We start from the raw sequence: 72,089 nt of genomic DNA, 5'->3' as shown, positions 1-72,089 counted from the left end.
GGGAAATGATTTGGATACAGTCGCTCACTCATCACAATATAATATAATAACAGAGAGTAACAAAAATAGATGATGTAGCAAAAAGAGCAAGAGACAGGTGTCAAATGAGACATAATTATAAAAATAAATGTATATGTACAAGTCAAAATAAAATAGAAAAATAAGTAATAAACTATAAAATCACAGCTATAAACAAGAGACAAGAATGACAGTGCAAATACTATGCTGACTGACAGGGCAGGTTCCATTACTTAAGATTGAGTTGTTGTACAGTTGTAGGGAGTATTATCTGTTACATAAAGGTGAGCTGTTGTACAGTTGTAGGGAGTATTATAGTATGAATGTAGTCCTGTATCTCACTGTTTGAGCAGAGATTAGATTTCTAAAGTGTGTATATTCTCTTGTGTTTGTTTTCATTCTGACTCTTCATTTCACATGTGAAACTTGCTCCTCTGCTGGACAAATCTGAGACACAAATGTGTGGTGTCTCTGTCCTTCATGTGACTAAGACTAATAATCAGCACAAACTCTCCTTATGTCTGTAGCTGCACTGTTTTTTTTTTACATATTAAAAATCCCAGAAGATTTTAAATTCTCTGGTGTGTCTTAAGAACACTTTACATTTATTATTGCAAAAAAATGGACATTTAATGGTACAGTATATTTTCATTGGTATGGATAAATGTGTTACCGGCTAGATATAGTCGGCCTCACCTCCATGCACAGCTTGGGCTCTGGAACCCAACTTCTTGAGAGGGGTTGGACTCTCCATTTCTGTGGCGTTGCCCGCAGGGAGCGGCGGCGAGCTGGTGTGGGCTTGCTCATTGCCCCACAGCTCAGCCGCTGCGTGTTGGGGTTCACTCCGGTGAACGAGAGGGTCGCGTCCCTGCGCCTTCGGGTCGGGACAGGTCTCTCACTGTTGTGTCGGCCTACGGGCCAAACAGCAGTGCAGAGTACCCGGCCTTCTTGGAGTCCCTGGGAGGGGTACTAGACAGTGCACCAACCGGGGACTCCGTTGTTCTCCTGGGGGACTTCAACGCCCATGTGGGTAACGACAGTGACACTTGGAGGGGCGTGATTGGGAGGAACGGCCTCCCCGATCTGAACCCGAACGGTGTTTTGTTATTGGACTTCTGTGCTAGTCACAGTTTGTCCATAACAAACACCATGTTCGAGCACAAGGGTGTCCATCGGTGCACGTGGCACCAGGACACTCTAGGTCGGAGGTCGATGATCGACTTTGTTGTCGTGTCATCTGACCTCCGACCGCGTGTCTTGGACACTCGGGTGAAGAGAGGGGCTGAGCTGTCAACTGATCACCACCTGGTGGTGAGTTGGATCCGCTGGCGGAGGAGGAAGCCGGACAGACCTGGCAGGCCCGAGCGCATTATAAGGGTCTGTTGGGAACGTCTGGCGGGTCTTCAACTCACACCTCCGGGAGAGCTTCTCCCTGATCCCGGGGGAGGTTGGAGACATGGACTCCGAGTGGGCCATGTTCTCCACCTCTACTGTCGATGCGGCTGCTCGTAACTGTGGTCGTAAGGTCTGTGGTGCTTGTCGCGGTGGCAATCCCCGAACCCGGTGGTGGACACCGGAAGTAAGGGATGACGTCAAGCTGAAGAAGGAGTCTTATCGAGCCTTGTTGGCTCGTGGGACTCCAGAGGCAGCTGATGAGTACCGGCGGGCCAAGCGTGCCGCGGCTCGGCCAGTCGCAGAGGCAAAAACCCGGGGTTGGGAGGAGTTCGGGGAGGCCATGGAGGAGGACTATCGGACGGCCTCAAAGAGATTCTGGCAAACCATCCGTCGCCTCAGGAGGGGAAGCAGTGCTTCACCAACACTGTTTACAGTGCGGTTGGAGCGCTGCTGACCTCGACTGGGGATGTTGTCGGGCGGTGGAAGGAATACTTTGAGGATCTCCTCAATCCCACTGTCACGAGGAGGAAGCAGAAACTGGGGACCCAGAGGCGGACTTATCCATCACCCTGGCTGAAGTCACTGAGGTGGTTGGCAAGCTCCTCGGTGGCAAGGCTCCGGGGGTGGACGAGATCCGTCCTGAGTACATCAAGTCTCTGGATGTTGTGGGGCTGTCTTGGCTGACACGTCTCTTCAACATCGCATGGCGGTCGGGGACAGTACCTGTGGAATGGCAGACCGGGGTGGTGGTCCCTCTGTATAAGAAGGGGGACCGGAGGGTGTGTTCCAATTACAGGGGAATCACACTCCTCAGCCTTCCTGGTAAGGTCTATTCCAGGGTACTGGAGAGGAGAATCCGACCGATAGTCGAACCTCGGATTCAGGAGGAGCAGTGTGGTTTTCGTTCTGGTCGTGGAACACTGGACCAGCTCTATACTCTCCATCGGGTCCTCGAGGGCTCATGGGAGTATGCCCAACCAGTCCACATGTGTTTTGTGGATCTGGAGAAGTCATTCGACCGTGTCCCTCGTGGTGTCCTTTGGGGGGTGCTCTGGGAGTATGGGGTCCGGGGCTCTTTGCTAAGGGCTGTCCGGTCCCTGTATGACCGGAGCAGGAGTTGTGTTCGCATTGCCGGCAGTAAGTCAGACCTGTTCCCGGTGCATGTTGGTCTCCGCCAGGGCTGCCCTTTGTCACAGGGTCTGTTCATTATATTTATGGACAGAATTTCTAGGTGCAGTCAGGGGCCGGAGGGGGTCTGCTTCGGGAACCACAGGATTTCATCTCTGCTGTTTGCAGATGATGTTGTCCTGATGCTTCTTCGAGTCAGGACCTGCAACAGGCACTGGGGCGGTATGCAGCCGAGTGTGAAGCGGCTGGGATGAGAATCAGCTCCTCCAAATCCGAGGCCATGGTTCTCGACCGGAAAAAGGTGGCGCCCTCTCCGGGTGGGTGGTGAGTCTCTGCCCCAAGTGGAGGAGTTCAAGTATCTCGAGGTCTTGTTCACGAGTGAGGGAAGGATGGAGTGGGAGATTGACAGGCGGATCGGTGCAGCGTCTGCAGTGATGCGGTCGCTGTATCGGTCCGTTGTGGTGAAGAAGGAGCTGAGCCCAAAGGCGAAGCTCTCGATTTATCGGTCAATCTAAGTTCCTGCCCTCACCTATGGTCATGAGCTCTGGGTAATGACCGAAAGGACAAGGTCGCGGATACAAACGACTGAAATGGGCTTCCTGCGCAGAGTGGCCGGGCGCACCCTTAGGGATAGGATGAGGAGCTCGGTCACACGGGAAGAGCTCAGAGTAGAGCCGCTGCTCCTATACGTGGAGAGGAACCAGCTGAGGTGGCTCGGGCATCTGCTCAGGATGCCTCCTGGACGCCTCCCTAGGGAGGTGTTCTGGGCATGTCCCACCGGGAGGAGGCCCCGGGGAAGACCCAGGACACGCTGGAGGGACTATGTCTCTCTGGCCTGGGAACGCCTTGGGGTCCCACCGGAGGAGCTGGAGGATGTGTACGGGGTGAGGGAAGTCTGGGAGTCCCTGCTTAGACTGCTGCCCCCGCGACCCGGCCCCGGATAAGCGGAAGAAAATGGATGGATGGATAAATGTATGTTGGAACCTAATATTGGATTTCAGATTCTTTTGGGGAGCTACACTGAAGGTACTGGTAAGCTACAGGTTGAAGATCTCTGGTGTAGATTGTTAGCATTAGCCATTAGCATACATGTTATTACTCATCAAGATCAACCAATATACAACAATTTGTCTGCACTGTTAGCACACACACAAAACATTTTTTTATTTGATGCTATAATCAAATTGATATTTCTTCCAATTCCCAGGCTATAGATGTTCTAAACGTACAACTCCTAGAAGGGTCTATGTTCTCCACAGTTTAGCTTCCTGCTTCTGAAGAGTGCAGACGCAAACCTTGCTTGCTCCTGCTGCTTCCTCCTTACTTTGCTTTTTTAATTATTTTACCTCTTCCAGTGCTGGAGATTTGTTTAGTTATGATTTTCTTTGAAGTAAATCAAGACTTTTAAACCATTTTTACATTTTTTATATATAATGTGGGGAAGCTGGCCCGAAGTGATCAAATAGGAGGCAAACTCAAAAGAAGTCCCGTTACACAAAATGTATTGTCAGCATGGTGATCCCCCGTGAACACAAAAAATAATACATATTTACAAAAAATAATGGAAAATAAGAAAAAAAAGCCATGTGTGCCCTGGCTACACTGATGTCTCTCATCTGTCTAATTAGCCCTGCTCAAATACTCCCCTGCACTGGAAGCTCCTCCCCCGGTTTACTCCATCTTTTCTCCAGGTGCTGTGGGTGTAACATTAGCAGTTTCTTCAATATAAAACCATCTCTCAGGCCCAAGTCCCTTAACTAAAGTGTTTAACAAAAGAAACTATAAACACTTATATCATTGAACAAAAATACCTAAAACATTAACACAAAGAAATAAACAAACTTAAACCAGTTTTCCCCTCCACATGGTCCGGTCCACGACCCCTCTCAAGTCTATAAAATGGCTGACATAGGCCACGCCCCCTCTTTGTTTGGACCATGTGGAGATGCAGGTAAGTGGCTTGCTGTATTGAACTGAACTGACACATTTAACTAAATAAAATGTTTAAACTCACTAGTGTGTGGGGATTTAACTGATTGAAAAACTAAACAAAACAAACCCGGGATAGTTCTATTTAGTTTAGTATTGAGTTATTGAAAATGAACAGACATGTGCACAAACCAAATTATAGTACTATTAAAAAGGGACAAAGGCCCACTTTGTCACGTATAATAATAATTACCCAGAACTAAACATGTAAATAAACACAAATTTAATATTAAAAATCAGGTTTATTGTTTTAATTGATGGACTGTACACACAAACCTGAATATTTGTCCTCATAAAGTCTATCCTTACGACGTTCACCAACATTACAACATGGCCGTCCGAGTCGTCATACACACAAACCTGAATATTTGTCCTCATATAGTCTATCCTTACAACATTCATGACCCTACAACATGGCCGTCCGAGTCGTCATACACACAAACCTGAATATTTGTCCTCATATAGTCTATCCTTACAACATTCATGACCCTACAACATGGCCGCCTGAGTCGTCATACACACAAACCTGAATATTTGTCCTCATAAAGTCTATCCTTACGACGTTCACCAACATTACAACATGGCCGTCCGAGTCGTCATACACACAAACCTGAATATTTGTCCTCATAAAGTCTGAATATTTGTGTCCACTGGGGTCCACAGCACTTTGAGGCCCCATTGCGGGCTAAGATTGGCCCTCCTGCCCAGTACAGACTGGGTTATAATAGTGATTGTGTGTCCCTTTTCTGTTTTGGGGTCTTGGGCTGTAGAGGTAGGAAGTGGATATATGTTTGTCACACAGGGATGGGTTAAGATGGCGTGGGTTGGAGGGAGGGGCCCAATGCCAAACTTGCACCGGGGCCTTCTACAACTACGCTACACCACTGTCTCTAATCCTCTAAATGAACTAATGTCTAAGCAGAACAAACAATATGGCACATGGTCTTATTCTGAAGCACAGTTTCTGACATTTTAGATCCTCACTTTGATCAAGTCTAAATAAGTGATGACTAACATCATATAATATATTTCAAATTTATGAATAGATCAATTTCATTATATATATAAATATATAATAACATTAGATTTATTTTTGTTCTATTTTTCCTTCAAAGACAGTGATGCATTTAATGCAGAAATGTGTGTCATGATATAAAATATAACCTATAATTTAAACATGAGCTATTTTCTAAAACCAAAGTTTATCTATCAACATTAGTTATGTATTGCTATGTCCACTGTTCCCTCCAAGCTGCGCGCATGCGCAATTCCGTGTTTGCGCAGTTTATCCACGTCATTGACAGGCGTCCTAATGCGCCGCTATCAGTGTTTTAGCCGGTGTGGACGTCGTGGCGTGAAAACTCTCTAATTATTCTAAGCGTTTAACCCCTGAACGTTCCGACAGCCCGCCCTCGGGCAAAGATCCGCGCGTAAAATTACGCGCGCGTAATTGCGTAATTTTACGCACTGTTTTGCAGCAGTTTTGCGTTTTAAACATGACGAAACGGACAAAACAAAGGAAGTACGCGACCGAGGACACTGTGGATGTTTGTACAAGTTAAACTAGAGGACATCTGGACCTGGAGCGGCTCATGGAACCGAGTGAAGATCATGATGGACGTCAGGAGCAAAGGACCTGATGTGCTGATGGACTGGATGCTGTTCCTGATCGGTAAGTGTGGTTTATTCTGCTATTGACTTAATTGTGGGTCAAATGTGTATTATGTGTAATCATTAGCATTAGAGCCCCCCCCCCACGACCACCAATCATTCACGCACACACCACTTGGGTGAAGTGTCTTGCCTTGTTCCTACCTAAACCCATTTTGAAGAAAACATTTCGAAAAATGTATATTCATTTATAACTGGTCTATTTCAGCAACCCCAAGGTGTATTTGAATTATTTTTAAGCCATTGTAAAGGGATTATTGGGCAGAATAATTTGATATGTCATTTATCCATGTATGTGTTACTGATAAAGAGAAAATTAGGATGAAACACAGCAAAAATTTAGATTTTTTTTAGCCTCACCTAAAAAAACATGTTTTATGATGAATAACTCTTTGGAATGTTGCTAACATAGCCTTTTTACTTCATAAAATAGAAACCAAACATGTGAACATTATCTCTGCAAAGGTTGAAACTGATTAGGTGAAGCAGATCAAAAAAAGAGAGATTTTAGTACAGGTATGTCAGGCGAGGTGTCCATTTTGGCACCATTTGGCACACATAGTGCCATTTGCATTTCTGTCATGTAAAAGTTATATATTTCATTTTTATATCACTAATGGTGTTCAGTAGACCTAAAGAAAACATTTTTTGGCATTTTGTTTTAAAAAAAAATAATTATATGTGTATATGAATGTTTCCCCTACAAATAAAATGACTGCATAAAGCATTTGAATGATTTTTAGAGATGAATTTAGTGAAAGAAGCAAAACTAAGTTTGTCCAGTGCGCTCTGCGTCCTGTGCGTAAAGGCAAAACGGGACTCGATCCTTCAACCTCTGTCACAGAATGACTGTCTCACTGTCACATGTACAGTGTATTTTTAGTTTGCAGTGTGTGGTTTGTAAATATATATTTATTTTGACCCATACCACTCGTTTTGACTATATTTTATATACAAATACACATTTTATATTGTGTTTTGATATATAAATGTACAGTAATAGAGCAGCTGTGCAGATACAGATTCCTCTCAGTGTGTGTTGGTCATTGACTGTCACTAGTTTGAGTTGTAAAAATCAAGCAAAAGCTTCACACAACGACTTATACTCATGATACAAGTCAGAGCTTTATCATAAAAATGTTAAGTGTTTTCAACATTAGAGTTTACAGTTGTCTTGGTTTGGTTGAAGTTCATGTTTTGCCATAGTTAAAATTAAATATTTATACTTCCAATAGCATTAACATACTACACAGGTCATGAGCAAGATTTGTGTCATTTTCATTGTATAAGTGGCTAAAGCACTTAATTAAAAATCTTATAACAGAAATGTAAAAGCGGTAATTTGATTCTTTTAATAAACCATTTAACTTGGATGGATGTGATGCAGCATGACCACAATGCGCACGTCTGATGACCACACCGCGCACGTCTGATGTCGCTCACACTGGTCCATGGGACGCTCAGGGAGTTTGTGTGTTTGCTCAGACTCATGAAAAATTAGAGGGAACACTGGCACTGTTGCAATTTTGAATGATGCAAATGTCATAAGTCAATATTTATGGAAAAATATAGCCAAAAAGGGGAAAAAATAAAAATAAATAATATTGCCATCTGGTGGTTGTACCCAGTACTGCATAATTGGTGCGACCCCAGAAGTCACCAAAAACCAGAAAAATCTCAAACTAGAAAACAGTGGACATTTTGGTTCACTTTTTTTTCCTGGGCCAAGAAAAAATATTAAAAAATTTGAGTGTGGTTTTGGTGACTCCAAGTCCCTCAGAAAAATAGGGTCCCCATATATCACAGTACTGCATGAGGTCCCCATATGTCTTGAAAAACGTGTAGGTGTGTGTGTGTGTGTGTGTGTGTGTGGGGGGGGGGTGTGTGTGTGTGTGTGTGTGTGTGTGTGTGTGTGTGTGTGGTGATTGGTGGTGGTCGGGGGGCGCAGATTGGCATTATCTAATGCTAATGATTACACATGATACATATTTGACCCACAATTAAGTCAATAACAGAATAAACCACACTCACCGATCAGGAACAGCATCCAGTCCATCAGCACATAAGGTCCTCTGCTCCTGAGTCCATCATTAGATCTTCACTCGGCTCCACGAGCCGCTCCGGGTCCGAGATGCCTCTAGTTTAACTTGTACAAACATCCACAGTGTCCTCGGTCACGTACTTCCTTTGTTTAGTCCGTTTCCTCATGTAACGCAAAACTGCGGCAAAACAGTGCGTCAGAGCGCGGGCCGTCGGAACATTCAGGGGATAAACACTTAGCATCATTAGAATCATTAGCGAGTTTTCACTCCACATCGGCTCAAACTCTGACAGCGGCGCATGAGGACATGAGGACATGAGGACATGAGGACGCCTGTCAATGACGTAGATAAACTGCGCAGATCCGTCTGTGAATCACATAATTGTCTGGAGCAGCTCGTCCCGGTCACACTCACTGACTCACACTGAAAAACAGCGTAGAATGAATTGTTGTGTGTTTATTTTATTTTCAATTCCGGTTCGATTGTTTTGTGCGCAGCACAAATTTTCTGTGCGTGGAGACCGTGTCTGCAGTGCGCAATTGCGCATGCGCGCAGTTTAGAGGGAGCAGTGGTCCTGGGCCTCCTCCTCGTGGGACATACTCAGAATACCTCTCTAGGGAGGTGTCCAGGAGGCATCTGGAGCAGAACCACTTTAGCTGCTCTTCTCAACCTGTAGGAGCAGCGGCTCTACTCCGAGCTCCTCCTGTGCTGCTCAAACATGTGTGAATGAAAAGAGCTTAAACAGCCTCAACCTAAGAAAGGTCAGGCTTTTAAGTCTCACCAATCCACAAAAACACACTGTTAAATGTATTTAAGAGTGTGTTTTATTTTATCAGCTCGAGCTCAGATAAGTGACCACACACTTTAATGGTTTAATTAAGAATATTTTACTCATAATCAGGATCGACAGTGAGATAAACCGGCGCTTCAATCAGTTGTGTAGTGTCCAGTTAAAGACCTGCTGCAGTGCATTGTGGTCTATATTAACAGATCTAGCTGTTCAAACTGCAGTGTGGGACATTTTGAGTGTCCTACTCTGATCACACCACCTCCTCGTCAGTTAAAAGTACTTTTACTTTTACTCATGACTGGATTCATCTTTATTGTGGCCTGTACCGTCTTGAATTTGAATATTCAACCTCGGCCATTGACGCCACCAAAGCCGACGCTGCAGTCTCTGTCTGACCTGGACTGTGGAGGGAGAATGACCTCGACCTTAAAATAAATCTTTATTAACTTTATCTTCATTTTAATTCACTTGGAGAGTCACACTTCTGTTTGTAAACCAGGTGTGTGTCTATGAATGAACAGTTCAGACCAAAATAAAAGCACTAAAATATCAATAAACGTATTATTCTGTCATTAAACAGCGCCCCCTGTAGGAGACAGCGCCCCCTGTAGGAGACAGCGCCCCCTGTAGGAGACAGTGTGGACACAGCTGGGGTTTTTGTAGTATCTGTAAATCTCTTTTCTCTATCCATTCTGTTTCTATAATCTCTCCATTCCCTCTTTCCCTCTGTCTCCCCTCCTCCTTCTCCTCGTCCATCACCTCTTCCTTCTCCTCACCCACCTCCTCCACCTTTTCCTCCCTCCTCTTCTGCCTCCTCTTCCTCCACCTCCTCCTTCACCTCTTCCTCCTCCTTTTCTTCATCCACCTCTTCCTAATCCTCCCCTTCCTCCCTCCTCTTTCTCATCCCCGTCCTGTTCTTCCTCATTCTCCTCTTCCTCTAGCTCTTCTCCCTCCTCTCCCTCCTCCTCCTCTTTCTCTACCGCTTCCCCTACACCTCCTTCTCCTCCCCTTCCTCCTCTCCCTCCTCTTCTTCCTCATCTTCCCTATCCTCCTCCTCCCCCTCCTCCTCTTCCACCTATTCCTCTTCCCCTTCCTCCTCTCTATCCTTTTTCCTCATCCTCCTCTCCCTCTACCTCTCCTCCTCCTCTTCCTCCTCCCCTTCCTTCTCCTCCTCCTTTCCCCCTACTCCTCTTCCCCTTCCTCCTCTCCCTCCTCTTCTTCCTCATCTTCCCTATCCTCCTCCTCCCCCTCCTCCTCTCCCTCCTCTTCCCCATCCTCCTCCTCCTCTTCCACCTACTCCTCTTCTCCTTCCTCCTCTCCCTCCTCTTCTTCCTCATCTTCCCTATCCTCCTCCTCCCCATCCTCCTCTCCCTCCTCTTCTTCCTCATCTTCCCTATCCTCCTCTTCCCTTTCCTCCTCTCCCTCCTCTTCTTCCTCATCTTCCTTCTCCTCCTCCTCCTCCTCTTTCTCTCCTCACACAAAATATGTTTGTTCATGTCATTGTCTCCCTTCACAGCGTCGGACCCGTGAACACACCACTTCTTCACAATGAGTCCTGTCTCACACACACACACACACCCCCACACACACACACACACACACACACACACACACACACACGTAGCACGGGCGTAGCACTGGTGTAGCGCGCCCAGGCAAACCCGACGCAGGTCCCATCTCCTAACAATGATTAATGACTGCCAACTGTCACACACGCGTCAGGACCCTCCCATACATCATGCCATAAATACAGCTGGCAAACCTGACAACTTACACGCCGCATTCCAGACCCCCTTGTTTGGGTTTAATATTCAAATACATGTGTTGTGTGAATGGGGGGCTCGTGTATGTGTGCGCGCGAGGAGTTGGCATAAAAACAGCCGCTCGGCCCACCTCGGCACGTGGCTCCGCTGGTGTAATCCGTCATCTCGGAGGCCAGTTTTAATTCCTGTTAACTGCTTGGCTGCGCGGGGCTTATAATGGAATTGAATAACAGAGCTGCTTCGATGCCCCGCGCTGCTACGCTTTAATTGGAACCAGGGCTTTTATTTTTCACGGAAAAAGAGGGGAATATTCTGTTTTTAAGACAATGCGACGTGGGGAACGGCTACGGGCGGAGGTATAAATGGATTTCAAGGTGCCTTATGTAACTACTTGTTTGTCTCCGTGGAGATGTTGTCGCTTTGGACTGATCCGGACTGCGGCTTTAAACGTCCGTCGTACATTGAGTCAGCGATCGCTTAAAGGGGAGGTATTGTGCTAAATCAACTTCCTGGAGCTTTATCCCGTGTTATAACGTCGTTCCCTCGTCAAAAACACGTCCGAAGAGGTTTTAAATGTCATCCATGCATCTTTGAGTAATCTAGAGATCTTTCCCGGGCTTTTTCAAACCCTCCTTACGGTAGATTCTGTACAAGGCTCCGCCCACGAGCCTACATCACCCACACTCCCACACGACAACTCTCCATAAATATACAACAACATGATACAAAACTGTGCACTACGACTTCACAAACCTGATGTGATGTGCAGTAGTTTCATTAGTGGGTGATAGTGCTCTGAAGGGGGAGGGGCTTAGCACAGAGAGCAAAGAGAGGCGGGGACTCATAAAACATGTTAATACGTTGTTTTGGTGAATATAGCATTTTCAAAACAATAAAATGAAACATGGTGATGTAAATATTTGATGTGTTACAGTTAATACCCCATAGAAGTAAATACCTCCTCTTTAATACCCCATAGAAGTAAATACCTCCTCTTTAATACCCCATAGAAGTAAATACCTCCTCTTTAATACCCCATAGAAGTAAATACCTCCTCTTTAATACCCCATAGAAGTAAATACCTCCTCTTTAATGCCCCATAGAAGTAAATACCTCCTCTTTAATACCCCATAGAAGTAAATACCTCCTCTTTAATACCCCTTAGAAGTAAATACCTCCTCTTTAATACCCCATAGAAGTAAAATACCTCCTCTTTAATACCCCATAGAAGTAAAATACCTCCTCTTTAATACCCCATACAAGTAAATACCTCCTCTTTAATACCCCATAGAAGTAAATACCTCCTCTTTAATAGAAGTAAAATCACTGTCTAATACATATCTTGAACAATACCTTGCAGTTATACTGTCAGTTGCTTGCTACTTCACAGATCTGACCTGTAACTTTATCTCGTTTCATCACCTGAACCTGAAAAGTTCCATGATTAAGCTTTAACTGACACAGTAGCTCTGGTGGTGGTTTGTGATTTGATCCCTTTTCCAAAACTTGAGCAAAACACTCGACTTGACCTGTCTGTCAGCGGGATTTGAACCACTAACCTTCAGGTGAGTGGGCAAACACTGTGTCGTCAGTTTGAATCGTTTCACTTTTGCGTGGTCATAAACTGAAGAACTGAGTGGTTTCGTTCCAGCTCCGTCTTCATATTCCCTCCTCCATGTTTCCCTCCTGGTTCCATAACTACAGCAGAGTGCGTGTGACCTTTGACCTCCTCTCTGTGTATGTAAACACACTCAATACTAATCGTTACACAGACTGCAGCCGTAGAGCCGCACTCACTCGCTCCTCCAAAGTAAATTCATTGTCTAATGGCGTTGAATTGATTGGGCTTGTCCTGCTTTGAGTTGCAAATCTCTGTTTAATCCAGGTATTTCCTCTCAGGATAAGCGTGGGATTGCTTTAATTAGCCGTTAGCGCGCGGAGTTAGCGTGTGGAGTTAGCGCGCGGCGTCAGTGTGGTACAGTAACAGAACATCTGCAGAGCTTAGAGAGAAGAGGCACACCTGGACGAAAGCACGCGCTACAAGAGTCTAGAATAATAATAATAATAATAATAATAATAATAATAATAATGATAATAATAATAATAATAATAGTAATAATAATAATAATAATAGTAATAATAATAATAATGATAATGATAATAATGATAATAATAATAATAATAATAATAGTAATGATAATGATAATAATAATAATAATAATAATAATAATAATAATAATAATAATAATGATAATGATAATGATAATAATAATAATAATAATAATAATAGTAATAATAATAATAATAATAATAGTAAGAAGAAGAAGAACAGGGCTAAACTAGGTCTAAACATGGATTAAATCAGGACTAAACCAGGGCTAAACCAGGACTAAACGTGGACTAAACCAGGGCTAAATCAGGACTAAACCAGGACTATACCAGGACTAAACCAGGACTAAACCAGGACTAAATCAGGACTAAACATGGACTAAACCAGGACTAAATTAGGACTAAACCAGGGCTAAATCAGGACTGAACCAGGGTTAAACCAGGTCTAAAAATGGACTAAATCAGGACTAAACATGGACCAAACCAGGACTAAACCTGTGAGGTGTTTGGTGGCCGTCGAAGGAGCCGATGGAGCAGATTAACAGCCTCACTTCTGTCAGTCTGTCCCAGGGCAGCTGTGGCTACATATGCTGTGGAGTGAATTAATATTGACCACGGTCTGACACTTTGAGAGGCTTTGACAAATCTGTGAAGAACATGACAAGTGTACAGTATTATTATTATTATTATTATTATTATTATTATTATTATTATTATTATTATTATTATTATTAGCTACAACTTGCTTCAGTGGTAACATTAAAGGTCAAAATTGACTCTTGTAGCTTTAAGTCATGTTATAATGTTGTTTCCTCCTCAAAAACAGACCTGGACTTGTGTTTTGTTTCATTCACACATGTTTGAGTCACATTTTATTATTAGTCTGTAACATCTCCCAAACTCAAAACACTCTGTTCCACCTTGTGATGTCATCAAGTGGTAGTTTTCAAGTTAAAATCTACTTTTTTTTTTTTTTTTTTTACCGTTAGTTCAGTAGAGAAAAGTGGCAATTCCAGGTCTGAAATTATATCCAAATGATTCTAGAAATGAAGGTGTACGTTTAAAAACACAGTGGAGCACTTCCTGTATTACCACATGATGACATCACAAGGTGGAACAGAGTGTTTTCAGTTTGAGAGAAGAACTCAGCCTAAATATGCAGCGTTTATGTGTTTTAAACATGTGTGTGCAACAAAACAAAACACAACTTCAGGTTTGTTTGTGCTGAAGTTCATGTTTTGTTTTTTTAACTTCATCTTGACCTTTGAACTTTCAAAATGGCCGCCAGTGTTTAGAACCAAACTGCACCCAAATGAACAGGGCTGAATTAATATCGTCTCGTATGTGTTTTACAAAAAGTACAGGCCACAGAACAAGCTACTCTATGGTTTGTTCGAGCAGGAAATTGCAGCTATAACCAAACGCACGGAACAGCATCCGACGCCCCGGGAATCTAACCCGCAACCTTCTGCTAACCACGCCGTCCTCCCGCTGTCTGTTCTATACCATCAGTAACAGCTTGTCCTCTGAAACATAACTTAGCAGAGCGCTCACTCAAAACAACCCCACCGAAAGTGCGTTGCTCGGGGGCACAGACACAGCGGGCGCCTCCTAATATCTGAATGACAAATGAACGGGACAGCGAGGGTCAGATGGTGCAGACACACTCCCTGCTCCGCGCAAATCACACCAACCTTTCAGACCCCTCCAGGCTTCCGTAGACCTCCGCGGGGCCAAATTAGTACGTTCTACTTTTTGACTTTGCCTCCTGCTTTGTTTGCTCCATGGGCAATTTCTTTATGTAAATTCCCCCAACACGGGTAACGCAGCTATTATATGAAGCAAAAGTGTTGGTTTTACAGCGGTGCTAAAATCCAAATTAGAGACGTTAAGTGTAAACAGTTTCTCTGAGGCGAAAAGGGAGGAGGAACACAGCAAGTTTATTACGAGCAATTTGGAGTGATTTATGCAAGTATTCAAATGTGAAGGAAAGAGGGCGGGGGAGACGTGCGGCGCAGTGGAAAAACGTGGAAGGATTTGGGAATTTTGGTATAATTAAAGGTGCTTTACCCAAATTTTCCCCACGTATTTGTGTGTAAATGTGTCTTGCCCTCAGTACATATAGATATTTATAAGCAAAATTATCTGTACTGAGGTCAAAACGTGTGAAAAGTGGTCTTAGATAAAATGGCCAGAAGCTGTGGGGTGCCCCAAGGGTCAATCCTAGGACCCTTGTTGTTCAATCTCTACATGCTGTAATTAGACCAGTGAATACGCAGTAATTATGTGTTTTACTGCAGATGACACTCAGATCTATGTGTCACTGCAGCAGGTGAATATGGACCAGTGGATTCACTCACTGCATCAACAGATCAGTGTGTGGAGGAAAAACAACTTTCTCCAGATAAACTCAGACAAGACTCAAATCGTCATCTTTGAGCCACAGAAACATGGAGAAAGTGTCAGTGTCACCTCCAGTCTCTCTCTCTAAAACCTCCAAATCAGGCTAGAAATCTAGAGGTAATAATGGAGTCAGACTAGAACTTTAACAACCACATCAAATCAATGACATCTGCAGCTTTTTACCTCCTAAAAACATGTCAAAAATCAAAGGTAAACTGTCAAAACCAGACTTAGAGAGACTTATCTCTGCATTTGTGTCCAGTAGATTAGACGACTGTAACGTCCTGCTCACTGGACTCTACAAACGAGCCTTAAGACAGAACAGAACATCCAGAACACTGCTGCTCGGGTTCTGACTAGAACCAGGAAGTATGAGGACTGAACCAGGACTAAACCAGGACTAAACCAGGATTAAACCAGGTCTAAACATAGACTAAAAACTAACTCCACACCTGTTCATCTCCAGTGCTTCATTTTCCATGGCCCTTACACCTCCTCGCTCACCTCCTCCCTCAGCTCCTCGCTCAGCTCCTCGCTCACCTCCTCGCTTAGCTCCTCCCTCAGCTCCTCGCTCAGCTCCTCGCTCACCTCCTCCCTCAGCTCCTCGCTCACCTCCTCCCTCAGCTCCTCGCTCACCTTCTCGCTCGGCTCCTCCCTCGGCTCCTCGCTCGGCTCCTCGCTCGGCTCCTCGCTCGGCTCCTCGCTCGGCTCCTCGCTCGGCTCCTCGCTCGGCTCCTCGCTCGGCTCCTCGCTCGGCTCCTCGCTCGGCTCCTCGCTCGGCTCCTCGCTCGGCTCCTCTCTCAGCTCCTCGCTCTGCTCTTTGCTCGGCTCCTCTCTCAGTTCCTCGCTCGGCTCCTCGCTCAGCTCCTCTCTCAGTTCCTCGCTCAGCTCCTCGCTCAGCTCCTCGCTCAGCTCCTCCCTCAGCTCCTCGCTCAGCTCCTCGTTCAGCTCCTCGCTCAGCTCCTCGCTCAGCTCCTCCCTCAGCTCCTCGCTCAGCTCCTCCCTCAGCTCCTCGCTCAGCTCCTCCCTCAGCTCCTCGCTCAGCTCCTCGCTCAGCTCCTCGCTCAGCTCTTTGCTCAGCTCTTTGCTCAGCTCCTCGCTCAGCTCCTCCCTCAGCTCCTCGCTCAGCTCCTCGCTCAGCTCCTCGCTCAGCTCCTCGCTCAGCTCCTCGCTCAGCTCCTCCCTCAGCTCCTCGCTCAGCTCCTCGCTCAGCTCCTCCCTCAGCTCCTCGCTCAGCTCCTCGCTCTTCCAGCCTTTACCTGTGTCTGAAGCCCCGCTCTGACCTCTGACCTCCGCCCGGTCAGGACCGCTCCTTGTTAAACCTGCTCTTTGATAACACCAGACCCTCTTCACCCTTTACCTCCTCCGTGATGTTAATTTATGAAACTTCTGACCCCGGCTGGAGGTGAGCGGGTCGGACGTAATTGTAACAGACTTGACCTCAGGCAGCAGCAGGTGAAATGGATTCTGGGTAATGCTCCGACCATGACTCTGGGGTCAAAGGGCAGATATGGAGCTAATATAGAAGAATCAGAAATGTCAGTGGGATCTTAATGTGAGCTACTTGACCTGGAAGGAGAATCATTTTGGAAATACTTAAAGGGCCCATATTACACTGTTATACACTCCACTGAAAACACTCTGTTCCACCTTGTGATGTCATTGAGTGGTGATACAGGAAGTGCTCTCCAAAAGCACAACTCCAGGTAATAAGTAAAGATTACTGCACACAGATTTATGTGAGACGTGTTTATGAGGGATCAAAAAGATGATGAACCTCATGGAGCAAGGAACTGTTTAACCAGCTCCTTTAGCAGCTTTGTCACCTTTATATGAGCTACTTGATAACCCCCAAGCCTCTTATATATGTGTAGTATACATCTGTAGTATATATGTAGAGTATACATGTGTAGTATCTATGTGTAGTGTATATGTGTATTGTATATGTGTAGTATATATGTGTAGTATACATCTGTAGTATATATGTGTAGTATACATGTGTAGTATCTATGTGTAGTGTATATGTGTAGTGTATAAGTGTAGTATATTTGTGTAGTATACATCTGTAGTATATAAGTATAGTATATATGTGTAGTATATATGTATAGTATATATGTGTAGTATATATGTGTAGTGTATAAGTGTAGTGTATATGTGTAGTGTATAAGTGTAGTATATTTGTGTAGTATACATCTGTAGTATATATGTATAGTATATATGTGTAGTATATATGTGTACTGTATATGTGTAGTGTATATGTGTAGTATATATGTGTAGTATGTATGTGTATTGTACAAGTGTAGTATATGTGTAGTGTATAAGTGTAGTATATATGTGTAGTATATAAGTGTAGTATATTTGTAGTATATATGTGTACTGTATATGTGTAGTGTATAAGTGTAGTATATTTGTGTAGTATATATGTGTATGATATATGTGCAGTGTATATTTGTAGTATATATGTGTATGATATATGTGCAGTGTATATTTGTAGTATATATGTGTATGATATATGTGTAGTGTTATATATGGTTCAGTATGTGTGGTGTATATGTGCAGTGTATAAGTGTAGTATATATATGTAGTGTATATATGTAGTGTATATGTGTAGTATGTATGTGTAGTATATATGTGTAGTGTATATGTGTAGTGTATATGTGTAGTATATATATGTAGTGTATATATGTAGTGTATATGTGTAGTGTATATGTGTAGTATGTATGTGTAGTATATATGTGTAGTTTATATGTGTAGTGTATATTTGTGTAGTATATATGTGTAGTGTATATGTGTAGTGTATATTTGTAGTATATATGTGTATGATATATGTGTAGTGTATATGTGTAGTATATATGTGTAGTATGTATGTGTAGTATATATGTGTATGATATATGTGCAGTGTTATATATGGTTCAGTCTTGAGTTCATGGAGTTTATATACACAGAGTTTTTCTATAAACACAGAGTATTTCTTCTCCTCCACATGAGTCTCTCTCAGATCATCAGCTGCAAAACCATCCAGGCCTGATCCATTGATTAACGCTGCTCCCTCCTCTCGCCCTCCTCTTTTCTCACTCGCTCCCTCTCTCCGTCTGTCCTCTTTCTTTCTCTTTGTCTCTCTCTCAGTCTCCCATCTCTTCCTGTCTTTCCTATGTCGATATCCACAACCTCTCTCCCTTTTTCTCTCTTTCTCTCTCTGTTCTCTTTCAGTGTGTCTCTCCTCTCAGCCTCATTATCTCTTCCCCCTTTGTCCTCTTTCAGTCTCTTTTTCTCTTTTCTTCCAGCCTCAGAATATCTCCCTCCTTCATCTCTCTCTATCCACCTCCTCTCATCCCCCTCTCTCTCCCTCTGTCTTCCTCCTCTCTTCTCTCGCCCTCTCTCCTTCTCTCATCTTTCCTCTCTCTACCCCCTCCTCTTCTCTCCTCCCCTCATCTCTTCATTCTCTCTCCTCCTCTCTGTCTCTCTCTCTACCCCCACCTCTCTTCTTCTCCTCTCGTCTCCTGCTCTTGTCTCCTCAGCCTCTCTCCTCCTCCCTGTCTCTCTCTCTACCCACTCCTCTCCTCCTCCCCTCCTCTCCTTCCCTCGTCTCCTCGGTCTCTCTCTTCTCTTATCCCCCCCTCTCCTCCTCCCCTCTCTCTTCATGTGTTGATTGTTTGAAGAGGAGCAGGAGCAGTGCCATGTGTTTGTTCATGTAAATGTGTCTCCTTCATCAGCTCCATCCACAAGTCCAGATGTGACTCCCCCCGAGAGAGAAACCCGCCGCCAGGAGGGAGGGAGAGAGAGGGAGGGAAAGAAACAACAGAGAGAACAGAGAGAGGGAGAAACCTGCCGCCAGGAAGGAGGGAGAGAAACCTGCCGCCAGGAGGGAGGGAGAGAGAGGGAGGGAAAGAAACAACAGAGAGAACAGAGAGAGGGAGAAACCTGCCGCCAGGAAGGAGGGAGAGAAACCTGCCGCCAGGAGGGAGGGAGAGAGAGAGAGGGAGGGAAAGAAACAACAGAGAGAACAGAGAGAGAGAGAGAAACCTGCCGCCAGGAAGGAGGGAGAGAGAGGGAGGGAAAGAAACAACAGAGAGAACAGAGAGAGAGAGAGAAACCTGCCGCCAGGAGGGAGGGAAAGGGAAAGAAACAACAGAGAGCGAGAAACCTGCCGCCAGGAGGGAGGGAGAGAGAGAGAGGGAGGGAAAGAAACAACAGAGAGAGAGAGAGAGAAACCTGCCGCCAGGAAGGAGGGAGAGAGAGGGAGGGAAAGAAACAACAGAGAGAACAGAGAGAGAGAGAGAAACCTGCCGCCAGGAGGGAGGGAGAGAGAGGGAAAGAAACAACAGAGAGAGAGAAACCTGCCGCCAGGAGGGAGGGAGAGAGAGAGAGAGAGGGAGGGAAAGAAACAACAGAGAGAGAGAAACCTGCCACCAGGAGGGAGGGAGAGAGAGAGAGGGAAAGAAACAACAGAGAGAGAGAAACCTGCCGCCAGGAGGGAGGGAGAGAGAGGGAGGGAAAGAAACAACAGAGAGAGAGAAACCTGCCGCCAGGAAGGAGGGAGGGAGAGAGAGGGAAAGAAACAACAGAGAGAACAGAGAGAGAGAGAAACCTGCCACCAGGAAGGAGGGAGAGAGAGAGAGGGAGGGAAAGAAACAACAGAGAGAACAGAGAGAGAGAGAAACCTGCCACCAGGAAGGAGGGAGAGAGGGAAAGAAACAACAGAGAGAACAGAGAGAGAGAGAGAAACCTGCCACCAGGAAGGAGGGAGAGAGAGAGGGAGGGAAAGAAACAACAGAGAGAACAGAGAGAGAGAGAAACCTGCCACCAGGAAGGAGGGAGAGAGAGAGGGAAAGAAACAACAGAGAGAACAGAGAGAGAGAGAGAAACCTGCCACCAGGAAGGAGGGAGAGAGAGAGGGAGGGAAAGAAACAACAGAGAGAACAGAGAGAGAGAGAAACCTGCCACCAGGAAGGAGGGAGAGAGAGAGGGAAAGAAACAACAGAGAGAACAGAGAGAGAGAGAGAAACCTGCCGCCAGGAAGGAGGGAGAGAGAGAGAAAAGAGAGAAAGAGAGCAACCTGCCGCCAAGACAGACAGAGAGAGAAAGTTCTCTCTGTGTGAACTGAAGAGTCTCCGGCTCCTGTTGTATTTCTGGCTCAGAGATTTGGCTCTTGTTGAATCTAAACTGTTTTGTGAGTTTTCCAAACCCACTCTCCTCCTCCTCTTCCTCATCTTCCTCTTCCTCCTCCTCTTCCTCATCTTCCTCTTCCTCCTCCTCTTCCTCATCTTCCTCCTCCTCTTCTTCCTTCTCCTCCTCTTCCTGTTTGTAAAAATAGTGAATTATTTGACTTTTAAGACTATAAAGTTCATAACTAAAGTCTGTAGATCTGTCAGTTCTTGTGTTTTCCGAGTTGGACCAGAGCAGGACTGGCCTCTGTCTCCTGTTCTGTTTATAATCTGAAACTGTGTGAAGTTTTTGTGATGATTTACATTTTATTTTATTTTATTTTAGTTTATTTTGTTCTGTTTTGCTTTATTTTATTTTATTTTATTTTAGTTTAGTTTAGTTTAGTTTAGTTTTATTTTACTTTATTTTATTTATTTTAGTTTAGTTTTTTTATTTTAGTATATTTTATTTTATTTTTTATTTTATTTTCTTTTCTTTTATTTTTTATTTTATTTTATTTTATTTTAGTTTTGTTTGTTTTAGTTTATTTTCGTTTAGTTCTACGTAGTTTCGTTAAATCCTCTACTGCCTCAATAGCTGCAGTATTTTGCATTTTGTTCATTAAAGCTGCACTGCGTAACTTCTCTGGTGGAGGCGCACACTGCTCGTCTCCATGGAGAGGTTACTGCTTCACCTGGAATGTCCCACAGTAATGCATTAAACACATCTAACCATGTTTATTTAATTATATTTGTTTTTAATGCTCAAAAATACCACGAAAAACCGAATTGTTATACTTTACGTCTCTCCACAGATCTGGCTCGTAAATGAGTCTTGACGCGTTGGCTGCTCGTCTCCATGGAGATAGAGCGGCCTGGCCCACGTGTCTCTGTCTGAGTCCAGTGAACTCTTGAGATTAAAATAGTGGATTATAGGTCGAGTTTGGGAAAAGCCTGGATTCTGCACATGGACAGATTAAGTTTATCCTGGATTCTCCGTATTTTAGATTAAAAATAATGTTTCCTCTTCCACGACGATTTTTATCACGTCAGCGAAAACGTCGGTCAGAAGAACGACAAGAATGAGCTGCTCTCCCACGTCCAGGTCGCTCCCGTAGTGTTAGCTTCAACCCCCTGGCTCCTGATTGGTTCTTTGGTTGCTATGATACGCACAGATGCTCTTCTCTATGACTGCTCAGAGAGAGAGAGAACAGAGAGAGGGAGAGAACAGAGAGAGGGAGAGAACAGAGAGAGGGAGAGAACAGAGAGAGAGAGAACAGAGAGAGGGAGAGAACAGAGAGAGGGAGAGAACAGAGAGAGGGAGAGAACAGAGAGAGGGAGAGAACAGAGAGAGGGAGAGAACAGAGAGAGAGAGAACAGAGAGAGGGAGAGAACAGAGAGAGGGAAAGAACAGAGAGAGGGAGAGAACAGAGAGAGGGAGAGAACAGAGAGAGAGAGAACAGAGAGAGGGAGAGAACAGAGAGAGGGAAAGAACAGAGAGAGGGAGAGAACAGAGAGAGGGAGAGAACAGAGAGAGAGAGAACAGAGAGAGGGAGAGAACAGAGAGAGGGAGAGAACAGAGAGAGGGAGAGAACAGAGAGAGAGAGAACAGAGAGAGGGAGAGAACAGAGAGAGAGAGAACAGAGAGAGGGAGAGAACAGAGAGAGAGAGAGAACAGAGAGAGGGAGAGAACAGAGAGAGAGAACAGAGAGAGAGAGAGAACAGAGAGAGGGAAAGAACAGAGAGAGGGAGAGAACAGAGAGAGGGAGAGAACAGAGAGAGAGAGAACAGAGAGAGGGAGAGAACAGAGAGAGGGAAAGAACAGAGAGAGGGAGAGAACAGAGAGAGGGAGAGAACAGAGAGAGAACAACCTGCCACCAAGATAAAGGGAGGGAAAGATAGAGAGAGAACAATCTGTCACCAAGATAAAGGGAGGGAAAGAGAGAGAGAACAGAGAGAGAGAACAGAGAGAGGGAGAGAACAGAGAGAGGGAGAGAACAACCTGCCACCAAGATAAAGGGAGGGAAAGAGAGAGAGAACAGAGAGAGGGAGAGAACAGAGAGAGAACAATCTGCCACCAAGATAAAGGGAGAGAAAGAGAGAGAGAGAGAACAGAGAGAGAGAGAACAGAGAGAGGGAGAGAACAACCTGCCACCAAGATAAAGGGAGGGAAAGAGAGAGAGAACAGAGAGAGGGAGAGAACAGAGAGAACAATCTGCCACCAAGATAAATCTCTAAAATGAAGGGAGGGAAAGAGAGAGAACAGAGAGAGAACAATCTGCCACCAAGATAAAGGGAGGTAAAGAGAGAGAGAGAACAATCTGCATCACATTTTTTTAGAGCATTACATCATCTGTGAGAGCTGGAATCACACCGACAACCTTCTGATCAGGGGGCAAACACTCGACCAACTGAGCTTCTGTCTTAAAGGTGCACTGCGTAACTTTTCAATGGGGGGGTCTGGCACCTGCCTGTCTCCATGGAAACGCTGTTGCAGTGTCTGGAATGTTCCGTGTTGCGTTGTGTTTGAAATGAAACTAATCCTCCATGAATCTCTTGTCTTTTCTACCGCTCTCTCCCTCTCTCTCTCTCTCCCTCCTTCTCGCTTGATCTCTCTATCTCTTTATCCACCTGTCTCCTCTCTTCCTCTTTCCTTCTCTCCCTCACTCTCACATTTCACCTCTCTTTTTCTCTATCTAGTTATCTCCTCTCTTCCTTTCCATCCCCGTCCTTTCATTTCCACTCCTCTCCCTCTCTCCTTCTCTTCCTCTTTATCACTCACTCTCTCTGTGCCTCATCCTTCCTCTCTTTTTCTCTGTACCCTCTCTCTTTCCATACCTCTCCTCTCACTCCGTCTCCTCTTGACACTCTGTCTGTTTCCTCATCTCTTCTTTCCCTGTCTAGCCACGCCCTCTGATCCTCTCTTCTTCTTTTCCTCTCTACCCTCTCTCTTTCCATACCCCTCCTCTCTCTCTCCCTCTCTCCTTGGCTTTCTCTTCTTCTCCCTCTCTCTGATCCTCTCTTCTTCTCCTTTTCTCTCTACCCCTCCTCTTTCCATACCATTCTTCTCACTCTCTCTACTTGTCACTATCTCTGTTTCCTCATCTCTTCTTTATCTAACCACTCCCTCTCGCTCCTCTTCTCCCTCTCTCTGATCCTCTCGTCCTCTCTTTTTCTCTCTACCTTCTCTCTTTCCATACCTCTCTTCTCTCTCTCCTTGTCTTTCTCCTCTTCTCCCTCTTTCTCATATCTTCCTCTGTTGTCATTGTCTCCACATCCGTCTCTCTCCTCTGTCCCTCATCCCTCTCTCTTGTCGTTCATCTCCGCTCTCTCCATCACATTTCCAGAGCGCCGGTGTCAGTTTCCCCTTGTGTCTTTCAGCTGCATTAATCAGAATTAACAAATGTTTACCTGTCAGCGCCTGAGAGAGAGGGATCATCTCACAGAGGAGAGGAAGAGAGAAGGAGAGAGAACCTGTCAGCGCCTGAGAGAGAGGGATCATCTCACAGAGGAGAGGAAGAGAGAGAGAGAGAACCTGTCAGCGCCTGAGAGAGAGGGATCATCTCACAGAGGAGAGGAAGAGAGAGAGAACCTGTCAGCGCCTGAGAGAGAGGGATCATCTCACAGAGGAGAGGAAGAGAGAGAGAGAACCTGTCAGCGCCTGAGAGAGAGGGATCATCTCACAGAGGAGAGGAAGAGAGAGAGAGAGAGAACCTGTCAGCGCCTGAGAGAGGGATCATCTCACAGAGGAGAGGAAGAGAGAGAGAACCTGTCAGCGCCTGAGAGAGAGGGATCATCTCACAGAGGAGAGGAAGAGAGAAGGAGAGAGAACCTGTCAGCGCCTGAGAGAGAGGGATCATCTCACAGAGGAGAGGAAGAGAGAGAGAGAGAACCTGTCAGCGCCTGAGAGAGAGGGATCATCTCACAGAGGAGAGGAAGAGAGAGAGAGAGAGAACCTGTCAGCGCCTGAGAGAGAGGGATCATCTCACAGAGGAGAGGAAGAGAGAAGGAGAGAGAACCTGTCAGCGCCTGAGAGAGAGGGATCATCTCACAGAGGAGAGGAAGAGAGAGAGAACCTGTCAGCGCCTGAGAGAGAGGGATCATCTCACAGAGGAGAGGAAGAGAGAGAGAACCTGTCAGCGCCTGAGAGAGAGGGATCATCTCACAGAGGAGAGGAAGAGAGAGAGAACCTGTCAGCGCCTGAGAGAGAGGGATCATCTCACAGAGGAGAGGAAGAGAGAGAGAACCTGTCAGCGCCTGAGAGAGAGGGATCATCTCACAGAGGAGAGGAAGAGAGAGAGAGAACCTGTCAGCGCCTGAGAGAGAGGGATCATCTCACAGAGGAGAGGAAGAGAGAGAGAGAGAGAACCTGTCAGCGCCTGAGAGAGAGGGATCATCTCACAGAGGAGAGGAAGAGAGAGAGAACCTGTCAGCGCCTGAGAGAGAGGGATCATCTCACAGAGGAGAGGAAGAGAGAGAGAACCTGTCAGCGCCTGAGAGAGAGGGATCATCTCACAGAGGAGAGGAAGAGAGAGAGAGAACCTGTCAGCGCCTGAGAGAGAGGGATCATCTCACAGAGGAGAGGAAGAGAGAAGGAGAGAAAACCTGTCAGCGCCTGAGAGAGAGGGATCATCTCACAGAGGAGAGGAAGAGAAAGAGAGAGAGAGAGAGAGAGAGGGAGAGAGACTAAACCAGACCAGGATCTACAGTGAAAATGTGCCTAAAGTAAAGTCCTTAAACCGGATGCCCTCCCTCTTAACCTCAGACAAACAGAGACGGCTCAAACTGCATCTTTCACCATCGACTTTAATAGTTTGGATTTGCTCCGAAGACACAAAAATAAAAGCTGTCTAAGTATGTTATAGTAACACTTTATGAATGAAACCAGCTCTGCGGGAGCGCCCTCTGCAGGTGGTGGTGCAAAGCACGTCAACAATATTTGTGCTATTCTTTTTTTTTTAATTTGGCAACTGTCTACATGTTTTTATTATTTTTCAAATCTTTTTGTAAACAACATTGTGTACAAACTAGCACAGTGAACCACAACCCCAAATGTTCTCGTACCATAGAAATGAATCATACAAAAGTTTGGTTGGCTGCTTGGAACAATTTCATGTGAACTGCGAGGCTCTAAAACACGGTTCAGACTCGGACTCCTGAAGAAATAGTGCGTAAACAGTTGACTGTTCCAGTCCCAGTAGAACCCAGCGGTTTTAGAAGGTAGACTTCATTCATCATATAAAGGGATCGCAGTCCCAGGGCCGGCCTTTAGAAGGCGCTCTGCTCCAGTGTGGCTGGACTCTCACCAGCTCAGAGGAAACAAAAGAAGAAGATTTCTCTGGGAGCGTCTCAAATACTTTGTTTTGCCTCCTGGTTTCCTTCACTTCCTTGTGTCCTAGTCCCGCCCACAGGAGGCAGGAGTGTGGGCAGCACAAAGCCTCTTTAGCTCGTCATGTTTACACGTTTGACCTGATTGTTCTTCACAAAAGTCACAAACTCAAACTAACACATGCAGGTTCATTCCTCCTCTTTATTTATACAATCTGCACAAACAGTGGACTCGGGCTCGTAGAACTTAGCCTCAAACAATAAATATTACAAACAATATAAAATATACAGAGACCCAGCCTGGCTCGGCCCAGTTAGACCAACGTACAGTGAATCCAGATCCATGTTACCACGACGACAGCCAATCAGAGACAACACCTTGACCTTTGACCTGTCTACAGACAGTAATACTGTTTAATCTGAGGTTTGGGGGGAGGGGGGTTCCAGACCCTCTCCTCATGCTAATATCTGACAGCACTGTGTAAACCGCGTGTGTCAGACCTGGTTCACGTCGTGTAGTGCAAATCAAATCCTCATTCACATAATAAAACACTCTGGGACATTTGTCCTGACTGAAGCCTCCTCAGGGGGGCGCAGTGCAAAGCTGCACAGGTACACTTTACAGTCCAAACTCAGTGAAGGACTGAGGCGACAAAAGAGCCATCTGAGACGCTCCCAGTGGAGGAAAAATGGCCGCCTCCTCTGGCTTGTCCAAAAGGTCAAAGGTCAGTATGGCAGAGAGGTTTGAGGAACTTCCTGTTTAGTCCGAGGACTCGACAGATCCAGCGCGGCCATCTGTGTAAAGCTAAACCAGTCTTTGACAGTAGCTAACGTAGTACTGTAGACGTACTGTAGAAGTACTGTAGTAGTACTGTAGAAGTACTTTAGTAGTAACCGTAGTAACCGTAGTACTGTAGTAGTGTGTGCACCCCACGGCCGGTGCTCAGAGGGGGCGGTTTGGTCACAGCCCCAGGACAAAAAATCATACAAAACAGACAGCAGGGGGGTCCCAGAGGGGGGTCCCAGAGGGGAGGGGGGCCCAGAGGGGGGTCCCAGAGGGAGGGGGGTCCCACGGGGGAGTCCCAGAGGGGAGGGGGGTCCCTCAGCAGATCAGTCTGTGTAAATCCAGTCTCTCAGGTCGGGCGTTTGAAACGTTGCAAAACACCAAAACACAAGAGAAAGACTCAGTTTTCGCACAAAATGCAAAGCAAAAATAAATAAATAATAAATATGAGGTCACCCAAAAGTAAAGCTCGGTTTGGCCCTGGGTCGTGTTCAAGGAGAGTTTAGAAATCAGACCTGCCATTTGGAAAAGTCTGGAACACGCGAGAATATTTACCAAATGGAATTCTGTCAGGAAATAGAATAAATATATAAATCTGGAACATTTTTGGAACATAAACAGGTGAAAATGTTGGTAGATTTTGGTCAATAAATACTTAAACGCTTCTTCATAAGATTCAACTTTCATTCATGTGGATTTCAGAGCAGAGCTGTCAAAAGTATCGAAAAGCAGACACGAATCGATACTGAAACTAAAAGTGAAAATAGATACTGCAAAAAACTTTCCTCTGACATAAAAAAGTACGATTATTACATTCTGCTCTTCTCTGTGGAATCGGTATCGGTATCGGGTTTTGAGTCAATTCTTTAGTATCGAAACAAAGTTCGAAATTTTAGTATCGTTGACAAAACAGGTTTGCATTTATAAGTCTCTCCTTGTTCACGTATCCCGGGACCGTCGCCCTTCCCCTGCCTGGACCCCCTCTTCCCAAAGTCTATCCGTCCCTCCTCTTCCTCCTCATATTCCGAGTCCCGGTTGAATCCGCGGTATCTCCCGGCTACCACACGGTGCCCTCGCTCATTTCCGAAGGCGGGTGGGAAAGGTGGCTGTTGTATCCGCTGCCGTTCAGGGACAGTGAGGTAAAGGGGGGGCTGGGGCCGAACACTTCCGAGGGGATGCTGTGGAGGGGTCCCGGGATGCCCGGCTCCGGGCTGGGGGAGTCGCCCGGATGGTGGGACATGATCTCGGAGAAACGCTGGACTTCGCTGGAGGGGTGGTGTCCAGGGAGGGGGTGGTCCATGCCTCCCAGGGGCGTGCCGGTGGGGCCGGAGGAGGGCACGAAGGGCAGGTCCACGGGGGTCTGAGCCTGGGACGAGGGGGGCCCCTGGGGGAAGAAGTCGTAGTTCCCTCCTGGGCCGTAGTACTCGCTCTGGTAGTCTGCGGAGAGAGGACAAAATCAGGAGTTAGCCGAGTGGTCAGGCGCAGCGGATATTTGGATTTAGTGGTGGAAATGTTACGCAGTGGGGCTTTAATTTACAGAACTTTTTTTTTATTATTCTAACTTAGTTCACATTGTGTTCAACTCTGAGACAAATATAATGTAATCGTAAATGTTTGAGGCGGATATTTAGTCTGCTGTAAACACACAAGCCCTGTGTTCAACAAAACATCATATATAAATGTACAGGCTCCTGGGGGCCCCCTGGTGTTCTTGGGGCCCTAAGCAGCTGCTCAGTCTGCTCATAGTCTGGACCGGCCCTGGTTTTATATATTTACAGTGTGGAGCGTTTGTTTTAATGTCTTTTTTCTTGATGTTTACTATTTTCTACATTTTACATCAAATATATGACGTAAGATCATAGACTGTGCTGTTTATATAAATGGACTTTACTGTATAACACGGAGCATAAATCGCACTGGAGTATAAGTCGCATCAGCCAAAAAATGCAGAATAATGATGAAAAAAAAACATATTTCACATATAAATACAATCTGAGTATAAGTCGCACCTCCGGCTAAACTGAAAAGAAAAGTGCAACTTATAGTCTGGAAACTACGGTAATGAAATGAAAACGATAGAAAATGTGTTTAATCACTTCTAATATAAAATTATTTTCGTCTATAGAATCATTTTCAAAAAAAGGCAGAAGTTAAATCTGTAAACTGGACAAAAAAGTTGTAGAAGTGAAGACGTTTGGACACTTCTTCAGTTGTGGTCAGATTACTGCTGGACACTGCCTTATATCTGTCTTTCAAACATAAATATACTGATCCAGCGCTCCGACAGTACAGTCCAGTCCAGTACAGTACATATACAGTATAGTACAGTACAGTACAGTACAGTACATATACAGTACAGTACATATACAGTACAGTACCATCCAGTTTGCAGTAAATGCTTCAGAATATATTTGCTGTTTGAACATCTATGGAAACTTATGACATACTGTACATCAGCCCAATTTAACCATTTCATTATATTTACATTTTATATATTTGCACCAGTCACACCGTTTCTTTCAGTGTCTTTTTTCTTGATGTTTACTATTTTCCACATTTTAAAAACACACAGAAGATCAAATATATGAAATAAGATCACAGACTCATCGTTTTGGTCTTAAATGTTCGTATTAACCCTCTACATGATCCTGGGTTTTTTATTTCACTTTTGTGTCTGTAAATCAAGATATGAACATTAAAAACAGACAAATCAGGTCCTTCTTTCCCCGAGGTCGCTCCCGTTAGCGTTAGCAACAGGTTTGATTGACAGCGTTGCTAAGCGCCCGCCCCGATGGTTCATTTCTTTATACAGTTTAAGAGAGAGAAATATGGAATTATTTGGCAAAGAAAACAAGTTAAATACGTCAAATAAATGTGTCTCCAAAAACGGTTTTCACTTCACAGCTGTGGGGTCAAAGGTCAAGAGCGCAAAGCAGAGTTTAAAACAAAAGGTAAACGATATTTTTACGGGGTTTTTTGGGGTTTATTTTTTAAAGTTTTTTCCAAACCTTTGCCTGGTCGTGTTTGAGTTCACATGCAAAAATGTGATAAACCTAAATCTGAACAAAATAAACATCCACGTCACAGCCAATGAGACGAAACGTGACCCCGACGGCAGCTCGCTGATTGGTCGGAGCGGCGTCGATGCGCACAAGTAGGTCAGGCGAACCGCTCCACGTAAACAGGTTTCATTTAAACTTCACACTGTTCAAAACTTCAAAAATAACTTCACGTTTCGGCCCCGGTGATGTTTTTATGTTTTAAACTCAGCAAAATGGCCGCCATGAAGGGCCAGACGTGACTGTAAATATCACTAAATGTAACCGAATGTCGACGTAGACTGTGCCGACCCCGCCTCATAACACAAAAAATGGACAGGTCTTTCTCTTCAAAGCACAAACTTGTCTTCACTTTCACTTTTCTTCCTTCCACGACAACAATTTTCCTCTTCGTGAACATTTTGTGATGATTATTTGCAAATATTTCTCACTTCATTCCTCTCACTTGCTGGGAAAATCTCATTAGTTTATTGTCATTTATAGACTTATTTTAAAATCACAGCCACGCCTTTTAATTTAACTTCCCGCGGGCCACGTAAAATGACGTGGCGGGCCGCGTTTGGCCCCCGGGCCTTGAGTTTGACACACGTGACATAGAGTGACTTGCACCGCCATTTTGAGCCCTGACATCGGAAGCTCGCTCAAATATAAATCTTTCGCCATTTCAGCTCTTGTATATCGGTTTATCTAGTTTGAAATATTTTTATACACATTTCCGTTCATTTTCCAGGATTATAACTTGTTTTTAATCGTCCTGTTTTACGTTTTAATCTGTTACGACCGAATATTTAACCCCACGAATCAAAAAACGCCACATGAATGATGAAAAACTCTTCTCTAAATCTAAACTTTTTGCTCGTACTGCCTCTCAGGGTTGCACCGTGTCGGCACCTTTTGCTTTTCCGAATCGTAAAAAAACTAAAAATCATAGCGTCGTCGTCGTTAGCTACGAGTTTAAAGAGCCAGTACGTGTTTTTTTTCTGCTTGTATTTGAGCCAAACTAGTCCCAGTGCAGATATTTTTAAACGCAGCTCTTCAAAATAAGTCTGAATCGTGCTGTATTTGATGAAAAGTGCTTATAAACTCATCGTGGAGAGTAATTAGGATGTTCTGAATGCAAAAGAGAGGAGGAACTTTGGATTAAACGTAGATGGATTTGGGCTTTTTATCGTATCAGGTATCGGCTTTGAATCTCCTGCACCGGACGATGTTTTGTTTTGGTCGATTTGGTGTCGAGAAAATCCACATAAAGCTTCATGTTAAAACTTTAATACAAAGAGAAGCTGCAGTAAACGTGACACACAGACGTAAAAAAAAAAAAAAGGCTTGTGGTACATTTTTCATGGTTTTAATCAAAATCTGCCCTAAATATCAGCCCAAAAAATTTGAGTTTGGTTTAGAGTTTAGAGTCCTGGTTTAGTCCTGGTTTAGTCCTGGTTTAGTCCTGGTTTAGTTCTGGTTTAGCCCAGGTTTAGTTTCAGATTTAGTGCTGGCTTAGTCCTGGTTCGGTCCTGGTTTAGTCCTGGTTTTATTCCAGGTTTAGTCCAAGTTTAGTCCTTGTCTAGTCCAGGTTTAGTCCTCCTTTAGTCCTGGGTTAGTCCAGTTTTAGTTTCAGGTTTAGTTTCAGATTTTATTTCAGGTTTAGTCCTGGTTTAGTCCAGGTTTAGTTCTCGTTTAGTTCTCGTTTAATCCCTGTTTAGTCCACGTTTAGTCCTGGTTTAGTCCAGGTTTAGTCCAAATTCAGTCCTTGTCTAATCCAGGTTTAGGTTCGTGTTTAGTCCAGGTTCACTTCTGGTTTGGTCCAAGTTTATTCCAGGTTTAGTTCTCATTTAATCCTTGTTTAGTTCAAGTTTAGTCCTGGTTTAGACCTGGTTCAGTCCTGGTTCAGTCCTGGTTTCCAAGTTTAGTTCTTGTTTAGTCCTCTTTTAATCCTGGTTCAGTCCTGGTTTAGTCCTAGCTCAGTCCTGGTTTAGTCCTGGTCCAGTCCTGGTCCAGTCCCGGTTCAGTCCTGGTCCAGGTTCATCCGTTGCTCTTTCATATCGATCCTTCTCTCGTTTTCGTCTCTACAAACTGTTTAAAATGTTCTGTTTTTTCACGTTTTAAGTTTGTAATAATCAGGCGGCACATCCAGCTCCACCTCTGCAGCGACGGAGGGACGAACACGACGACTCTCCTCCGTACGAGCCCCCCCCCCCCACATAAGTCACACCGAGAGCTGCACTTAAATCAAAACTGCGCTCGGGTGGGGAGAACAACGCAGCCACAAAATTAATTAAAATAGCCCCATTTCATCAGCTATTCTACCTACTGAGACATTTTTTTTTTTTTTTTTTTCCAACTCAGCACAAAATTACAACACTCCCTCGTCTTTTTTTAGCTCGAGCGGAGAGGACAAAAGCAGCCCGGCGCGAATGCAATTTGTCTGAAAACGATGAGGATTTTCAAAGCGTTTTTTGAGCCAGTGCAATCATTGAAATGTAAACTAACTCCAGCGTGACGTGCTCAGATGTGTGTGTGTGTGTGTGTGTGTGTGTGCGCGTTACACACACACGAGCGCAGACGAGGTCAACACAACACGGCCCGCTTTTAATTGGATTTTAAAAATGTAACAGCCATAATGTCCAGAGCAAACCAAGTTAAAAATCAGCGCTCCAGAAAGGTCACTAGAGGTCGCTGTGTGTGATTTATAACACTCAACGACAAAAAGGGATTTCATTTTAAACTGTGTATGTTTGTAATTTAATAAAAAAAAATAAAAATATATATCTTGAGTAAATCTTTCATATGTTATCACGACGGAGATGAACGAGTTTCAAAACACGGAGACCAAAGCAAAGTCTCGCCCGGGGTTTTAGATTAGACTTAAATGTGTTCAAAGACGAGGTTTAAAACTGTTAGTGAGGAATTCACACGAGGATCAGCTCTGATGTAGAGTCTGGGTTAGTCCTGGTTTAGTCCTGGTTTAGTCCTGGTTTAGTCCCGGTTTAGTCCTGGTTTAGTCCTGGTTTAGTCCTGGTTTAGTCCTGGTTTAGTCCTGGTTCCGTCCCGGTTCAGTCCTGGTTCCGTCCTGGTTTAGTCCTGGTTTAGCCCTGGTTTAGCCCTGGTTTCGTCCTGGTTTAGCCTTGGTTTAGTCCTGGTTTAGTCCCGGTTTAGTCCCGGTTTAGTCCTGGTTCCGTCCTGGTTTAGCCCTGGTTTAGTCCTGGTTTAGTCCTGGTTTAGTCCCGATTTAGTCCTGGTTCAGTCCTGGTTTAGTCCCGGTTTAGTCCCGGTTTAGTCCCGGTTTAGTCCCGGTTTAGTCCTGGTTTAGTCCTGGTTTGGTCTTGTTTTAGTCCTGGTTCAGTCCTGGTTTAGTCCTGGTTTAGCCCTGGTTCGGTCCTGGTTTAGTCCTGGTTCCGTCCTGGTTCAGTCCTGGTTCAGTCCTAGTTCAGTCCTGGTTTAGTCCTGGTTTAGTCCTGGTTTAGTCCTGGTTTAGTCCTGGTTTAGTCCTGGTTTAGTCCTGGTTTAGTCCCGGTTTAGTCCTGGTTTAGTCCTGGTTTGGTCTTGTTTTAGTCCTGGTTCAGTCCTGGTTTAGTCCTGGTTTAGCCCTGGTTCGGTCCTGGTTTAGTCCTGGTTCCGTCCTGGTTCAGTCCTGGTTCAGTCCTAGTTCAGTCCTGGTTTAGTCCTGGTCTAGTCCTGGTTTAGTCCTGGTTTAGTCCTGTTTTAGTCCTGTTGTGTATTTGTACATGTGATTAAACTGTAATATGTGTTAAATCCAGTTGTGTATTTTTTTTTACTCACTGTGTTAAAAATATTTGAGCCGACAAAGTTTCAAAGGTCCAGATCCTAAAAATACTTTTTTCGTAAATGAATCAGTAAAATAAATTTGTAAGTTGAGAATTTTGAGTTCACTTCCTGCACACACCTCAGTTTATCACACACACACACACACACACCCCAGTTGATAACACACACACACCTCAGTTTATCACACACACACACACACACCCCAGTTGATAACACACACACACCTCAGTTTATCACACACACACACACACACCTCAGTTTATAACACACACACTCATCACACATACACACACACACACACACACCCCACCTCAGTTTATAACACACACACACACCTCAGTTTGTCACACACAAAATTAAAATCATGAATTGCTCTGATTCTCATCTAAAACCCACAGAAAGTCTAAATCATCACTTTATTCACTTTATTCACTTTATTCACTATGTTCACTAGACTCACATATCGTCCAGACCTTTGTACTTTAGGCCTCAGTATTTCTCATGAGGCCTTTTTCTTATTATTTTTGTTGTATGTTCAGATTTGAGCTGTGGAGAGTTGAAAAAGTCACTTCTGAGTTTCATTTCTGCTTCATTCTGTTCGGTCCATGTTGCAGCTCAGGCCTTTTAATGAGACGGTCTGTTTAAAAAAGCTTTAGTGGGATTTTTGTGCATTATTGTTATTGCATCAGTGACGTTACGTTAGTTTCATAGAGCGATCGAACTTCAAAATGTGTAACTGTGACAGGCCCAGACGGACGAGACGCCAGATTCATGAGATTAAGACCAGATGAGATTTTGACATATCATTTTATAACACATAAACGCTTACAGTATCACTATTTTTGATTTATTTAATTTTATGTTATTTATTTATTTTTATTTTTTTATATTTATTTTTTTAATATATTTAATTTATGTATTATTATTATTATTATTATTATTATTATTATTATTATTATTATTATTATATTAAATGTTTATGGTATCACTATTTTTTATTTATTTAATTTTATGTTATTTATTTATTTATGTATTAATATTTATTTTTTATTTTTTTATATATTTTATTTTTTATTTTTTATTATTATTCCATTTTATATTTTTGTTCACTGCTCTTCTGAACTACAGCGTCTCACGTAACATAACTCTGCAGCTCTTAGACGCGTAAACGAGGGAAGGTCATTTTTCTCACATGTGTAACTTGATTTCGCAAGATTTTGTGGAGCGAGATCTTGTCCCATCTTTATAATTTAATTAAATGCACCGTCGTCCAACTGTTTCATTACCGTTTCCTGTGGCTCGGTTTGCACAAAAATGTGTCTTGGTCAGTTCAGATTTGTTGCATGAACAGCTCTGGAGGTCAAAACATGTCTGCGTCTAATTAAAAAGCGTTTGTGTTAGCATGCTAGCTGTCATTAGCTTTAGTGACACGGCAAAACTCCGCACTCGTCTCTGAGAGCTGCAAACATCGCTTATAAACTCATCCTGGTGAATAACTATGATGTTCCAAATGCATAAGGTCAGTGAGGAGGAACTTTGAGCCACTGCAAACGGTTTAAAACACATATGTCAAACTCAGGCCCGGGGGGCAAATCTGGCCCACGGTGTGATAATATTTGGCCCGTGAGATCATATCAAATGCACCACTAATACTACAAATCCCAGAATGCTTTGCTAGCGTGTTTGACACTCCTGGTTTAACATGAACTACTTTTGTTTTTTCAGACGGTAAAACTCAACACCATCCTTAAACGCCGTCCTTTTCTCCGTCCTAATGCCCCGCCCCACCCTCCGCACCCGCAGCGTTCCCGGACTCACCTCCGTAGTAGGAGAAGGGCCCGTTCGGGATGAGTTCTCCGGGCTCCAGACGGTCCACCAGGGTCCTCATTCGTCGGGGGCTCCTGAAGAAGGCGTGTCTCCGAGCCCCTAGCGCGCTCAGCTGTTTCATCCTCCGCTCCTTGGACCTCCTGTTCTGGAACCACACCTGCAACGCACAGACGCCGATATCACGTTAGCAGGAGAACAAGGCTAGCGTAGAGACAGATCAGATTGACATCATATTAAAAGGGGTGGAGCTAGCTTCTGAAATTTTTGAAAAGCGCTTATAAACTCATCGTAAAAAAATCAGGTACGGCACTTTTAAACGGTTGTTACGCAGTCATTCTCAGGCAAGTGGAGGGAAGTGTCTTGCCCAAGGACACAACGGAGGGACGGTTGGATCAGCGGGATAGCGTCAGTCGCCCGAGTTTCAGAAAGAGGCTGTAGATTGCGTCAAACAGTCGCTTTGGGGCTGATTGACAGAAAAAAAACAACAACCACCACATCACTCACATTCGTAAAGTGGTGAAGTGTCTTGCTCAAGGGCATCGCAATATGTTCTTACTGCTTGTATCAGAGATTGAACCTTCAAGCTGAGTCAAGCTTTCTGACAGAATTTTAAAATGGAACAAACAGTGAGTTAAAACATGGAAAAAAAATTTAAATGATTTTTTTTAGTTTTGTGACGTTTTCAAGGCAAAACAACATCTGGCTGGAGAAGGATTTGAACCATCAACCTCAAAAATCAAAATGCTGATGACAGTTTGAACGACACTAGACTGTTATGTTTACGATTCTGCTAAAAAAAACCCAAAACGAAAAACAAAAAAAACAAACAACTAATTTCTGCTAATTTGACAGTTTTGTTGACGTTCATGATGTCACTTCCTGGTTTATGATGTCACTTCCTGAAGTTTCTAACGTCGCTTCCTCAGGCAGCAGATGTGACATACGTAGAGGTAAGTCCGAAACTGTTACCGTAGCAACCGTAACGTAAACAAGGCCCAACAAACGTGTCTAAATTACGCGAGTAGTTACGGCAGCGGGAGGGATTCTGTTTCACAACTAGCGCTACTAGCATCTAGCGCTACTTCCTGTATTTTCGCACTTTAAACATATCACCAAACAACTCCTACACATTTCATTTCATAATAACGTTGTTTATTCTTAAGCGCACGCAGCGTATCCTCAAACATGTTTAGACACACGCGTGAGGCCGTATGCTAGCTCAGCGCCGGGTGGATGGACGCGGCGCTTACTAAACAACGGCGCGTTCTATAGCAGAGTAAACACACGGACAAACATTAAATATGCTAATAAAGCCCGGCGTAAACTGCACTCCTCATAGACCGCTCTGTAATTAGGTCCTGTTTGCTTTGGCACCTGCTCTGCACCGGACCCATTATGAGAGTAAACAACGTGTGTGTGTGTGTGTGTGTGCGGGGGTGTGTGGGGGTGTGTGTGTGTGTGCGTGCGTGTGTGTGCGTGCGTGTGTGTGATGAGGCTGTGACGGTGCATATCAATCCACCGGGAAAGTAGTACCCCCCTCAAACTACCACGCTACAGCCTTTACTTAAAAAAAATCAAATGTAAAAATGAACTTAACATTTAGATTTAACTTGTTTTGGCACGTTTACGTCAGTTTAAATAAAGCTACACTGTGTAACTTTTCTCGTCGAGGCTACGCTACCCGCTCGTCCCCGCGGAAATGTGCTCGTTCTGCCTGGATTTACGATTTCGATTTGAGCTGCGTTGACAGTTTACGTGCGTTTAGCGGTCTGATTCTAAAGGAGCACTACGTGACTTTTCGAGCGGGGAGTGCGCTACCTGTTTGTCTCCATGGCGATGTTATTGCCTTGCCTGTAATGTATCGCAGTGCGGCGTTAAACTCATCTACTTCGGATTTATTCAATTGTGGATGTTTCTTTTGCGTAAGAACACTTTATAAAACATGCTTTCTTAATGTGGGCGGCTCGCTTCTCCACGGATCTGACTGGTATTTTGGCCTTGAGATAGCTAGGGGAAAAAAATGAATCTAAGTTATGCCACACAACCGCTACTTTGACGGCTATGCTAGCAAATGTTCATTTTTGACAATATATATATTTTCACAATCAGGTTAGCGTTAGCATTAGCATTAGCATTAGGAACAGTTAATTTGTTTAAGGTTAGCGCGTGGGGACAGATTAACCACTGGAGACGGCTACGTTTAAAGCAAATAAATAGCGTCGCCATGGAAACGAGCGCGTTCGAGAAGCAGTCTGTAAAAGTTACAGTGTGCATCTTTAGCAATCCTCTTTCCAAACTGTTTTTTTTTAATATATTTTTGTTAATAAAGAACCATTTTCTTACTCAAATGAACTGTCTTTTTGTTGTTTTCACGCTTTTTTTTCATTATTTCAAGGTTAAATTTCTCATTCTGGTCAGATTTACGACTAAAACGGCAAAAAATCACAACCTCAGAATATTGTCCACATAATCTTAAAAACGACGCCGCTCAAAAAACTCCCTCCGTGTTTACTCAAATCCATTTAAAATCCTGGTCTTTTGAACGTGGCGTTGTGCCGTGCGGTGGTAATCTTTAAAGTCCTCATTGACTTTGGCTGGAGCGGGGGCTTCCCTCTCAAATGAATTCTTAATAGAGGGGCTGTTACCGATATTAGCGGCTCTGGGAGGTTATCATTTGCTAATCTATAGAGCGGCTTGTTTTAATTGCACCCTTCCTCTGCCTCATACATATTACAGATACTTTTCTCTCCTTATCGCTATACATCTGCGCCGCTACGCTAACCCCGCTACCTCAGATCTGCCCCCGCTAGGCCTAATCCCTATTACGGGCATTAGCGACAGGGACAGTGGGCTAAAGGCGCTAAATAAAAAGCTAAAATATAAGAATAAGCATATACACAGCTTATCCGCGTATCTAGAGTGGCTAATGTAATTTAGCCCGTAGCTAGTTAGCGAAATACAGGATAACGGAGAATACTAGAGGCCTGTGCGTGCTCGCGACTGTAAACGGCGGGGAAACAAAGAGCGGGATGGACGTGGGGAAGCTGGAGAGGGTATAGATTGACCCGGTGTTTCGTACTCTTGAACAGAAGGGGGCGCTACATCATAAAAAAGTCTAGTTAAAGCAAAAAAAAAATTTAAAATATTAACCTTAGGCCTGCATTAAAACCATAGTGACGCGTTATCATTGGTGCATTTATTTTTAAGGCACTTCCGGGACCTTTTGCTTTGACCACTCATGATTTTAATCTCATTTATGGTGAAAACTTTGGAAATTGTTATTATTTAAAACATCTGCTGCCTGTTCTTAGCACAAAACGTGTTCATGTTACACATATATAAACACGTTATATAATTTTAAATGTTTTTCAGCTTAAATCGGTGAAGACGAACACACAACGGCCCCCGAGAGGAACTGAACTGGAGGCCCCAGATTCTCAAGACTTGTGACTTTTGCGCCAAAAACAACAGCTCCGTTTACTCGACTAAATTAAATCTCGACATTACGTTTTCATTTAGCAAAAAAACCCAAAAAACAAAACACCATTTTCCAAAAAAACAAACACTTGAACACTCTGGATAAGGTCTGTTTCTGTCTCATTCTCACACACATTCCAGCCCTGCTACTTTAAAGCTGCACTGTGTAACTTTCATGAGCGTGTGTGAGATCTGGAGATTATTCCTGTGCCTGGAATGTTCCACAATTTGGCATAAAACGTGTCTGTTTTGGCTGTATTCAACTGCAGGTGTTTGTTTTATTGCAAAAAAACCCCACACATTGTAACACATTATTAACATAAGTGGCTCGCCTTTCCATAGATCTAACCTGTAACGTGACCCGGCAGGATCACGCTCATGAAGACAGCTAAATTTAACGCTTTCTTTCTTTATTTGTTCTTTATTTGTACAAATTCAAGCAATATGGAACATTCCAAGCATAGAAATGTAATCTCCATGGAAACAATCAGGGGGCGGATCTTAACGAGGAAAGTTAATTTTTATATTTTGACTGGTTTTAATTATTTATTTATTTTTTTTTTGTTTTGTTTTGTTTAAATAAGGAGAATTGTTTTACCCATCCTAATTGTATTTTTAAATGAAACTTAAAACTTAAACTTATTTCCGGTCCGTGACATGCGCGCGTGCCTTGTGCCCTCGCGCGCAGTAATCACGCAAATACTGAATAAACTGATACTTCATAATCGCGCGCGTTTGCCTCGTGTCACTGGGGTGTTTTCGCGGTGGTCCTTGTTTAAACCGGGGCGCTGCTGCTGTAATCCAAACCGCCTGAGCCTCTCGTCTTTTCCACTTGGCTGAAAACGCACAGCGGCAGCGCGACTCGTGCCAAACCTCTCCACGCGCGCGCACCCCCCCTCCTCCTCCTCCTTCCCGCGCGCTCCCCGTGCTCCCAGCAGCCCCCCCCGCGCCAGTTGGCTGTTGACTTCACCCTCCACGGAGAGCTCGCGCCAAGAACGAGGGGTGAAGACAAAAACAAGCCGTATAAATGACCCCCCGCTTCCAAATCAAGCGCCATCTTTGCGCCAAATCCGGTGGTTTTGTGGGTAAACGGAGAGCGCGCGGTGTAAATGGTTTGTCTATGCTGGCGGTGGGTGGGCATTTGCGGGGGGGAGGGGGGTTGGTGGGTGCGCGAACCCCTCCCCTCCCTCCCCCCGGTGGGCACGAGGCCTCCCCGGTCACGGCAGTCTGGCAGCTTGGCAGGAGACACGTTTAACATAAAATATAAGCTGTTACATCACACCTTTTTAATGGGCGTAAAGTGAGAGCGCGCGATGACAACCCCCTTTCGCGCGAGCCCCCCTCCCCCCTCCCCCTCCACGTGCAATTATTTTAGTCATCATTTTGGACGTGGGTGCATAGACGTCGCCATGCCCCGGGTTGGAACGAGAACACGTCAAGTTTGGCTGTGGTTAAAGCTGCAGTGCGCACAGAGGCGTTAACATCACGTGGATACAGCATTGGAACAAACAGGCTATTTTCCCTCTAATATTATTTATCTGCAGAGATTTTCTGATTTCAAACAAGTTACTATTTTCCTAAAAAGTCCTGGGATAGTTTAAAAGAGCAGATACATCTTTGGGGAACCACCATTTTTTAAAATAAACGTATGCGTAATTGTGTGAAAACGTCATTACGCACGGGTATGTCCATTTTTACAGACGGATCTAAGCATCTAAGGCCTAACAGGGAGATATTTAACACTGAGGAGATGCGCCAGAAACTAGAAAATATATAAATTTAATCTAACCTAACATAGATTGCGTTTAGTTTTGGAGAGACACACTGCGTAAATGCGTAAACGCGTAAAGGCCCAAAGTTGGCACATACTTTACGCAAGGTGTTGTAATAATTTCCATTTCCTTGTTTTTTTGTTTTTACGTTTTTATCACGTTTACTTGTGGTTTTTGTGGGTGAATAAATAAACAATAAGACAAAAGGGTTAGTCTATCTCGTTTAAACTCACGCATATATCCAAATTTGACCTTCTGTGCGTAATTTTTGGCGTATTACTGATTGTGGTTTACTCTCATCTTGATGCAAAGATCTGAAGTGTTTCTTAGTGTTGTTATTGGGTTCTTTAAAGGTGATTTTTACCTGAATGACCCGCATGTTGAGCCCGGTCTCTTGGGCCAGCTGTTCCCTGATGTGTCTGGTGGGTTTGGGCGTAGCAGCGAACGCGGCTTTGAGCGTCTCCAGCTGCTTGGCTTTGATGGTGGTCCGCGGGCCTCGCCTCTTCCCGCCCAGGTTTTGGTCGTCGTTCTCGTTGTTGACCGTCTCTTTGTCGGACAGCGCCGCTATCTCCGTGTCCTTTAGCACCACGTCGTCCTGTAGCGGGTCCTGGGAGTCCGGGGAGAGGCTGGGGTCGCTGCACGCGGTCACTGGGGAAGGAAAGACACAAAAAAAAAAAAAAAAAGGAGGAGAGTCAGCGGCGGTACGTGGGGTTTTAGATGGAGAGTGCCCTGAATGTGCGTCATAAAATCAATCAGATGTGAGAAATTATAAGTATGACAAGCCTCGTGCCTGCGCTGATGTACTGGTCAATTAAAGACGCATGACCTTTAACCCGGAGCCAGTGACGCAAGGGTCATAAAAGCATTACGCATAACTCTTGATCACATTCACACGACATTTTACACTTTAAAGTTGATTTCGCGCAAGTTTGGACATCATCTCCGCGCTAAGAAAACCAAACTTGGTATTTTTGAAAACCTTACGTTGGTCAGTGAGGTTTTTGTAATGTGCGTAAAACACGTTTATACAAAAAACACACACATGGCGACTATTTTTAGAACAATTATATTTATCTTGGTTAAAAACATTAGGGAAAGTGGATTTGGGAGGCGTCATTTAGGCCACGTTGCTTTTGGAGTTTTAAAAGATGTTATCCAAAGATAGGCCTTTACTGCGCTTTTACGCACAGAACGAAATTATGATCTGAGCCAAACTAGATCCATGTTTCAAATGCTGTATTCGTCTGTAGGTGATTCTTAGCTCATTTTTATATTGGTTTGTACGTTTTTTTTGTCTCATTTAAAAGAAACAGCACAGTGGACACGGATATTTCAAGAAATTATAGTCTAAAAAACACCGGGAACACATTTAATAACCGGTATTTGTAAGATATTTTTGAGTTTTCTACATTTATTTGAAAGGCTTTACGCACACAGGTCTTATTTGCGCAATACTCTTTGGAAATAAGACGCAACCATCCCGTGATCCAAACCTGCGCTTTTGTCATTTCGCTGTAAATAACATTATAATGACAATTCGCTAAACTTTAACCTCGTTTCTCTTCCGTTATAGTGATTTTACGCACGACTTTAGGCCTGCGTTTAAAACCCCTGAACGCGTTGTGGGATTGTCCCAGTAACGCGCGGGCCTGCACGTGGCGTTATTCCAAATATTGGAGCAAATTAGCGGCGCGCACAAAGACATAAGCGGCGCATTGTTGTTCAGGCGCCCGTGGAAATGAAGCCTCCGCGGGACTGAACGCGTCACATCCATCACAATTTACCTCCACGTGCACGCGCTCTGTCCAAACACACACACAGACACACACGTACACGCACAGACACACACGCGCGCGCTCTGGGTCTGTCGGTTTTCACGTTGTCCCGGGTTCGTCCCTCTCTCAGACGGGAGCAGGTGTCAGTGCGCTCTTATCGATTATATGGAATTTCCAGCAGAAAACCCCAAAATGAAACCCACAAACGCTGAACCGCCTCGTTTATATTTATGACAAGGTTAATTATCCCGCTATATTTACTCAAACACAACATCACACGCGCGTATTAACAATTAGCGCGTTCCCAGGCCTTAATTTTAATTAAACCAACACAAAAACACACTGGAAGAATCGTAAAAAAATGGCATTTGTTACCCCGTGGTGTAAGAGTAGAGCGAAGCAGAATTCTAAGCAACACAAAAGGCAAATTTATGAGGAGGATTGCGTTAATAAACCCTGATTTCGTAGTCAAAGTGTTTAAAGTCATTTTTATATTGTGGTTTCGTGCGTAAATGGAAGCTCTATGTTCTCGGACAATCAGAAAGAGTTGATTTACAGCAAAAACACGCACAGACCAGCGAGCTAAATCAGGTTATTTATTTAGACAATTGCTGCTGTTCTGTTTTTCTAACCAAAAACTTACTCTATTCGCCAACAACAAAAGTGTGTGGCGCGCCTTGGCACGTACCTGAGAGGAGGTTGGTGTCCTTCACCGAGGCGTTGCTTAGGTAGTCTTCTTTGCACACGAACTTGTTCTCGTCGATAATGTAGAGCTCCTCACCCGTGGACAGCTGCTTATTGCACATCATACACGTGAAGCAGTTCAGGTGGAACACTTTGCTCCGGGCGCGGCGGACCAGGTCGTTTGGAGAGATGCCCTGCGCGCACCCGCCGCACTTGGTTCCGAAGCGCCTGGGAAGAAAGAGACGGAAGGAAGACACAGTTAGAAGAAGCTACAGTTAGAAGAAACCTGGTTAGAAGAAGTTAGGTTAGATTAATCCTGGTTTAGAAGAAGCCTGGTTTAGAAAAAAAAGCCTGGTGACGGCGCACGGGCATCATTACGCGTGCCAAAATACAATGCGTAAGTGGCAAATTTTCACATTTATTTCCCTTATACCCCTTTGCAAATCTCAAAACACGTATCATAACTGTTCTAAACATTCTCACGTATTTATACACAATCCTACACAATTCTACGAGGACGCCCAGGGGCTATAAAGGTACAGTGTGTTGCCCAAGAGCACAACAACAGAACGCACTTCACGTATGGAAGCGTGGAGAGATCATATGGGTAAAAGTACGTGTCCAGTGAACTATAACAGAGGCACAATCGAATTATTAACCAAAGAAAAAAGGCTAAACGTGCGCTGGGTGATGGCCTATATATGTATATTTTTACAAAAACACCAATTGCGTTTGTTATAAGGACATGGTGTCACTCAAATGCTTAAGAAATGAGTACATGAGTGTGCGTAAAACTTACATAAAACTATACAAAGACAGATTTGAACATTACCAGGTCTGCCATGTGTAAATAAAATCATTAATTACATGAAAACAACCACATTAAAAGGTGCGTGGCATCGCCAGAGCAGAGAATGAACACGAAACCCGCACTTTTAAATAAGTACAAGAGCATTTGGAGATTTGAACTCGAGAGGAGCGCGGATGGTAAACGGGCCCAGATGGCGCACAGTGTATTTAAGACTAAATGGAGCTCGTTAATGCGCAGAAACAACCCGCTCTTGAAAGAAGCAGCTCTGACGCATACACGCATTTGTGCACGAGATTCACGATACATAACCCGGTGTTTAGCGAGGACACGGGCAGGGAAATGGCCTCTTAGCTCAAATGATATAATACAGACAATATACAGTGAACATAATTGTGATGCAGATTTGAATAATACAGAGGGCGTCGTGCGTAATTTTGAAACCAACGGATATTTACGCATTTGGAAATTTGTTCTTTTTTTTTTTTTTTATAACGCGATTTGACCAAACTTGGACAACAACAATTACAAATACAAATGCTGCAAAGTGACTGTTACGCCTCGTGTTAGTTTCGTCCTGTTTATTTCCACACAGCCATCCCCAAAAAATCAACTCAACTAAACTTGGAGATGTATTTTACGCACGGGCTTTATTTGCGTAACGGAACGAACCAGCCCTGAGTCCCGAGCTGGTTAAGTTATGTTGATGTCAGATTGATTGAGGACAAACTCTAGTGCATAATGTGTTTGTCCAGTGATCTACAGCACCTTTTGTTGGGTAAAATAATAGCTTTTCATTGTAATCCAGCCTCCTTCGCCTCAGTTGGAGCTGTCGCACTTTCACCGCTCTCCTTTTTGGTTTATACATATTTTTTTTAGCAACTACTCCAGTCCTTAAATCTGTCTGTACTTTATCTGTGTATTATGTCGCGCGTCGCCGGTGGCTGTGCGTCCATCACCGGTGCTCGTGATGTGTATTGGCTCGCGCGGGGCTGTGATTGCTTTGTCTGGAGCTGATCTTCGCTGGTTTATTCAAATCCACTTATCGCCTGCTCCTCAGCCGGACTGTCAAACCGCGCTCGCCTTTGGCCCCTGGACCCGAGTCACCCTCCACGCCTTAAGTGTCATTTCCTCGCTTGTGCTAACGAAGCGCCCCCTCCCGCTGCGGCCAGGCGCACGTGTCTTTAATGTTAGGGCCCTCGCGCTTTGTCCGGCGCTTTGCATGAGAATCCAAATTAACAAGCTTTTAATTACGTGCTGCTAATCAAAGCTCAGGCCTGGTTGGAGCTCGTTCACGCCTCCGGGCTCCAGTCCACATCGAAATAAACACAAGAAAAGCACAAAGAAACACGGAGTGACCACCGAGTGACCACAGAGTGACCACAGAGTGACCACAGAGTGACCACAGAGTGACCACAGAGTGACCACAGAGTGACCACAGAGTGACCACAGAGGGACCAGGAGAACGCAGCGCTGAGGCTCAAATCAAACACAACTCCCCTGATCACACCAGCCATTTACAACAAACTGGGAAATAAAAAGCACAGACTCTTTCTAAACCAGCATAAAATCAAATAAATATAAAATGACTGTCGTTTTGTCCAGTTTCATTTTGTTCATGATAAAATAAAATGACACGTGAATGATCTGAGTCCATGTGGAGCAGAGGTCAGCGGGGACCCCATTGTTCAGTCTGCTGCTGTTCTCTTTATGTTCAGCCTCATTTTGTCATTACTATTTCTCATTACTATTGTAAATTAATTCACATATTTGTGATTTCAAACCGTATCGTCGTTGTAACAGATAAATATTTGTAAAATGTTAAAACAATCCAAAGGACTTCAGTGTAAATGGCCTAATTTACACAATGGAGCGCGCGCTGAGACACATGTTTGTGCAGCTCCATCAGGACTGACATTTTATTTAAATATATTAAATATATATTTCAGATTTTAAACTGGGAATTTAACATAAGATTTAAGATTGTGTATTTCTGCATTTTTGTATTTCATATTATATAAATATCATACTGACCCGGAAAAGAGCAACAGTAAAATACAAAAGTGAATTAATACTGAATAAAATACAGAATATGATGTTATACTTTAATGTTGTTATTATATTAAATCTAAACGTTAAAACTAATATTTACTGATATTTTCTTGTGCGTAAATGCGTCTGGAAATGTTCAGAAAATATTTAGAAATTATTGTAAATTTAAAACTGTTTGTTTTTTGCATCATAAATGAAAGACACTAAATTCTATTTGTACAGAAATGTATTAAAGACTAAAGGTGTCCCCGGGTCCACGGCTCCTCTGACCCTCCGCTCCCTGTGTCCTCCCTGTTTCACTCTGTTTCATTCTGTTTCTTTCTGTTTCAAACCGGTCACTGGCACTGCTCCTGTGCGCGCGCTTACCTAAAGAAATCATTTTTGCAGTAGAGTCTCCCCTCTCGAGAGAAGCACTTCTCTGTGAGGTTGCACTTGCACTCGCAGCACTGCACGCACTTCACGTGCCAGGCTCTGTCCAGCACGTTCAGGAGGAAGCGGTCCAGGATAGGCCTCTCGCAGCCGGCGCAGTGGACCATGGCTCCGGGCTTCACGCTCTGCGCCCCACACTGAACACGTACCGCGGACTATGCCCTCAGCGCCGGGGGAAAGGGCATGGACCGAGAGTGTGCGCTGCTGTGTCCGGCCAAAGACCCTCCAGCCGCGGCTCCGTGCGCCAGACGAGCCCAGTCACAGCGCCACGGGGTAAAACCGCTCCAAGAAGCAGCCCGTCCTGCGCCGCTGCGTAAACAAACAAAAGAAGAAAACGACAAGTCCTTTTTCTGGTCCTTTTTTTGGTCCAAAAGAGGCGCCTCGAGTCCGGCGTGAGGCTCAGCTCGTGGCGCTGTCTGCTCCGCTTTGGCGCATCGGCCGGAGAGGAGCGCGAGGTGCCAGTCAGTGCGCGGGTCAGACGCGTTCAGGGCACAGCTGTCACGCAACAAGACACGCACGCGCCCGGGGATAACGCAGTGGGCTCTGACATGGCACCAAATCCAACCCAGAAAGAACCCGGAGACAAAAACAAAACACGAAACCACACACTCTACTCTGTCCTCCTCTGGCGCAGCTTGTACCGGCCGTAACGCAGCAGTAGCAGTAGTAGTAGTAGTAACAGTAGTAGTAGTAGTAGTAGTAGTAGTAGTAGTAGTAGTGCTGGCTGCTACACGGGATGCCCTCCACCTCGTTGTGTATTCTGGTTCTCCACTGACACTGCCTTTGCACCTACGGCTGCCTCCAACTAGCCTTATTCCCAGCCCTCTGACGTCACGGCGCGCGCGGACCAATGGGAGCGCTCGTTGAGCCCTGAACGCCGTCCAAACCAAACCGTCACCGTAAAGCACGGCCAGAGCGCGTCTCTCGGTACGGTTAATGCCACACACACACAAGAATACACCCGCGCCAAAGCCGTGTTCCCCGGGACCGGAGCAGGGCGGACGAGTGCGAGGGGAGCCGCGGAGGAGAAGCGAGGAGGAGAGGAGGAGAAGCGAGGAGGAGAAGAGGCAGAGCGGAGCAGGTACCGGACCCACGGAGAGGCGCGGGGACACGGCTCTGTTTGGGCTACACCAGGAACTAACACACGGATCATTTGGATAGTTATTTAACACTGGGCTTAAACAGCAAAAGCATCAGTTTTATTTGGGATTTTCCAGGTTTTAGTTCAATTTAAACTGTTAACATGAGGTTTACGCGTAAATTTAAAAGAGCTGGTGTGAAAATAAACGTATTAAATATTGTCTGAACAGTATATAGTCATTACTTTAATAAGAGTTGAACTTATACCATAATGTACCTGCTTTAAAAAATATAAAAACATAAATAAAAATAAGAAAAACAGGCAAATGTGGAGTGTTCAGGCTCACTTTTTATCTCCGTTTTGTTAAATTTACATAAGATTTTAACAAATGCATAACTAAATATTTGGCTTTCCAGGTTTAATTGTGAATTCTTGTCCAAAACATGCTATTTTTTGGGGGGATAAATGTCTTAATAAATAATAAAACGTGTGCCCCCTGCAGCTGTGCGCACGTGGAGTGAGCGTCATTTCGAGTTTTATTGCGTAATGACATGGAAAAAAATCTAATAAAATGCAATAAAATACAAAATTCAGCAGAGTTACAAGCTAAAAACACACTTAGACGCCTGATAACACCTCACATTTTAACAAAAGCGTTTTAAATTTAGTCCAAACTGTGGGTTAACGTGTCCAGACAGGTTCTTTAGTATCACATATTCTTCTGATGTAAAGTCATGTTCATTCAGCTTCTCATCTGAACCTCATTTGTGTGTTGCAGAGCGCGTGCCGGGGCGCTGCTGTGACGTGGACAGAGGACGCGGAAGTGAAAGGCTCTAAAGTTGACAGCCGCGCGCGCCTCGGACCATTCATTAAAAGGCGTCTCCAAAAAAACAAAACACTTGACTGTGAACCGAGGGGATCCGCCGTTAATCCGTCAAAAGGCGCGCGGGGCTGTGCTGGCTCCTCACTCACGAAAAAGACAAAGCGGCACGTGGAGCAGGCCTCAAACTACCTATTTATTATTTAGGTTAGGTGAGGAGGGGCAAGGGCTTGTTATCCGGGGAATTGCCTTAAAATGACTGGTGAAGTTCAGAGGGGGCTCGTTTATTTTCTCCCCGTTAATCCCGCCCGTAGTTACGCAAAACGATCACGCATCTGCCACGCACGTCACGCAAAGGACACCCCCCTCACCAACCTTCACGGCTCTAAGCTCCAAAAACGCGGGGCCCTCGTTCCCACTCTCGTTCTCGTTCGTTCTCATCCTCACGGGGCTTTTTTTCCCCCCCCTCATTTGGCGACCATTTTTCTTCCCTACCTTTTATGGCATTATTGACTTGACTTTGTCTTCCCCTGCCTCTCCTCCACCCCTCCTCTCACTCCTCTCCCGCTCTCACTCCTCTCTCCGCTGTGGGTGTCGCATCTGCTCGCGTTTCCACCCGCGTGTGACCGAGCAGCATTGGGGTCATTGAGCTCCATGACAACTGGGCGGTTCGTATTTACGCACAGACGCGGGGCAATCAGCGGTGGAATAGGATGCGATCACGTGACGCCAGGAGCTCCAAGACAGCCGACAGTTTTAGAATTTTACCATCAGGACATTGAGGAGTTACTGTAGGAAACGCGTGTAGTCATAATGTAGTCATAGAGTCAATAGGGAAAAAGGAAAGTGGCTGGAATAGTTGAACAAAATGACGCTTCTAGGCCTTTGACATAGTTCTACAGAGGGAAAGAGAGAGAAAAGAAGACAGAAGGAGAGAAATATACATGGAGAGACAGAGAGAGAGAGGGACAGGGCACACCCCGGGCCCAAACTCCAGTGTTAAACATATGTTAACAGTGAAAGTTGTTGTTGTTTGCCATGCAGAAGCGCGGGGAGATGCCTCGATAGCGCGTCACTGCGGATAATCTGCGCCCGATTTAGAATAAGACACGGAGAAAGAAAGAGGCGCACAGGAGAAGGCTAATCCACGAATATAAATCAAAATATAGGCTTAAAAATATCTCCACTCCCTCCAGGCAAAGATACTATTAAATGCAAAAAAAAAAAACGGTTTTAACCTCAGCAACTGTAATCCCCCAATCGCAATATATTTCACTCTCACGTTTCCATCCGGGTGAAGCCTGCAGTTGTAAATTGGAATTTGTGGCGAGGCTCAGTGCGGTAAACAAAAGCAGACTTAGGTTGCGTTTGGAGAAGAGAAAAAAAAAAAAAGAAAAAAAAAAGGCCTTACGCGCGGGGCCTGTGCGTAAAACACGGAGACGCAGAGAACTTTATTGGCACGGCTCAGTACGCGCGCGTTTGGACTTCCACTAAAGAATGCCACAGCAGATTATGAGTGATTTAAACATTTTATCGCACTTTTGGGTTGAAAATAAACATTGTAAAGGATTTAATTAGGCCAATAAAACACAGTGTTATCTTATCTTATCTAGAAGCACATTTCCACGGAGTCTAAGCCCGTGCGTAAAACCACAAACACACAGCTCTGTATTAAAACGGGTGTTAAAATAGTACAGCAGCATCACATATTTACTGAAGACACGTTTTATTAGAGGAAAACAAAGATTCAGTGATTTTAAATACAACAGGACCGAGAATCACACAGGAAACTTCAAAACTAATATCACAAACCTCGTGCCATTTGGTAGTTTTCTCGCGCAACATGAATGGAGTTGGTTTAAACGTGTTTTCTTACATATTTTAAACATAACATTAATTTATTTCTTATCTGCACAGTGTTTTTGGCTAAATCTGCTCTGTGTTTGCATTGGAGTTACATGATTTAACCAGTAGTCCTGCTCAAATAGGTTGGCATCTCGTTCTCTTTGTCCTGTTTAGGCCTCCAGACACATCCATTGCTTTTTTACGCATGTTTTTTTTAAAGACAATCTCCAAAAGTAGCACCTCGGACAGCGCACGAGCGAGGCCCAGGTTTGCACACTTTGCGGGTCTGTTCCTGAAAAAATCAAAAAACAAAACCCGCAGCCCCTGAGATTTGCGCTTTATGAAGTGCACGCGAATGAACTGCGACAACGGCGAGATAATTAATCTGCAGATAATGAATTAGGCTGTGAAGATGCACGCGCAATCATCCATTCTAGCCATGACACGTTTTATTTGTCTGTATCTCGCTGCAGGCTCGAGGCTCAGGCGCACGAGCCACCGCGACAATACAGGGGGAGAGAGAGAGAGAGAGAGAGAGTGGCAGAGAGGGGGGAGAGGAGGAGAGGAGAGGAGAGAAGGGGGTAGAGGAGAAGAGAGAGCTGGTTTGGAGAAATACAAGGAGCACGCGATAAGACGTACGGCACTGGGGGGGGAGGCGCGTGCGTAAAATGTGACGTTCAGATGGAAAAGTGAAGGGTCGAAATAAAATACTCTGGCAGAGAAAGAAACACGAGCGCTGTGGAGTTGTTATTCCCCCCAGATCCGCGCGCTCTCCACAAGAATTATAGCCGGCGGTTTCGGGCATTCATAATTAACACGAGCGCGCATTGATCACTCCCAACTACAATGTCGTTTATTTCGGAAACAGATTCGACCTCTTACGCGCTCTCCTTTCACAGTATTATAAAACTGAGTTGTGATACTAAAGTATGTGTTATTCTATTTGCAGAAAAAAACAAACGGGTTAATATCTGCGCATTTAAAACTGCAGTGATTTTACATTTTTACGCACAAAAATAACCCCAAAATGAACGCTCTTTGTCGGATAGTTTATAATGAAACACGAAAATGGTTCCAATTTAAATCATAAAAATCTTAAAATGTGATTACTGTTGGGGTATTTCTACGCTTTGCCTTTATAAGTTAATTCATAGCATCTCCAAATGTCATGAAAATCTAAAAAAAACTAAATAAACATAATAAGGAAACGTATAATGTGATAACGTATAGTTCCAATTTACGCGTTTGGAGAGGAGGGTGTTGTCAGTCCCACCATCTCCAAATGTTATCAGTCCAACGCAATGAATGATGGGTCTTCAGTTTGTTAGTGCCAACGAAGCTAAAAGACACACAAACTAATAACAGAAACAAAAAATATTAAGGGCGTTTATAAATATATGTCTTTATAGTTGTGCGTAATTGCGCATAGTTCCAATTTACGCACGAGTTATACATGTTCTTACAATGTGTTTGGAGAGGAGGGGGTCGACAGAACCAGTCCCACCATCTCCAAACGTTAGCAGTGTGTGAAGGTTTTCAGTCTGTTAGCATCAACATGTAGCTAAAAGATACACTAGCTAATAACATTAAAAATATATTAAGGACCATTTGTAAATCTATGTTTTTATAATGTTGGTAAAAGGTCGGTGCTGTTCCAATTACGCACGGGATATCTTTAGACTTACAATGGATTTGGAGAAGAGGGGGTTTACAGACAGAGCCAGTCCAGGTCAATTTAATGTTAGGAAGATTTGTTACTGTCAAAGAAGCTAATAACATAAAAATACATATTCGAGAAATGTATAAATATGTTTATAGTTCCATATTTACGCACGGGATATGCATGTTCTTGCACTGCATTTGGAGAACCAGTCCATAACCAGTCCAGCCAATGTTGCCAGTCCCACCATCTCCAAATGTAATGAAGATTTGTTGTTTTAGGGTCAACAAAGCTAATTCAGTAAATGTATAAACCTACGTCTTTACAGTGTTGGTAATGGGAGTGGGCTGTTCCAATTACGCACGGGATATCTTTAGTCTCACAATGAATTTGGAGAGAAAGGGGGTCTACACGTAGATCCAGTCCAGCCCAGTGTTGCCAGTCACTCCCCACCCTCCCACGCGCGCGCGCTCCCCTCCCGTAAAGGCGCGAAAAGGCCCTAAACCGAGGAAAGTGTTGAATTAGCAACCTGCCGTGTCTACACATCCACTCCCCCCCTCCTGCTCCCATTGACCGATATGTTCCGAGCCGTGACTGCCCCGGTGCCACCCCCTCCTCTCCCTCTCTCTCTCTCTCTCTCCCCCCCGTCCCTCTGCCTCTCTCCACGCCGCCCTCCCCTCCTCGTTGTCCGGATCAACACCCAAACATATGCCGATGATGTGACCGCACTGGATTATTGAGCAACTCTTTACGCAAACATTTTCCAGACTTTTCAGACTGGAGGTCCCGGCCCGCGCGCAGAGAGAAATCCAATGCGCTTTATAGATCACCCGCGTACAGCTGTCCCCTCTCAGTGAGTCAAGCCTCGCCTTACCCCCACCTCCACCCGCCTCCGCGCACCTCCACCCACTTAAGCCGCTCTGCTTAACCTCATATGAAGACAACACCTCGGCCCGTGCGCTGTTTGGACTTGTTTCCGTCTTTTCTGTCTTTTCTGTCTTACTCGGCGCGTTCACGGGGCTACAGTGAAAGCGCAGAGGCAGCAGAGTGCGCGCTGCACCTCTAGGGGGCGAATTGCATCCACGCCGCCGGCTCATATGGCTCTGTTTTATACTTGTGTGGTGTAAGAAGGAACCAGGACTAAAGCTCCTGAATTTATATAAAGATCTGAGAGGAAAGAACCCACAGAAAGATCAAAATAAAATAAACCTGAATTATAACAACAGGGCTAGACCAGGACTAAACCAGAACTAAACCAGGACTGAACCAGGACTAAACCAGGACTAAGCCTCTGAATTTATATAAAGATCTGAGAGGAAAGAACACACGGAAACTTCAAAATAAAATAAACCTGAAGTATAACGGCAAATCAGCACGAGAAAAGAGCTAGACCAGGACTAAACCAGGACTAGACCAAGACTAGACCAAGACTAGACCAGGACTAGACCAGGACTAAACCAGCACTAGACCAGGACTAGACCAGGACTAAACCAGCACTAGACCAGGACTAGACCAGGAATAAACCAGCACTAGACCAGGACTAGACCAGGACTAGACCAGGACTAGACCAGGACTAGACCAGGAATAAACTAGGACTAAACCAGGACTAGACCAGGAATAAACTAGGACTAGACCAGGACTAGACCAGCACGACTAAACTTGGTCTAAACCAGCACTAGGCCAGGACTAAAGTAGGACTATATCAGGACTAAACCAGGACTGAACCAGGACTAAACCAGGAATAAACCAAGACTAAACCAGGACTGAACCAGGACTAGAACGAATCCACCATGACTCCCTTTGCCAGCGGCTCACGTGCCTCTGTTTGACTATGTGTGGCTCAGTTTGAGGCTCAGTTTGAGGCTCTGTGCGTGGCTCAGTGCGTGGCTCAGTGTGTGGCTCTGTCCCTGGCTCAGTGGCTCAGTGGCTCTGTGGCTCAGTGGCTCAGTGGCTCCGTGTCTTGTTGGCGTGCTGTCAGAGTACGAGCTCAGAGCTAAAGGATTAGTCGGTGTGGAGAGTTTAAAATGAGCATATTATTTCTGTTAAGGTCGGATTGTGTAAATGGGCCATAAACAAAGACAATGACTCCACATTAACTTGAGCTTTAGAAACGCACGGAGCTTCTACAGAAACTCACAATATATTTAAAACTCACAGTATATTTAAAACTCACAGTATATTTAAAACTCACAATATATTTAAAACTCACAATATATTTAAAACTCACAATATATTTAAAACTCACAATATATTTAAAACTCACAATATATTTAAAACTCACAATATATTTAAAACTCACAATATATTTAAAACTGGCGTCACCTCAGGTTTACTGAAGAATATCTGTAACCGTCTGTGTGTATTTAATATGTCCTGAACCTAAACATTTAGATTTATAAGACACAGGGTAATTATTTATATTTCTGGGTAGGTTAAGAACTTAAAGAGGAGGTATTTACTTCTATGGGGTATTAAAGAGGAGGTATTTACTTCTATGGGGTATTAAAGAGGAGGTATTTACTTCTATGGGGTATTAAAGAGGAGGTATTTTACTTCTATGGGGTATTAAAGAGGAGGTATTTACTTCTGTGGGGTATTAAAGAGGAGGTATTTACTTCTGTGGGGTATTAAAGAGGAGGTATTTACTTCTGTGGGGTATTAAAGAGGAGGTATTTACTTCTATGAGGTATTAAAGAGGAGGTATTTACTTCTATGGGGTATTAAAGAGGAGGTATTTACTTCTATGGGGTATTAAAGAGGAGGTATTTACTTCTATGGGGCATTAAAGAGGAGGTATTTACTTCTATGAGGTATTAAAGAGGAGGTATTTACTTCTATGGGGTATTAAAGAGGAGGTATTTACTTCTGTGGGGTATTAAAGAGGAGGTATTTACTCCTATGGGGTATTAAAGAGGAGGTATTTACTTCTACGGGGTATTAAAGAGGAGGTATTTACTCCTATGGGGTATTAAAGAGGAGGTATTTACTTCTACGGGGTATTAAAGAGGAGGTATTTACTTCTGTGGGGTATTAAAGAGGAGGTATTTACTTCTCTGGGGTATTAAAGAGGAGGTATTTACTTCTACGGGGTATTAACTGTACCACATCACATATTTACATCACCACATTCACTTTTATTGTGTTGAAAATACTAAATTCATCCAAAAATGACATATCGTGTGGTGTTTATCTTAGACTGTTGCCCATAGTGATGTTAGCTGTAAAAAGGGCGGGGCAGTTTTACTCTGAAGCTCCGCCCTTTGGGGGCTGGACTTGGTGATGTCAGAGGATAAATCTGAGTGTTTCACTTTCACTTTCATCAAATGTTAAATGTTTCTGGAGCTGAAACTTTCACTACATGAAAAACAGCAGGTTGTACATCAGATTATACACCTAAAGTACGTCAGATTATACACCTAAAGTACGTCAGATTATACACCTAAAGTACGTCAGATTATACACCTAAAGTACGTCAGATTATACACCTAAAGTACGTCAGATTATACACCTAAAGTACGTCAGATTGTACACCTAAAGTACGTCAGATTATACACCTAAAGTACTTCAGATTATACACCTAAAGTACTTCAGATTATACACCTAAAGTACGTCAGATTGTACACCTAAAGTACATCAGATTATACACCTAAAGTACGTCAGATTATACACCTAAAGTACGTCAGATTATACACCTAAAGTACGTCAGATTATACACCTAAAGTACGTCAGATTATACACCTAAAGTACGTCAGATTGTACACCTAAAGTACGTCAGATTATACACCTAAAGTACGTCAGATTATACACCTAAAGTACGTCAGATTTAACACATTTAGGCTGAGGGGCTAAAAAACTGTACTTGTCTATTTTTGGAACTATAAAAATAAATCAATAACAGGAAAATTATAATATGTTTGATATGTGCAATAAAATAACACATAAAATATACAACAGGACTGGACCAGACCTAAGGTCTACACCGGGACTAAACCAGGACTGAACCAGGACTGAACCAGGACTGAACCAGGACTGAACCAGGACTGAACCAGGACTGAACCAGGACTGAACCAGGACTGAACCAGGACTGAACCAGGACTAGACCAGGACTGAACCAGGACTGAACCAGGACTGAACCAGGACTAGACCAGGACTGAACCAGGACTAAACCAGGTCTAAAATGATTTGACGCTCTCTGTTTTCTCAGTTCTGTGCCGGGTCCTGGTTCTTAGTTTTTACATTAATGGCGTCTTGTTCTTCAGCCGAGGTCAAAGGTCAGGATCACTAATGATTAAACTATAATGTGCCCAGCACTGATATGAACACCCCAGGGTACGAGACCCCGCCTCCACCGATATCTGCTGCCTCATGTAAATACAGCTCTGAGGGGGAGACAGGGTACGAGACCCCGCCTCCTTGACATCTACTGTATCCTGTATCACGTCTGAAGTCTTGGACCAGTTCTGATACAAATATGAGAAAAGGAAAAAATAGAGAGAGAGAGAGAGAGAGACAGAGGAGAGGTAGAAGGGGAGATGGGAACAGGGGGAGAGAGGAAAGATAAATAGGGAGAGGAGGGGTAGATGAAAGGGTAGGAGAGAGGGAAAAAGGAGACAGAGAGCTAGAGAAAGGGAGTGAGGTAAGGAGAAAAGAGGAAGAGAGAGGAGAGATAGAGAGGAGGGATACAGAGGAAAAGGAGAGAGGAGAGATAGAGATAGAGGGTCACGACTGCTGCTCTGTCCAGGAAAGAAAAACTCTCTCCATCTTATTTTTAGAGAAAACTGGACTCAGGAAGAAATGAACCCAGGACTAAACCAGGACTAGACCAGGACTAAACCAGGACTAGACCAGGACTAAACCAGGACTGAACCAGGACTAAACCAGGACTAAACCAGGACTAAACCAGGACTAAACCAGGACTGAACCAGGACTAAACCAGGACTAAACCAGGACTAAACCAGGACTGAACCAGGACTAAACCAGGACTAAACCAGGACTAAACCAGGACTAAACCAGGACTGAACCAGGACTAAACCAGGACTAAACAAGGACTAAACCAGGACTGAACCAGGACTAAACCAGGACTGAACCAGGACTAAACCAGGACTGAACCAGGACTAAACCAGGACTAAACCAGGACTAAACCAGGACTAAACCAGGACTGAACCAGGACTAAACCAGGACTAAACAAGGACTAAACCAGGACTAAACCAGGACTAAACCAGGACTAAACCAGGACTGAACCAGGACTAAACCAGGACTAAACCAGGACTGAACCAGGACTAAACCAGGACTAAACCAGGACTGAACCAGGACTAAACCAGGACTAAACCAGGACTGAACCAACAGGGCTGAAACAAAAATAATCCAACTCCAATTTAAAGATACACTATGCAACTTTTCTAGTGGCACCTGCTTAAAATTCCGTTGCTTTCCCTGGAATGTCCCACAGTGCGGCATTAAACTTTTATATTTTAGAGGCGTTTTATCGCAAAAAAAAATACATATGTCTTGGAAAACATATTCATATTCTGGGATCGGACGTCATCTCTTCACAGATCTGACTTGGCCCCTGGCATCACCTGCTTGTCGCCATGGAAACAGACAATTTTAATGCCATAGTACGAAACAATCCAGGCAACGCAGTGACATCCGCGGAGACAGAAGGGAAAGTTACATATTACCCCACATTTCTCCAACACTTTACAAACACGTGAGTCTGAATGTGGCTGAGTTCAGATGATTGATGATTGACAGGTGGATGAGCCAATCAGGGACGGGCACGGTTCATCGGATCAAAACAAACACGGCTGTTTATGAGGAAGGAATAAAGCAACGAAATCTCCGGAAAGACTGAAAAACACGACGGATTTCCGCAGAATCAACGAGCGAAGAACTAAACTTTTAATCTGACGCGAGGGAACGTGTTTTTTTTGTTTTTTTTGTTTTTTTTTAAACGACGTCGGACTAATCATCTCGTTTCACACGTGTCACTGGAATAAACAAACCCGATTGGACGATTGCGCTCGGTTCCGGTTCGAGACACAGTATAAAAAAAAAAAACACAAAAAGATACGAGGGGAAGATGGCCTTAAACGTTCACGTGTTCCCGTTTGTTTGAACCTCTCCAAAGGTCCACGCCGTGTTTGTATCTGTGACTTTTTAAGCTTTTTACGCACGTCGGGAAAACAACTCATTGTTCTCCCCGTTTTCTCTTTGTTTTAATGGCCAACAATTTCACACGTTTTAATTAGGCGTTTAAAGGAGACAGCGGGGGGCTTTTCAATAGATCCGAAAGCGCCGCACAAACATGATTCGGGCCGGGGAAATTTGGAGCTCTCTATAATTATCATAATAGTGAAGCCTGTATGTATTTAAATGGAGCCGTTTAAAGGGGCGAGATGCAAATTGAAGCCCCAATCTCCAAACGATTACAACAGAAACAGCCGTAATCGTGAAGAAATGAAACCAGCCCGTTCTCCAGTTTATTAAGTGTGTTCCAAATGGCAAGTTTAAAATGTAAAACACCAATTTTATTAAAGCTCTATTATGGAAAGTGCGTCAAAATATCCATTATTCTGTTACAGTGCGGCGCGAGAGGCGGACGCAGTAAACGCGGGGTAAAAAACGTTTGGAAAGCGGCAACGTTTACGCCGCGGAAATTTGAACGTGTTTGAGTGAATCTAGGTGGACGCAGTGGGGTGAGGGATGCAGAGCTCGGAGTAGAGTCGCTGCTCCTCGTTGAGTTTTGGTACTTTATGGTTTAAGACAGATTTTTAATAATTCTAGACACGTTTTTGGCAATTTTAGAGCAAACTAAGCAGATTTGCCAAGGTTTACACGGAAATTTGAACGTATTTGAGTGAATCTAGAATGAACACAGTGGGGTGGATGATGCAGAGCTCAGAGTAGAGTCGCTGCTCCTCATTGAGTTCTGGTACTTTCTGGTTTAAGACAGATTTTTAATAATTCTAGGCCCGTTTTTGGCAATTTTAGAGCAAACTAAGTACATTTGCCAAGGTTTACACGGAAATTTGAACATACTTGAGTGAATCTAGAATGAACACAGTGGGGTGGATGATGCAGAGCTCGGAGTAGAGTCGCTGCTCCTCATCGTGAGTTTGTGTGGTTCAGTACTTTCTGGTTTTAGATTTTTTTTTGGCAAATTTAGAGCAAACTAGGAACATTTCCCAAAGTTTACACAGAAATTTGAACGTATTTGAGTGAATCTAGAATGAACAGAGTGGGGTAAATGATGCAGAGCTCGGAGTAGAGTCGCTGCTCCTCATCGTGAGTTCTGGTACTTTATGGTTTAGATAGACATTTAATTGGTAAAGGTTGTTTTTAATAATTCTAGTCCTTTTTTGGCAATTTTAGAGCAAACTAAGTAGATTTGCCAAGGTTTACACAGAAATTTGAATGTATTTGAGTGAATCTAGGTGAACGCAGTGGGGTGGATGATGCAGAGCTCAGAGTAGAGTCGCTGCTCCTCATTGAGTTCTGGTCATTTCTGGTTTAAGACAGATATTTAATAATTCTAGGCCCGTTTTTGGCAATTTTAGAGCAAACTAAGTACATTTGCCAAGGTTTACACGGAAATTTGAACATACTTGAGTGAATCTAGAATGAACACAGTGGGGTAAATGATGCAGAGCTCAGAGTAGAGTCGCTGCTCCTCATTGAGTTCTGGTACTTTCTGGTTTAGATAGATATTTAATCGGTAAAGGTTGTTTTTAATCATTCTAGTCCCTTTTTGGCAATTTTAGAGCAAACTAGGAACATTTGCCAAAGTTTACACAGAAATTTGAACATATTTGAGTGAATCTAGAATGAACAGAGTGGGGTAAATGATGCAGAGCCCAGAGTAGAGTCGCTGCTCCTCATTGAGTTCTGGTACTTTCTGGTTTAAGACAGATTTTTAATAATTCTAGGCCCGTTTTTGGCAATTTTAGAGCAAACTAAGTACATTTGCCAAGGTTTACACGGAAATTTGAACGTATCTGAGTGAATCTAACCACAAATACGTTACGTTTGATGATGCTCAGAGTAGAGTCGCTGCTCATTATTGTGAGTTTGTGTCGTCTGCTACTTTCTGGTTTTACATAGATATTTAATCGGTAATAGTTCTAGTCCCTTTTGGGCACATTTTGCAACAAACTAGCTACATTTGCAGCTTTCTGGTGCTGCCTTCAGTGGCTTTTGTAATTCCAAGTACTATGTGACATCACGCAAGACTGCTCCGATTACATCCAGGTGTTTTTGGTTTGCAAACACCTGGCTGCAGGGGCGGAGTTTGAAGCGTGGATACCTGTTAGACCAATCACACGGCTCGGTATACACCCAGACTCCTCCCCACTCACTCTAGGTCTAATCTGCCAACACTGCAGTTACATTTACCTGAGTAACTTCTTAAAGAAATTGTACTTTTCTATTAGCACTTTTACTCCTACTCGAGTACGATTTGTACTGAAGTAACAGTTGTGAGTAAAAGTTGTGCTTCCTCTTCCCTCTGTGAGCTTTATGTCGACAACATGAAATGATTTGAACTTTGGTGTTTCCTGCGGCTCCTTCAGACATGATTTAGTTTCCTCATTTTTTTGAAAACACCGGTGATTTACGTGTGCGTTATTTCAGGTTTTGATCCTTTAAAACTACATCCACTTCAGATTATAAATCAGATGTTACGACCCAACAGTTTGTCTTTAAGTTACTCTCGGACCACTACTTTGTACCTGTACTTATTTCGACGCTACTGTTACTCGAGTACTATTTCGGTCCACTCCACACACCTCTGTTTAGACACAAGACGACAGTGGCCTCAAAGTAACCCTGGTTTATTCGTATTGGGACATAAACATACTCAGGTCTAATCTGTCATCGCTCCAGCCAAACAGCCCCGTACGCCACACGCCGTACGCTTTCATTTTCGCCTCTCTTAGATGTATTATATTTGAGAGGGCACTGAAAAGACGACGAGTTCGCCCCCAAAGCCGATTACAGAGCAAATCCGTGCATAGCCTAATTATGGCCCCGGCTGATCAATAGCAGAGCTCCGCAGGCAGCGAGGGGCCGAGCGGGCGAGAGGAGTCCGCTGAATGATGCCTCTCCGCTGGACGTTCCGCTCTCGTCGTCCTCCTCCTCCTCCTCCTCCACCCCTACCCCCCCCACACACACCTCCATCCATCTTCATCCGGCTGTAGCGCGCGCGTAAGGTAAAGCCGCGCGTGAAATCCGGCGCGTTATTTTTATATCCAATAGATCAGCGCGCAGACAAAGCTTTACTTGCACCAGGAGGGAAATATTTTACCACTGCGGCAGGGTTTTATGTTGGAGAGGTGTCAGGCGGGCGGGATGGATGGCTAATGCATAAGGAAAGCGTGGTTTCGATGGGTGAGAGGAGGAGGAGGAGGAGGTGGAGGTGGAGGGAAGGGGGGGGGGAGGATGGGGGGTGGGGGGAGGCGCGTGGGGGGGATTTAAGGCCCTTGGGGGTCCGAAGCGGGGGGCAGTGGAGCGTCCTGTTCACCACTCATCTGCACATCATAACAGAGGAATACAAGGAGGAGATGAGATGGGTTTAAAAAAAAAAAAAAAAAAAAGAAGAAGAAGAACACGGCGGAGGGCTACGGCGGTTCACCTCGGCTGCGGTTCGCGGGTGGTCGGGGGTACACGTTACGAGGTTGCAGGTTCGATTCCAGGTCTCGGGCAACACACCTAATGCAAAACCCAGTGCTTTTTACATGAGTGTGATGTGATCCTCGGCGGTGAGTTGGGTTAAACGTGACGACGTCAGCTCTCATTGGACGCCGCAGTTTTCTAACCAGGAAGTCAGCGGACATGTTTGTTTTATCAGATGAATATCGCGATTTAAAATGTCCAAAATATAACAAAATGATCCACAAATGTCGGGGATTATCACTATACGTTTCCTGTCCAGTACAGAATGTGTTCAGACAAATTTACATAAACGATGGATCTCAGTGTGACTCTGAAGTGCTGTACGTTTGCAATTTGTTTTCTCCCCGACAAAACCCACAATGTCGATGAAACGTTCTGCACCGACAAAGACGCCTACGAAGGTTTGAACTTTGAGAGAGTTTAAACGAGAGAGAAATGTGAGAAAATGTGTGAGAAAAGTGTATAAAGTGTGTGGTGAGGGGTTTTACAGACAAAAAATAAAGCTGATACTTCGTGGATTTTGCCTATTGTGGGTTATTTTTAGAACGTGACCCCCGCGATAAACGACGGACCACTGTACTCAAGTCAGAGTACTGTTACATTGTCAACAATATTACACAAATAGAAGTAAAAGTAAGAAGTGGACTAAGTGAGTGTGGCTCCAGTCAGATGAAGCTAATCAAGGCTAACAGTTATAGCGGCTAATCTGGAACCAAGACCCATATTTGGAACATCCAGGTGCAAAACAAAAGAGCCAGAAGAGTCAGGAGCGAGGCTGTTGAAGGTACTCTCTCCTCACTCCCACCTGTACCTCGGGTTTGGATGTCAGTCAAACCTGTCGCTAACGATAGCTGGAGCGACCTCAGGTAAAGACGGCACGTGATTGGTCTGTTATTAATGTTACGGATACAATAGTGAAATAAAAACAGCAGGATCATGTAGAGGCTTAATACGAACATTTAAGACCAAAATGACGAGTCTGACAGCAGCAGGTACAGAGAGAGAGAGGACACAAAAAACAAAAAAACAAACTCAAAATAGCCCCCCCCCCAAAAAAAAAACAAAAAAAAAAAACAAAAAAACAAAAAAGAACAACTCAGAATTACTAAAAACAAGCAAAAAAAAACCTCCAAAAAAAAGAAAAGAAAATAAACTTAAAAAAATCAATTAAAAAAAGTACAGTAAAAATAACTTAAAAAAAAAACTCTCAAAATAACAAAATAAAAACCAAAAACTCAAAATAACTAAAAAAACAAAACATATATATATATATATATATATATATATATATATATAAATAAAAGAAATTTTACTTTAAACCTAAACTACCTAAATTTAACTTTAAACTTAAAATTTAACTTTACGTAAACTTAAAAAAAAACAACAAAAAAACAAATTCTAATTTAAAAAAACAAAAAACTTAAATAAAATAACAAAAAAATCTGAACCTGAACAGGATCATGTAGAGGGTTAATACGAACATTTAAGACCAAAATGTCGAGTCTCGCAGCAGTTACAGAAAGCGGGATGACGGTTATTCAATAGAAAGTGAATTGTAGCCAGATCTCGAAGGAACTACAGTACTTCACGCTCTATTTGGAGCACGTCGGCTAGCGGGTTAGCTGTATCCATTGATAAACACAGTCTATACAGAGTCTAAACACACAGTTCTAATAATACTGTACACACACGTGGTGCATAGGGTGAGATTTGGGCCCGGTCTGATCGGTAAACACCTCGACTTAAACAGCTCCGTCAAACGTAAACACCACCCGACAAACAGCTGCATTCGGTACAGTAACATTTTCACATTAAGTCCTCCCATTCCTTCGCCCATTCAAACCATTAGCAGTGTTTAAAACCTCATCGCGCCATGCTTCTCTGACATGAATTCTGATTTGGGGCTATATTCTGCAAAGAGCTAACAAGATTTACAATGCTGCTTGAAACACAGAAGCAGCCTGTCGTATTTCCTCCTCATGCTAAATAGAAATCTTAAGACGTAATTGGAATTTACTGCATACCTGAATAACTGCATATAAATAAGCTCACGTTGCATTGGGGGGTTTGGCCACACAAAAACTGATCCATGCGTTATAATACACAGCAAATAATCTTGTTTGGACCGAGCCTTTGCTACATGCCTGGGATTCGGTCCAAATTACCGCGGATTCAAACAAGCGTTTTCAATTTATTAAACCTATATGGGCAACATTTCATTTTAATGGGACAATTTATTTCGGGGACCGGATTATCAGGGGTGGCTCGAAACGCAGAGTGTGTAAATCTGACAGTGCTGGTCTCATTTTAGCAGAGGAGAGAAAAGAGAGAGATGGGAAGATGCTGCTGCCGACTATGGGCTCCGGAAAGACAACTGCGCCGACGTGTTGTGTTTTGGACGTTGAAATAACAGGTAGACTACGGGTTTGTTGATGCAGAAGTTAAAGGTTTTCGCTTTTGTCTAATTCTGACGTGGTTTCCCGGATATTTATCAGAGTTTTACGTCAATGAAAAGGCAGTTTGTGGGGAAAAGTCGAGAATAAAAGTGCAAAAAAAAAAATCCAGGAAGTAACGGAGAATCCCTCTACTCATTGAAACTCCAGCCAAGACGGTGTAAAGACGTGGACTGAGTGAGTGTGTCAGCTCCAGTCAAGTGACGCTAATCAAGGCTAGCAGTTATAGCGGCTAATCTGGAGCCGATTCCCGTGTTTGGAATTGCGACTGCGAGTATCATAGCAACCAAAGAGCCAATCTGGAGCGAGGCTGTTGAAGGTAACGTCCCCTAAAAAGCAACACTGTCGATCAAAAATGTTGCTAACGCTAGTGGGAGTTCATAGCTTGATTTACAGACACAATAGTGAAATAAAAACCCCAGGATCATGTCGAGCGGGTTAATACGAACATTTAAGACCAAAAAGTTACAGAGTGGAGCCACGGTTTTTCAATAGAAAGTGAACTGGAGCCAGAGTGATCACTTCCTGTTCGGAGCGAGGCGGCTAGCAGGTTAGCTATGTCCATTTATATAAACTGTCTATGATGCAGAGACAGTTTATGCACAAGGAAGGTGTTTTTTTCTGACAGTTTAAACTTTAATTTAACTGAATAAATGTGTCATAATTTATCTGTATTAGTCTAATCATGACTATTGTGCAATTTAGACACGTTTTGTCTCTTGTTAAGATTACGGTTGCTAGGTAACAGAACCGAATTATTCCACCGAGGCTGGTATCAATGTCGTGAACATACGCTGTGACAAGCGAGGAAAACCAGCAAGAACAAATGAAATCCACTCTCAAACTATCACAAAACAAAAAAGAGAAAACAGACAAAATGTGTTCAACTTAAAGGGCTCATGTTACACTATTTTCTGATCTATGTTATAAAGTTGTTTCCTCGTCACAAACAGACCTGGAGTTGTGTTTTGTTTCATTCGCACACGTTTAACACGCAAACCCTGCAGATTTAGACTGAAAAAACACTCTGTTCCACCTTGTGATGTCATCAAGTGGTGATACAGGAAGTGCTCCACTGTGTTTTTAAACTCCACACACCTTCACTGGAAACGTCTGAATAATGTCAGACCTGGAAATGCCGATCGCTACTGAACTAAAGGTAAAAGGCAGATATTTACTCGGTAACTACCACTTGATGACATCACAAGGTGGAATAGAGCGTTTTGAGCGTCGTAGCTGTAACAGACTAATAATAAAGTGTGACTCAAACATGTGTGAATGAAACAAAACACAACTCCAGGTCTGTTTTTGAAGTGTTAGCAGCATTATAACATGACGTTTTTTGGTGTTTTTTTTTATTTTTAATTTATTTATTTTTACATAGGACCTTGAAATCCAGTTGAGAGAAAGGCACACCCGTCTTACCCGTCCACAAACGCACACACAGATGAAACATGTAAAAAAAAAAAAAAATTAATTGTAGTAAATTAAGACAATATGAACTTTTGGGAAATCTTTTTGTCATATTGTCCCGTTTAAATAAAATTTAAAACAGTAAGGGCCCGACTACTCTCCCCTGTGGAACCCCAGAGTCCACGACTGTTTTCTCTGTGTGACAGCTCCCCCTATGGCCTCTGTGAGGGACGGTGTCAATAACCAAATCTGTTTTTGCAAGTTTATTTCTACAGCACATTTAAAACAACTTCATCTGACCAAAGTGCTTCACAGAAAAGTCAACAAAAAACGAATATACAGAGGAAAAGTTTGTCTAATAGTTCCTCAAGGTCATAGTGATCTGAACTAGTACCGTATTTTCCGGAGTATAAGTCACATATAGTCACACCAGCCAAAAAATGCATAATAATGAAGAAAAAAAAACATATATAAGTCGCACTGGAGCATAAGTCACTTTTTTGGGGTAAATTTATTTAACAAAATCCGAGACCAAGAACAGACATTTTATCTTTAAAGGCAAGTTATAATAATAAAATAGAGAACGTAGATGTCTGTCACACTGGTACAAGTCTAGAGCGCCTCACGCAGACGTCAGTGTGACAGTAACGAAGATGTGAAATTATATATTTGAATAATTTCACGTATAAGTCGCATCTGAGTATAAGTCACACTCCTGGACAAACTATGAAAAAAGTGACACTTATAGTCCAGAAAACACAGTATCTGAAGGTCCTATATTACACAATTCGGGACTTTTGTGACCTTTAACCCTCTGCTGCATCGTGTCGTCACTTCAGTGGACAGTTACTAAAACATAACGTTCTCTTTAATGCATTGGTTTACATGGTGGAACTAGATATGAGCGTCTAGAGTGCTCTCTGCTGCCACGCTCCATTGAGGTCAATTCAGTGGTCAGTCGGTGTAACTGCAAGTAAATTTCCTCTGAATGGTTTTCTTAGTCAGGCCTAAACGTTGCATCTATACAGTGTTGAAATTTCCCCAAAAATTGTTGAAATGTGTTTGTATATTTACAATAGAACACAAGTTTATTCATTTTTACAGGCAGTTCTTTCATAATTCATGCATCAGAGGGTTACGTCGTGTTATAATAACGCTGTTTCCTCCTTAAAAAACAGACCCGGAGTTGTGTTTTGTTGCTGTTTGTCCAAAGCCCCGCCCAGTTTGAGAGAAGAACTCAGCGTAAACATGCAGGGCGTGCGCGTTTTGACTCGAATGAAACAAAACACAACCCCAGTTTGTCTGTTTGTGACGAGGAAACGACATCATAACATCGAGCGAGACGCCTAAACCCAAAAGAATGAATTTAACCACAGATTTAACAAACCCCGCCCCCCTCACCGCTCTACTGAAACCCTCCGCCTTGACCTCCTCATCTGAAGTGAAGAGGCACAGGCCCGTCTCGTTGACTTTACCCCCCCCCCCCCCCTCCTCCTCGCACCTGTATGCGGCTGCATGCGGACGACGAATTTGGCGCGGACCACCCAAATCCCGCCGATGGGATTGCCAGTCATGCCCCGGCTGCACCCCCCACTCCAGAGGGCTCACCGGATTTGGAGATAATGACTTTGCCGGCTCCATTAAGATTCGCATTAAGCATTTGGGCACACGACCCCGTCTTTCTTTTTGTCCCGGCCGCGGTTTCACAAATACTGGGGTCCGGTATGAGCTCGTGAGGGGCCGAGGTTCATGTCCTTACAACACGGGAGTAATAGGAAGTCAAGAGGGGGACGCTGTGAGCTTTCATACGACAAGGGCATTTATGTGACCTGATTATGTTCACACAAAACTGAACGGATCCAGACGCACCGCTGTATATTTGCACCATAGCAATACATGCAGTTTTTAGCTAAAGAAATGGACCTTGTTAAAGAGGCGGTATTACACGTCCATGGTGCTAAAACATGTGACATATTTGTTGGTTTAAAATGTTATATTCACTAAAAACAACGTAATAAAAAGTTGAATTTGATCCAGTTTTGTTTTTGACGTGACATTAAATGAGTGCGACGTCACCCACGGCGTTCAGCTCCGGTCAAGTGAAGCTCCTCGACGCTAGCAGTTATAGCGGCGAATTTGGAGCTGACTTCCGTATTTGGAATTGTGACAGTGAGTATCATAGCAACCGAAGAGCCAATCCGGAGCGAGGCTGTTGAAGGTAACGCCCGCTTCCGTCGCACCGCTGGTTTAGCATAGAGCGGGCGCTTAGCAACGCTGTCAATCAAACCTGTTGCTAACGCTAACAGGAGTGACCTCGGGGAAAGAAGGCGCCTGGTTTGACTCCGCCCAACGAGGACGATAGCAAGACCAGGGACTAAACCAGGAACAAATTAGAACCAAACGAGTACTAAACCGGGACTAAACCAGGGGCAAATCAAGACTAATCCAGGACCAAACTAGAACCAAACCAGGATGAAACCAAGACTAAACCAGGACTAAACCAGGACTAAATCAAGACTAAATCAAGACTAATCCAGGACTAAACCAGGACCAAATCAAGACTAATCCAGGACCAAACCAGGACCAAACTAGAACCAAACCAGGACCAAACCAGGACCAAACCAGGACTAAATCAAGACTAATCCAGGACTAAACCAGGACCAAATCAAGACTAATCCAGAACTAAACCAGGACCAAACTAGAACCAAACCAGGATGAAATGAGGATGAAACCAGGACCAAACCAGGACCAAACAAGGACCAAACTAGAACCAAACCAGGATGAAACCAGGATGAAACCAGGACCAAACCAGGACCAAACCAGGACCAAACCAGGACCAAACCAGGACTAAATCAAGACTAATCCAGGACTAAACCAGGACCAAACCAGGACCAAACCAGGACCAAACCAGGACTAAACCAGGACTAAACCAGGACTAAACCAGAATCAAACTAGAACCAAACCAGGACCAAACCAGGACTAAACCAGGGCCAAACCAGGACCAAACCAGGACTAAACCAGGACCAAACCAGGACTAAACCAGGACTAAACCAGAATCAAACTAGAACCAAACCAGGACCAAACCAGGACTAAACCAGGGCCAAACCAGGACCAAACCAGGACCAAACCAGGACTGAACCAGGACTAAACCAGGGCCAAAGCAGCTGTATTGTGGGTGCAGTGTATGATTCGCTCCGTCTCTTCTGTAGAAATGTGTCTGTGCCCAAACCCGAGCCCAGACCAAAGAGCCTGTCTATATGCAAAGATACAGACGCACGCCACTTGTTGAAAGACGATTCCACTTAACATTCATAGAACAAACCCAGGCCTGAAAATGCATCTGCAGAACAACCCGAGTCTGAGCTGGAGAAAGAGACCTGCCACTGACACACACACACACACACACACCCACATATATACACACACACACACCTATACACCCCGACACACACACACCCACACACACCCACACACCCCGAGACACACAGACACACACAGGTTATATTACACTGTGTGAAAACTCAGGGTTAAGACCTAGATCCAAGACAGGACTAAGACAGGGTCTAGAACTGATTTAGACTTGGTTTAGACATAGTTTAGACCTAGTTTAGACCTGGTTTAATCCTGGTTCAGAACTAATTTAGACCTGGTTTAGTCCCGGTTCAGTCCCGGTTCAGTCCCGGTTCAGTCCCGGTTTAGTCCCGGTTTAGTCCCGGTTCAGTCCCGGTTCAGTCCTGTCTTAGTCCTGGTTTAGTCCTGTCTTAGTCCTGGTTCAGTCCTGTCTTAGTCCTGGTTCAGTCCTGTCTTAGTCCCGTCTCAGTCCCGTCTCAGTCCCGTCTCAGTCCCGTCTCAGTCCCGTCTCAGTCCCGTCTCAGTCCCGTCTCAGTCCCGTCTCAGTCCCGTCTCAGTCCCGTCTCAGTCCCGTCTCAGTCCCGTCTCAGTCCCGTCTCAGTCCCGTCTCAGTCCCGTCTCAGTCCCGTCTCAGTCCCGTCTCAGTCCCGTCTCAGTCCCGTCTTAGTCCCGTCTTAGTCCCGTCTTAGTCCCGTCTTAGTCCCGTCTTAGTCCTGTCTTAGTCCCGGTCTAGTCCTGGTCTAGTCCTGGTCTAGTCCTGGTCTGGTCCTGGTTCGGTCCTGGTTCGGTCCTGGTTCGGTCCTGGTTCGGTCCTGGTTCGGTCCTGGTTCAGTCCTGGTTTAGTCCTGGTTTAGTCCTGGTTTAGTCCTGGTTCAGTCCTGGTTCAGTCCTGGTTCAGTCCTGGTTCAGTCCCAGCTCTAACCTCAGTTTATAAAAGTAAACTTAAACTTGCTTTGAGATGTTTGTGCTTCTTTCTGTTCAGACCGTCCTCCCCTTTCGCCCGAGTCTCCTGGAGGTGCGGAGGCGGGAGGGGGGCCTGATTGTTTCTCTCCCCCAGTGACAGTGCACTCCGGCGGGGATGGGACGGCGCCTGCCCCCCTGTCTGCCTCTGTCTGGGTGATGGCTCGATCAGGACCAAAACAGCAGGCGACTCAATGAGAGGCCACTGTATGTGTCTGAGGAAGATTGGAACATTTCTTTTGCAGGAGAGAGAGAGAGAGAGATGAGATGAGGTCTGCGAACGGAGAGATATAAACACAAAAAGGATGGAGCGAATAGTGAAAGTAAAAAACAAAGCAATGGAGGCGAAAACATGGCACTTGAACATATTCATAGTTTTGCAGAGATGGAAGACAAAGGTGGTTTATAAAGACACTATTCACTGCAGAATGTGAGACATACAACTATACAATATACAGAGCCACGTCTGCGGAGAAGAGAGCCACCATCAGCCACGTCTGCGGAGAAGAGAGCCACCATCAGCCACGTCTGCGGAGAAGAGAGCCACCATCAGCCACGTCTGCGGAGAAGAGAGCCGCCATCTCCACTACCTGTGTTCAGATGGGTCTGACTGACAGGTGGATTAGCCAATCAGGGACATGTATAAGAGAGGAGAAAGAGGTGAAGAGTGGAGAGAGAGGGGGGGGGGGAGGAGAGAGGGATCTGAGGGGATAGAGAGGTAGATAGTGGAGGAGGAAGAGAGAGAGGAGAGAGAGAAAGGGTGAAAAGAGAGAAGTAGGGGCAGAGAGGAGGAGGGAGGAAGGGGAGGGAGGAGGAGAGAGGGATTAGAAGAAGAGAGCGAGGAAGAGGAGGGAGGAAAGAGTCTTAGAGTGAAGGAGGGTGAAGGAAGAGAGGAGGGGAACGAGGGGTGAAGAGAGATGAATGAGAAGGAGAGAGAAGAGGAGAGAAAGCAGTAGGGGAGAGAGAGGTAAACAGAGAGAGGTGAAAAGGGCGGGATGGGTGTGATTGACAGGTGAATCAGCCAATCAGGGACATGCCTGGTCTGTCTGTATCAAAACAAATATGGCTGATTATGAGGAAAAGAAAGTAAAAAGCACCACAGGGTCAAATCATGTTTTCTTGAAGCTTGAGTCAAAATGGAGGTTCTGTCATCTGCTCGTTTCCATGGAGATCAGTGATGGCTGTCGATTTACCTGGAATGTTCCGTCACGATACTAAAACTTCAGACTGGATTTCGATGGTAATAACAATGATCTTTAGCCAAGAGAGTGCGATTTTTTCTGATTCTCGATACTTTTGACAACCGTAGCGTTGACGTTTAACTTAAATCTCCATAGTGACAAGCACCGCTCCGAGTTACAAGCTAGATCTGTGGAGAGGACACCTTTTGCTTTCAAGCTATTTTTTGAAAACCCTGTAACTGAATCAACACAAGATGATACACAACAGAGACGAGACGCTAACGGACGCTAACGGACCCAACGCACCTATACATTTGTAGTTTTTTTCGGAGACGCTAGCCACATATGAAACATTTTTTTTTGCAATCACCTTGAATAAAAGACATAAATAGCAAACAGTAAAACGACCCCACGGGCCTCTGTTCAAACGAGCCAAAGCTTTACTCATCCCGAGCCCATAAAACGAGAGTGAATTATCAGGACTTCATCAGGGACTCGCTAATGGAGCTAACGCTAACACGCATCACTGTTTATAGGCGTCATACGAACATGCTCAGGCCATAAAGACATTTTACTATCGCAAACACACTGCGCTTTTGGGGAGTTGGCTAGTTTTAGTGTCTTATGTTGGGGTTTTTTTTCGGGAGTTACAAAATTTTACCGTTGTTGAACTGTATCGCCCTGAAGGATCATGGGTAAGATTGCTTTTGAAATGACAAAACGATAAATAAAAAAAAATAAAAACAGAACTTAAAGGGCTGGGACCTGATTTTTTTTGCCCATATCCATCCATCTATTTTTTTCCTTTTATTCGAGGCTGGTCTAAACAGGGACTCCCAGACTTCCCTCACCCCAGACACTTCCTCCAGCTCCTCCGGTGGGACCCCAAGGCGTTCCCGAAATGTGTCCAAGTACAGATATTTGTATAAGCAGCTCTTGAGGTCAAAATAAGTCTGCTGTGTACTGTCTGCATCTGATTATAAGGGCGTTATGTTGTCTCATTGTTAGGAAGTGCGCGTTAGCATGCTAGCTGTCGCTCTAGTCTGGGCTCCTTCAGGTGGGACTTGGACAGGTCTTCAGTTTGTGGGTTTGTTTCATTTAAAGTTAATTTTCTACACTTTTTGTTCTGCTTTGGATAATTTCTACAGTGGGATTTATGTAGTCCACTTTTAGACCTGGTTTAGTTCTAGATTAGACCTAGTTTAGTCCTGTTATAGACCTGGTTTGGTCCTGTTATAGACCTGGTTTAGTCTTGTTATAGACCTCGAATAGTCCTGTTATAGACCTGGTTTAGTCCTGTTATAGACCTGGAATAGTCCTGTTTTAGACCTGGTTTAGTCCTAGATTAGACCTGGTTTAGTCCTGTTATAGGCCTGGTTTAGTCCTAGATTAGACCTGGTTTAGTCCTGTTATAGATCTGGTT

The 72,089-nt window shown here is 44.2% G+C and overlaps 1 protein-coding gene across 1 annotated transcript; it reads right to left on the bottom strand.

Annotated features, from left to right (window-relative positions):
• Positions 1-27,619: 27,619 nt before the first annotated feature.
• lhx1a (LIM homeobox 1a) lies at positions 27,620-46,580 on the bottom strand. Its single transcript, XM_033977236.2, has 5 exons — positions 46,168-46,580; positions 42,946-43,169; positions 40,847-41,130; positions 35,225-35,390; positions 27,620-28,001 (listed from the first exon to the last, which is right to left on the bottom strand). Exons 1-5 carry the CDS (start codon positions 46,335-46,337, stop codon positions 27,622-27,624), a joined length of 1,224 nt encoding a protein of 407 aa, XP_033833127.1. The 5' UTR covers positions 46,338-46,580; the 3' UTR covers positions 27,620-27,621.
• Positions 46,581-72,089: the final 25,509 nt, after the last annotated feature.

This window comes from Periophthalmus magnuspinnatus, chromosome 13 (assembly GCF_009829125.3).
Source record: "Periophthalmus magnuspinnatus isolate fPerMag1 chromosome 13, fPerMag1.2.pri, whole genome shotgun sequence".
Classification (NCBI taxonomy): Eukaryota; Metazoa; Chordata; class Actinopteri; order Gobiiformes; family Gobiidae; genus Periophthalmus; species Periophthalmus magnuspinnatus.
The sequence above is the reverse complement of the archived record's forward strand: the minus strand, read 5'-3'. Positions and strand labels throughout refer to the sequence as shown.

Excerpts from the sequence above, each read along its gene's own strand:
- lhx1a (XM_033977236.2), bottom strand. The coding sequence starts at position 46,337 with ATGGTCCACTGCGCCGGCTGCGAGAGGCCTATCCTGGACCGCTTCCTC. Across the intron at positions 41,131-42,945 it reads GGACACCAACCTCCTCTCAG|TGACCGCGTGCAGCGACCCC; the intron begins GTACGTGCCAAG and ends TTCCTTCCCCAG. Across the intron at positions 28,002-35,224 it reads GCCCTTCTCCTACTACGGAG|ACTACCAGAGCGAGTACTAC; the intron begins GTGAGTCCGGGA and ends CTCTCTCCGCAG.